At 40.8% G+C, this 60,948-nt stretch overlaps 1 protein-coding gene across 1 annotated transcript; it reads right to left on the bottom strand.

Annotated features, from left to right (window-relative positions):
* Nucleotides 1-2,301: 2,301 nt before the first annotated feature.
* LOC131237068 (protein HIGH CHLOROPHYLL FLUORESCENCE PHENOTYPE 244, chloroplastic) lies at nt 2,302-37,625 on the bottom strand. Its single transcript, XM_058234718.1, has 8 exons — nt 37,362-37,625; nt 25,145-25,380; nt 19,712-19,810; nt 4,657-4,851; nt 3,711-3,803; nt 3,504-3,599; nt 2,983-3,123; nt 2,302-2,850 (listed from the first exon to the last, which is right to left on the bottom strand). Exons 1-8 carry the CDS (start codon nt 37,528-37,530, stop codon nt 2,674-2,676), a joined length of 1,206 nt encoding a protein of 401 aa, XP_058090701.1. The 5' UTR covers nt 37,531-37,625; the 3' UTR covers nt 2,302-2,673.
* Nucleotides 37,626-60,948: the final 23,323 nt, after the last annotated feature.

Raw genomic sequence — 60,948 nt, 5'->3', positions numbered from 1 at the left:
AGCGTGCGGGTTTGTTTGGCGCATTGGTTCGTCCAATAGTCCCCTTTTTGGGGTTTAGATAGGTGGGCTTGGGGTTTGGGTAACGGGCTCTGGTTAGAGTATGGGGTATAGGCGAGGGCTGTATGTGAATTGAATGGTTTGGATTAGGGTTTTAGGTTGCAGGTTGGGGGTTTGAGCTTTGGGTTAGGGTTTAGGGTGAGGTTTAGGTTTAAGCTGCAATTAGGTTTAGGATATGATCATGCTTCCCGGATTATCTTAGCCTTCTCAAGGTGTCAACCCGGGTGGGGTGTTAACAGGAGGCAAGGATGGAGCATTAGAGATGAGGTACTTAAACGATTGCTTTTATTAGTGTTTCACCTTGAGTTTATTTTATTTGAAAATTTTTAATAAAATAAAGTAGAATATAATTGAAAAATGACAGTGGTAGTTGAGTAGGATTTGAATTCATAAATTTTATTTTAATTTTAAATTATGAATATTATTATTTAGATAATTAAATAGTTGTTTGGTTTAGGCATATGGTGAATTGAATATGAATGCGATGTATAACCTTATATTACTTAATTCATACTTTAGAACTTGAGATCAAGGTCATTGTACTCGAGTTTTAGATTTCGGAGTGTGAAACAATTGTCCTTTTTGCAATCTTCAATTGACCATTTTCACCAAAAAAAATTTAGACATCTTCATTAAACTTTTTCAATGATAGAAATCTCTTCTATAAGGTTGGTACATGTAACACACCAAAGACTATACATGTGATACCATCAAACAAAGTAATTGTGACATCTCTGATCCCCACAATTTTACACATGCTATTATCGCCCATGTAAACTTTGCTGCCATCACATGATGATGTGTAGAAATAATTCATGTGTGGATTTATATAGAACGAAGTACTTGAATCTAAAATCTATTAATGGCTTAGATTCTCTCATGAAATTAACAACAAATTTTTCATGTGTTTTTCTGTTGGATTTTTCGATAAGTGACATGGACATGGGTCCATATAAATATCTGGACCGTTGTTAAGATTCTTAATCAAACTATTCCATGAATTTAGAATTGAATAAAAAAGAAGTGTGACATTTTCTTCATTGTCAATCTTCATATTGATCGTCGCTAATCTGCTAATCAGGGTGTTAAACCCATTCATGTGTTCTTATAAAGATGAACATTTCTTCATGTTCAAATTGCACAGTTGTCATTGGAGAAAAAAACTTGTTTAACATCAATTTTCCTTCATACAAGTTTTGTAATTGTCCCACAAACATTTTGCAGTGGTTTGATTAGACACGTTGAAAAAAGAGAATCATCTAGTGCAAAAAAAACAAAACAAAAAAATTGCCATAACTAACTAATTTTTTCCCTCAAATACCTCACCTCTCATCTCTTTTTGCTTGGTAATTATGGCTAAAGTCTGAAGATTAAGTACCGAATTTGAAACAACTTGTTTGTTAACAAACATCTGAAATGTCTGAAATATGTTAATTTGACACATTTGCCCCTCTCTCCTATTTGGAAATATTTTACATTATAAAGAAATTATTTTTTATTAAATAAAAATAAAATCATTATATTTAATTCAAATAAACTAAAGTACTTAATAGAAAATTAAAATATCATTATTCATTAAAAAAAAAAAACAGAAAAAAAAAAAATCAATGATTTGCATGTATAAGTGTGGTGGCAATTTCTTATCGCATAGTTTGTTCAACAATATGCCTCTTAAACCCACATAAGCATGTTCTATAAGAATTAACTCAAAAGGTAAATTCATCATGTCAATCAAACGAGGTCTAATAACATTGGTTTCTGAGGCACAACCCCAACAAACTCGATATTTAATTATTGCAAATTGAAAATATTAGAAATGTAATAAATATAAAATAGGATAAGCATATAGAATGTAACTTAAACAAACAATAACAAAGATACCACACTAATGAAGGGTGTTTCTTCTTTTGGTTGAGGTTTGGGGTTCAAATCACAATCCCAATTTTTTTGCTTTTAATAGCTGAGGAGCCATGTGTAAACTTGAGGGGTCCATCAAGAGAGCCATGCTGTGTAAAGGCTCAACCCCAAAATCAGGCCATGCTACTTAAAATAAATGTGATATCAGTACACTGTATCACACACCATGGCTTGCCAGTTGTGTCGACTGGACTAAGTTTTTTTGCGAGAACATCTACCCTGTTGCCCACCAATGGAGAGCTTGGGTCTGGAGACGTCCACTGGTGTGTAGATAGGGTTATACACATGGGCGCTTACCAAACCTCAACCTATTGATATGTACTAAAATTCTCAGTAACTAATTTCATTAAGTATCAGCAATGTGACATCTTTCTTATGTATTGGAAATTGAGCTATATTTCAACACTGCCTGCTTCTCATCTTGCACTAATTTTCCTGTTTCATCTTGGTATGGTATTCGTACATTCCTTTGTATGCACATGTTACACTTACAAGTTCTACTCAACCGCAGCAAAAAGAGAGGTTCTCTAGGACTAGATTTCTGAGGAAAATGAACAGAACAAAGAATAGCTGAAAAAACACGATACCTCCATTGGTTTCTTCTTCACTGCAAACATCCCTTAATATGGACTTTCAGAAACTTTACATGATTCCCAACTCATTCACATCACTTCATGTACAACGAAAGGATAGGCATTTTCAGAAGTAAATGTCGGTTTGCTTTGACTGTGCTTTGATGTCTTTCAATTTCTTCAATATGTTGGTAAAGTAGTCCTGCAAATATTTCTCTAGCGTGACAATGTCTTTCTGATCAACCCCAAGAAGATTATATGTCTCCGTCATGGGGACTGAGAAAACTGTGTTACTTGAGAGCACCTGTAAACACCAACAGATAGACATAAGCAAAGTCAATTTTCTCAATCAAAAGTTGAAGAATTTTGGATCACCATCTGCATCATGTGCTAACATCTACTAATGGTAATAGGAGACCATGAAAGAAATTATTACCTCTGAAAATGCCAATCTATCAGCAACATCGTTTGTCCACTGGAAACACCTAGTTAGCTGGCGAGTGAATCTCAAGATGGAAACAGGGACCGTAGTTACATTTGCATCTTGTCCTGCAAGCCTCTCACACAAAGTAATCACCTACAACCAAGGAAAAAAAAAATGCTTTTAACAATAAAAAGAGAATCAAATGCATGCTTCAGAAGTATTCGCAAGGTAATTTCCATTTGCTCAATTATGTAATAGAAACAAAGGGCCCATGTGGACACACCCTCCAATGGGGTGTTTGAGGCCTAAACACCATTTGATCCAAATGGATGTGATGCATTTTGCGAACCCCTTTCTTGTCTACCGCTTGACAAAATAGGCGTTAAAACGCCGACTCGGCAAGTCGATTATTAAAAGCAGGCTTGAAACCCCCTTTTCTCAGAAACCCCTTTCGAGAAGTGCATCCAAAATGGTCCTAAACATGTGGCTCCAAGAGAATTTCAAATCTCACAACATAACATATCCTTCTCTACCTCTTGGGTTGTCCAAGCACGAGGTCCCGCAAATGTCAGAAGTTTCTTATCAATTTTCTCATTCCTTAGACCTATAAATGTTAATCGGGCTATATCCTGAAAAAAATAGGAAACTAGTTTAGATGCCATGTAGAAATTCAATGTTTTCAAGTCAAAATTCAAAACGACAAGCTAAATAAGGATTTAGATGAAGAATGTATTTTGGACCTGGGTGTCCATGTAAGCTATTCGAGTTGGGGCATCAGTTCCCCACACAGACTTCTCTTCAAGAATCGGTACTGCATACTGCCCAATTAGGCCCTGTCATTATTAACATTGTGCATTAATACCAAGATGACAAAACAATCCATGCTAGAATGCAACCCTAAGTGACAAGAAAGATGGCATGATGTTGTGGAACAGCTTGCGAACGACTTCATGGATGGTCAGGATCGAAAGAATCACACCAATAAGTTTGATCTGGGGTGAAAAAGGTTTAAAACTGCAGTATAGCTCTGACGGCAATAACTCTACGACCGATTATTGGATTCATGCGTGAAATATGCTGTTGGAAAGCTGTGAATAAGCCCCAAGGGATTTCTTGAAAAAAGTCCATTTTTCTCGGTCAAATCACATTTTCGTTCAAAACTTACTATTTTTAATAAGTTACATTTTTTCTATTTTTAGGGTTTTAAGAGTCTGGTTGTGGTCCAAAGTCTTTGTTTTGGTAATCTAGGAGTTGTTTATGAGTTTGGGTAGGGCTACACGTTTTTTTTACTATTTTGGGAGACTTTACAATTTTGGGAAAGTTGTCTAGTTTAAGTTGGATTAGGAGTCTAGGGCCTTTTTACTTGTATATGCACATCACTACATCAGATATGTTGTAAGCAGCACTTTTCATTCAATAACATTATGTTATTTTCCTTTTAGAGATTTGTCTCCTTGTGGATTCAAGGACTATTTTAGGGAATAAGATGGTGATCTTATTCCTTCCCTTTTCCACCATGCACCCACTGCATTACATTCCCACACATGCCATTATAATATTTAAAACAGAAAAGAATAAGTAATTTGTAGTAGTAATCTCAAACTCCAAACGGATGGTTTGTTAAACTAAAACAAGTTTGAGCAAATGCAATCATAAAGAGAGAATTTGACTTGGCAGATGGAGTACCTGCATAAAACCACATAGTCGAATAGTGATGTAGGTTAGACCTGAATCTTGAAGAAACTTCTCAGTGCAATGCTTGATATCCATCAAAGGAACTTCTGGATGCTTATCACAGTTGTGGATTGAATAGAATACATACTTCTGAATACCCATTGCCTTTGCACATTGTATGAGAGCAACTTTTCCTTCCCAATCTACCTAAATTAACAAGTCGGTAAGAAGAAGAATATGAACTTGAATGCAAATCAGTTGATCTGAACTAATGCATAACTTTATGTGAGAGATTCGAAAACAAAGTAAAGAAAGATATTATATAAATAATTAGCAATGATCATAACCAAAATTAAGTATCTTCATCAAGGTTATCTATTACCACCATTCCGTATACCAAAATAAAAATAAAAATCCATCATGTAGTGTTGAATAACAATGGGGGTCCGTTTCGTTAGGGGATCCCCCACAATCGGGATTAAGTCTAATAATCCCGACTTGGCAGGTCCAATGCCCACCACGTAAGATTTACAGCAATAAATCAATGTTTTCCTCCATATAAATGCAAACTAAGTCTCCAAAAAAAAAAAAACACTGTTAATTGTGTTTTTGCAGAGGAAAGCCTGCTTAAGTGCTGCAAATCCTATATGGAGGGCATGGGGTCTGCCAAATCAGGATTAGAGTTAAATCCCAATATGCAGGATCTCCTGCCCAAACGGACCATAAAATTTTGTCTTTTTGCTGATTTTTAATGTTATTAAAGCTAAGTAGCAATCACATTACCCCATATAACAAGAGTTGAGGATGACCATATAGGACATATAATTAATGAGACTGAGATGTTCTAAGTCAAACAATATCCTTGGACATGTTTTATCAATGAAATGAGGAATCACCCTATTAACTACTTGAATAATAGTAGATAACTAATCCAAACTACAAAATTCAGTCTCAATCTAAACTTAGTGTTCCATTGAAAATGCCCAAAGACTCTACACTGTCAACTCGACAGCTGACATCTCAAATTTTCATAGAAAGGAAGTATCAAATGGTGTAACTAAGAAAAGGTAAAAACATTAATTTTTTTTGGAAAAGGAATGATTTTATTTTTTTAAATATTACCTGAGTTAATTACATATAATGGGCATGACTCCAACGCGCACTATGAATGCTGAAGGGCAGGTGCACAGATATCTCCCACAATTTAAAACGATTGGCAACAATCTCACGAGTTCAACATGCAACTTTTCAAAAGCCTAGTTTAAATGCATGTAAAGATTCCTGCCCACAGTTATTGGATGGTGGAAGACGTGCTCCCCACCTATTGGTGCACGCTGTAAGATGCAATCTTTCCCATATTTAGATATTTCTGGACCATGGGCCTTCGCTCTCTAGACCATGGGTCGTCTCTTATTCTCTTCCTATTTCTCTTATTATTAATTTTCTTTTGTTTTTCCTCTTCCACCCTCGGTTTCAACAGTATTTTATGTAATTTAAGACACCACTTAATATAAATAAGGAGATTGGACATCCAACCCTAATTTCTCATTAACATGGTATCATAGCAAAAAAATTTGTAGGGTTTTCTTCTCATCCTCCCTTCTCGATCTCCCTTCCCTTTTCTCTCTTTTTTCTTCTTTTCTCTTCTTTTCTTTCTTCTTCTCAGATTTTCTCTCGGTGTAAGAGTCATTGCAACCTAATCAACAATTGAAAGTCATTAATGAGGACGGATCTTGCGGCAATTTCTAATTTTGTTTCAAGGGTTACTGGACATTCAATTTGATCAGGTTTTGTCATTTTTTTTTTCTAAAGGAGACGAATTTTTTTTTAGAGGTGCAAAAGACGTGCAAAACTACAAAGGAAAGCCCAAGAAGAGGCCAAAAGAAACCCTCTACATCAATGTTCAAAGAAGATAATAGCCCGCTTGACTGACTTTGACACAGACTCGCATTTATCTCTAAAGCATCAATTGTTCCTTTTGCCCTATATGGAGCAAAGACCCGCTAGTAGGAAAGTCTCCAAAAAAGCTTCCCTTATTGTGTCCACTCCCGTGCCAAGCAAGCGACAACCCTTTGATCGATGCGGGCATCAAACAGAGAGGCGACAAAACCCTCAACAAGCCCTCCAAACCGACCTCATAAGCAGACCATGAATAAATTAGTCCATATTGGTGTGTTTTTATTCTATTTTTTTCAAAAACTGGTTTGTGACAGCTAGGGTTTGCTGAATATTTTTGTTTAAGATTTTCGTCTTCTTTTTTTTCTCTTTCATCCCAATTTATAACAGTTCTTTTGTAGCCAACAATCAGATATTTGAGATTTTTTTTTTTCATTTTGAAGATTATCAAGATTCATTGATATCTAGTGAATTTAGCCGCAAGATCCCCTTGTTTTCATTGGGGGTTTGATTTGGAGCTACGAGGATCCAAGACTTTTTAAAAAATAAAAAAAAATAAAAAAAAAGGTCTTTTTTATACTATTGCAAGTTATAGTTGGTTATATCATTTTATTTTATTTTTCGTATTGATTGGTGTAAAGTCTTAATATTTAACACTTTTTTAATTGTTTGGGATTAAATAACTTCATCGTCAATATTTGAGATATAGATCCCATCACCTCCAAGATGGAGATGTTGATTGTTCATTATGAGAATCCTGGATTGCAGACTACAACTCATAAACTTAAGTCCAGCAATTGTTTTTAATGGTTAAAAGTTTTTGAGATGCTTGCTGTAGAAAAACATTAATTAGGATATATTGATGACAGTACATTGGAACCACCCATGCCTGATCCTTCTTATGGAGAGTGAAAATTGAATAATTTATTAGTTGTCCTGTCTCATGAATTATATGGAACTAGAGGTTACTAAATGACTTTTTACGTTATACTGCACGTGAGATTTGGTTGATTACTTATGAATTATATATGGATTAGACTAATATGGCCTTAATTTACAATATTTATCAAAGGATTAATCATTTGAGACAGGGGAGCGATAAATGTCTAATTATTATGCTAAGATGCATGGTTTGTGGCAAGAATTACCTTTCCTAAATGATCTTCGATTTGTTTGTTCTACGGATGCAGAGGCATATAAAAGAAGTGTTGAAAAAAATGACATTTGAATTGTTAGCAGGTCTTAATTATGAGTTTGAGCCTGTTCAAGCTCGGATTCTCCGTTCTCTTACTTTACCTTCACTTAACAGTGTATATGCTTTTCTGTTATAAGATAAGAAGTGTTGTATAATTACATAATTAACTGTGGTTGAGAAATCTGCCTTAGTGACATGATTCAAAATTTTTGATGATGTTGGTACTAGCTGACGTAGAGATACAAGAAGAGGAAGTCATGATGATGGTCGAGGTCATGATCATGGTATGAATCATCAATAATTGTGGTAGATATGGATATATTGTTGATTACTATTGGGTCCTTTATGGTCGACCTCGAGGTCGAGCCGCCAATTCTGCAGCTGCAGATGATAAGGATTGTTGAGGTGTAGAGCCAGCACTGTTAGACAGGCTGTGTTAGACAGGCTGAAACATACCTTGTATAGACCTTGTATAGCTAGCATACCTTATATAGTTGGTTTTCCATAGGTAGATGATTCTGAATTTATTTCTTTCCTTGTATAGATGCTGTAATCTCTATATATTCAACCCCTTTGGGTTGTCTCAAATACACAAAAGCTTTCAGCTCGTCTCGGTTTATATGGTATCAGAGCATCACTGATCCAAATCCGGCACCACCTGTCAGATCCGACCACCCCTGTTGCGTCGTCTAATCATCCCTCTGCTCGTCCAAGCACCATCTGCTGCTCGTCCCGCGCCCCTGTTGCAGATCCGACTATCCCCTGCTCTTCCGAACGTCCCCTGTTGCAGATCCGGCCACCTCCTGCGCGTCCGACCGTTCGTCCGACCACCCCCTGCGCGTCCGACCACCCCCTGTGCGTCCGACCGCCCCCTGCTGCGTGTCCGACCACCCCCTGTTGCGCGTCCGACCACCCCCTGCGCGTCCGACCACTCCTGTTGAAGATCCGACCACCCCTGTTGAAGATCCGACCACCCCCAGCGTCGCCCGATCTGTTGCTGTTGCTGCTGCGTCGCCGGATCTACATTTTCCAGATCCACAGGTCCTGTTGCTGTTCCTATTCTTCTTCTGCTGCAACTGTTGCTGTTCCTATTCTTCTTCTGCTGCAACTGTTGCTGTCCTGTTGCTGTTCCTATTCTTCTTCTGCTGCAACTCTTTGCGTGCTTTATATTAACTCCGATCAATGGACAAGAACTCATCACGTACAGAGGCCCCAAGGTGTAGTTTTGATGGTACCAACTATTCACTATGGGCCATCCATTTTCAGAACTTCCTGAAGGGTCGTGGTTTGTGGGGACTAATTGATGGATCTGTTACTATTCCCACTTCCACGGATGCCGATAAATTGGCTGATTGGGAAATGAATAATGGACGGATTATTACCTGGATTCTCGATTCAGTCGATCGGTCCATTGCTGTTGGCCTCACACCTCATCGCACGGCTAAGGCAATGTGGGAGCATCTTCAGACAATTTATCAACAAAGTAATGCGGCCCGGTCATATCGTCTGGAACAGGATCTCGTTAACCTTACTCAGGGTGACGACAGTATTCAATCATTTTATTCTAAAATTGTCACAATTTGGACTGAGATGGCCTTGATGGATCCAATATTTCCTAATGACTTTAGGATTTTCCAAACTATGCGCGAGAGTGCGCAAGTTCGCCAATTTCTTATGAAACTGCGTCCGGAATTCGAGCATTGTCGAGCTGCTCTCTTGAACCGTAGCCCTACTCCTTCATTGAATTCGGTTATTAATGATCTATTGGCTGAGGAACAACGACTGAAAGTTCTATCACTTCCTTCCTCGACTCCGGGATCCTCTGATATGGTGCTTGCTGTGTCCACCACTACATCAACGCGTGGCTCCTCTCTTTTAACATGTCGCGGCTGCAATAAGGTGGGTCATGTTGTTGCTCAATGCAAAGAATGGTGCGCTTATTGTCAACGAACTGGTCATGGCATTCAAGACTGCCGTACACGTGCATATGCATCTTCTTCCGTCCGTGGACGTGGTGGTCGTGGTCGTGCTCTTTCTGCTACTGCTGCCACTATTTCTTCCGAGCCGACTGTTACTGATTCTACATTTACTGTTTCTGCTGAAGGCCTTCCATCTCCGTTGACTCCTGCGATGCTCCACCAAATCGTTCAGGCCCTTTCTGCGGCCGGTATGTTAGGTATATCCCCATCTTCTACATGGTTCTTCGATTCGGGTGCTTCCAATCATATGACCGGTGCTGTATCCCATCTTCGTGACATTCGTCCCTACACCGACAATCAGGCTATTTCTACTGCGGATGGCACTAGACTACCTATTCAGTCTGTTGGATCATTGACTTTCTCTCATTCTGCTCATCGCCAGTTCACCCTTCGTGATGTGTTTCATGTCCCTAACCTCTCCTCCAATTTAATTTCAGTTGGTCAACTCACATCAAATAACTGCTTAGTCATATTCTTCCCAACTGTTGTTTTGTGCAGGATCTGGCGACGGGGAAGGTACTTGGGAGGGGTAGGTGGCATGGTCGTCTGTACATGCTGGATTTTGATCCATCTATCACTCCGGCCCGTTGTTTCTTTTCTCCTTCTTCATCAGATATTTCTTCAGCAAATAAATTGTGGAAACTATGGCACTTTCGCCTGGGTCATCCACATTCTGATCGGTTACTTCAGTTAATTTCGTCTGGCATGTTAGGGAATATTTCTCTTAATAAAAATGATTTGGATTATTCTTGTTCTTCCTGTTGTCTTTCAAAAAGTAAGTGTGTTCCATTTTCCCTAAGTACTACAAAATCATCTTCTATGTTTGAACTTGTGCATACGGATGTTTGGGGTCCTTCACCAATTATGTCTCTCTCTGGGTTACGATACTATGTAATATTCATTGATGATTTCACACGTTACACTTGGATTTACTTTCTACAATCGAAGTCACAGGTTTTTGAAAGATTCAAGTTATTTCACTCTATGGTGGAGACTCAATTTCGGGTTTCAGTTTAAACTCTCCGCTCTGACTCAGGGGGGGAATATCTCTCAACTAATTTTCGTACATTTCTTCAAGGGCATGGAATTATTCATCAAACCACCTGTTCTGATACTCCACAACAGAACGGGGTGGCTGAAAGAAAAAATCGTCATATTGTTGAAACTGCCAACACCCTGATGACAGCTATGAGTGTTCCTCGTTCTTTCTAGGTGAAAGCAATGTTATATTCAGTCTACTTGATTAACCGGATGCCAACCAACATTCTGAATAGTAAATCTTCATACTTTATTCTCAATGGCTTTCCTTCTGCATATTCCACATTTCGTGTTTTTGGTTGTATCTGTTATGTTCACCTGGCTTCACGTGAACGTAACAAACTATCTCCAAAATCAGTCAAATGTATGTACTTAGGATTTGGGGAAACTCAGAAGGGTTTTCGATGTTATGATCCGGTTTCTCGTCGTGTTCGGGTTTCACGACATGTTGTTTTTCTTGAGCACATTGCTTTTCATTCATCCCTTCTTCCTCCGCACACTCCCAACTCTCCTGGTCTAACTGCCTTTCCAGAAATTCCGTTTGCCTCAAGTACTCTCCCTCGTCCGTTGCAGGTTTACTCACGTCGACCACGTACAGATCCACCACCTATTACTCAACCCGAACCTACTGTACCCGTTGCTGATCCCGAACTTACCTCGATCCGTCGTTCCGCTCGTGAACATCGAGCGCCTGATCGGTTGATATGCTCTATGTCTGCCATGAATGCTACTTTGGATACCGTTTCTATTCCTACTTCATACTCTCAGGCAGCCACTCATGATTGTTGGAAGAAGGCTATGGCAGAAGAACTTGCAGCATTGGCAGATAATCATACGTGGGACATTGTCACTCGACCTGCTGACCAACAGCTAATTGGTAGCAAATGGATTTATTCGGTCAAACTCAAGTCTGATGGATCATTGGATCGATACAAGGCTCGACTTGTCGCTCGAGGATACAAACAAGAATACAGAATTGATTATGATGAGACTTTCGCTCCCGTGGCCAAGATGAAAACTGTTCGTACTCTTCTGGCTATATCTTCTGTTCGCTCATGGCCATTCGCTCAGATGGATGTGAAAAATGCCTTTCTTCATGGAGATCTTCAAGAAACCGTGTATTTGAAACCTCCTCTTGGCTCCTTAATCCCTGACAATAAGGTATGTCGTCTAAAGAAAGCCCTGTACAGCCTCAAACAGGCACCTCGGGCATGGTTCCAACGCTTTCACGATGTTGTTACGGGTGCTGGCTTTACTCAAAGTGGTCATGACCCATCCTTATTTTTGCGCATCACTGCTCACGGAATTGTCATTATTCTGGTCTATGTTGATGACCTCCTACTGACTGGTAGCGATACTGCTGGCATCTCGGCTTTAAAGGAAGTTCTACAATCCTTCTTCAAGATGAAAGACCTCGGCTATCTCACATACTTTCTTGGGCTTGAAATCTCACGTTCTAAACGTGGGATCCTGGTCAGCCAGCGTAAATATGCCAAGGATCTTCTCGCTTTGGCATCATTGACAGATCAGAAAACAGTTCAGACTCCCTTAGAACTTAACATTCATTATGGCTGCGACGATGGTGATCTACTTGCACAGCCCGACTTATACCGTCGTTTGGTTGGGAGTCTGGTTTACTTAACTATGACTCGCCCTAATATTGCCTATGCTGTCCAAGTCGTCAGTCAGTTTGTTTCTGCTCCTCGGACTCTTCATATGACTGCGGTGTTACGCATCATACGGTACCTACGTGGAACTCTAGATCGATCACTGTTCTTCTCCTCCACGGCGACTCTGGACCTTCATGCTTATTCGGATGCTGATTGGGCTGGTTGCGCTCTCACACGAAGATCTACCACTGGCTACTGTGTTTTTCTCGGCACTTCTCTCATCTCTTGGAAGTGTAAGAAGCAGGCCACTGTTTCCAAATCAAGCACAGAAGCCGAGTATCGAGCGATGTCTGCTGCGTGTAGTGAGCTTGTTTGGTTACGTGGACTTCTTTCCGACTTGGGCATTCCTATGCAGAATCCTACTCCACTCCATGTTGATAATCTCAGTGTCATTCAGATTGCCTCTAACCCGATTTTTCATGAACAGACGAAGCATATTGAAGTTGACTGTCACTTTATCCGTGAGAAATTTCAGTCTGGGCTCATTTCTCTACCACATGTTGCATCCCATGATCAGATTACAGACATTTACACCAAGTCCCTAACTTCTGCACGTCACTCATTTCTTGTTGGCAAACTATTACTTGTCGATGACCCGCATTAGTTTGAGGGGGGATGTTAGACAGGCTGTGTTAGACAGGCTGAAACATACCTTGTATAGACCTTGTAGAGCTAGCATACCTTATATAGTTGGTTTTCCATAGGTAGATGATTCTGAATTTATTTCTTTCCTTGTATAGATGCTGTAATCTCTATATATTCAACCCCTTTGGGTTGTCTCAAATACACAAAAGCTTTCAGCTCGTCTCGGTTTACAAGCACACCAATTGCGCCCGTTGAAAAACGGAGGCCTTTCATTGCGCTGCTCGACCGGTCAAGTAGACTACTTGACTGGTTGAGTGGGCTGCTCGACCGGTCGAGCGGTGCTCGACTCAAAGTCCAGCGAGCTAATGTTTTGGAATTCCGTAGTGCTCGACTAGTCGAGGCTACGCAGATTTTGCATGGATTTAGTGCGGATTGCGTAAATTTGAGGCGGTTTTCGCAGAGGTGTGAAAGGAAGTTGCCTAAACTATAAATAGGGGTTCCTAGGGCTGTTCTAGGGTATTCTAAGGTGTATGCTAAGGGTTTTTTATATACATCCAAAGAGAAAAGGGTTATCTCTGTGCATGGGAGCATTGAGAAGGTGAGTATATTGCTTGTAATCTCGTTTTTCTTCATAGTGGAAGTTTGCACCCATGGTTTTTTACCCTTGTTGGGGTTTTTCCATGTATATTCTGTCTTGTGGTTTCTTGGTATGATTTGATTCTATTTCTAGATTATATTTTTTCCTGTTTATTGTTTTGTGGGTAAGACCGGAGATTGGATCTCGGTTCACTAGCGTTGTTGGCGTGCTGCACAACAACTGGTATCAAAGCTATTGGTTTAGTTCAAGTGGGAGCGATGACGAAAGAAGGGAAGACTAGAATTGAGAAGTTTGATGGTTCAAACTTTGCCTTCTGGAAGATGCGGATGGAGGATTATCTGTATCAGAAGAACTTTTATATTCCTCTAGGAGGAAAAGAGAAGAAACTAGAAAAGATGACAGATAATGAATGGTCTTTATTGGATCGGAAGGCTTTAGGAACGATCCGACTCTTTTTGTCTAAGAGCGTCGCCTTCAATATATCCAAGGTGAAGGCCACAAAAGAATTAATGCAGGCTCTAGCTATGATGTATGAGAAACCCTCAGCGTCCAACAAGGTTCATCTTATGAAACGGCTATTCAACATGAAGATGTTAAATGGTGGGAGCGTGGCTGAACATCTAAACGAGTTCAATATAGTCATGAGCCAATTGGAATCCGTTGGCATCACTTTTGAGTACGAGGTCAGGGCGTTATTGATCTTGTCCAATTCGCCAGACAGTTGGGATGATTTAGTGATTGCCGTGAGCAATTCTTCAGGGCTGACAAAACTGAAATTCGATGATGTGGTCGGTCTAATTCTCAGCGAAGAATTTAGAAGAAAGACATCAGAAGTTTCAGGGGATTCGGGGAATGCTCTAAATGTTGAAGGAAGAGGAAGATCGCTGAACAAAGGAGGCAATAAACACGAACGTTCTAAGTCGAGGAAGAAGTTCAAGGGACCTAAAGACAAAGACAGGTGTTGGCATTGCGGGAAGAAGGGGCACATGAAACGTGATTGCAGGGTGCATAAGAAACAAGAAGGAAGCTCTTAAGGCGGGAAAGAATGAGTCTTGGGTCATAGACTCGGGTGCTTCGTTTCATGCCACTTCGTGTAAGGAAGTTCTGCGTGATCATATGTCAGGTGACTTCGAGAGAGTCTACCTGGGTGATGATGAGCTGTGCAGTATTGTTGAAAATGAAAAGGTTCATATAAGTCAGAAAGACAGAACGACTTTGAAATTGAAGGATGTCAGACACGTACCGAGTTTGAAACGGAACTTGGTCTCAGTAGGACAGTTGGCCGATACCGGATATGTGACGACATTCACTAGTGATTCCTGGAAGATCACAAAAGATGCCTTGGTGATATCTTGAGGTAAGAATAAAGGTACTTTGTACGTGACTTCAGGATCGTATAGTTCACTCGCAGTCGCATCAACTGGAGTGAATGGGCAGTTATGGCATCAGAGGTTGGGACATATGAGTGAAAAAGGAATGAAAGTGTTATTGTCAAAAGGGAAGCTACCAGGGCTAAAATCTATTGATTTGGAATTTTGCGAGGACTACGTGTATGGCAAGCAAAAGAGGGTGAGCTTCAAGAAAACAGGACACACTCCAAAGACGCATCTGTTGGAGCTTGTACACACTGATGTGTGGGGACCGGCACAGGTATCATCTCTTGGTGGTTCACATTATTTTGTTTCTTTTATTGATGATGCTGTAGAAAATTGTGGGTCTATTTCTTAAAGCACAAATCTGATGTACTTGATATATTTAAGAAGTGGAAAGTAATGATAGAAAACAAGACAGGTAAAACAGTAAAATATCTCAGATCAGATAATGAGGGAGAGTAATGTGATAAGAGATTTGACGAGTATTGTGCAGCAAATGGAATCAAACATTAGAAAACGATTCCAGGGACACCTCAACAGAACGGTGTGGCTGAGCGCATTAACAGGACTATCCTTGAGGGCGCCAGGAGCATGAGGTTACATGCAGGGTTGCCTAAGACGTTTTGGGCAGATGCTGTGAATACTGCCGTATATCTCATCAATAGAAGTCCCTCAGCACCATTGGATGGTGAGCTACCAGAAGAAGAGTGGACTGGGAAAGAAGCGAACCTTGCACACCTCAAAGTGTTCGGTTGCACTTCATATGTTCACATTGATGCAGAACACAGAAACAAGCTGGATGCGAAGTCCAGGAAGTGCACGTTTATAGGCTAGGGGCAGCATGATTTTGGCTACAGGTTTTGGGATACAGAGAACCGAAAAATCATCAGAAGCAAAGATGTAGTCTTCAATGAAAAAGTGATGCATAAGGACAGTGTGCAGTAAAAACAAAATAAGGCCGATGAGAAAGAATTCATAGAGTTAGAAGAGTTACCGGACACGAGTGTTACATTGCCACAGGATGAGCAAGCACAGGAGCATAATAAGGTAGAGCCGTAAACACCAGTTGTGAGGAGGTCTACTCGAGAGAGGAGACCCAAGGTCCGATACTCACCCTCCTTACATTATCTACTGCTGACAGATAATAGTGAACCAGAGTGTTTTGAAGAGGCATTATAGTTAGATACATGGGTTAAGTGGGAGTAGGCCATGGATGATGAGATGGACTCTCTTGAGTTCAATCGCACGTGGGAGCTAGTCACTTTACCTAAGGGTAAGAAAGCTCTTTATAATAAGTGGGTTTACAGACTGAAGGAGGAGCACGATGGTTCGAAGCGGTACAAGGCTAGATTAGTTGTGAAAGGGTTCCAACAAAAGGCAGGTATCGACTTCATTGAAATACTTTCACCAATGGTGAAAATGTCTACGATTCGCATAGTCTTAAGTATAGTGGCTACAAAGGACTTACATCTAGAGCAGCTATATGTTAAGACAACATTTCTTCATGGGGACCTTGTAGAAGAGATATACATGCATTAGCCGACAGGATACATGATACCAGGAAAGGAGAAGGTGTGTAGACTGAATAAGAGTCTATATGGCCTGAAGCAGGCCCCGAGGCAGTGGTACAAGAAGTTCAACAATTTCATTCGGGAAACGGTTTTAGGAGATGTCATACAGACCACTGTTGCTATTTGAAGAAGTTTGATACGTTGTACATTATCCAAGGTACTTGATCGATTCAGTATGGGAGGTGCTAAGCTGGTTAACACTCCATTAGCCAACCACTTCAAGCTTTCTAAGAAGTAAGGGGCGAAGACGCAGGAGGAACATGACTACATTGCTAAAGTCCTATACGCGTCAGCTATTGGGAGTCTCATGTATGATATGGTGAGCATGAGGCCAGATATTGCTCAAGCAGTGGGAGTTGTTAGCAGGTTCATGAACAACCCCAGGAAGGAACATTAGGAAGCTGTGAAGTGGATCCTTAGATACCTGGTAGGTATTGTGGATGTAGGACTGTGCTATGGAGGATTGGAAATTAAGCTACAAGGCTACGTAGATTCAGATTTGGCAGGAGATATCGACAGAAGAAGAAGCACTACAGGGTATGTCTTTACTCTGGGTAGTGCTGCAGTCAGTTGGGTCTCTCAGTTACAGAAGATAGTATCCATCAGTACAACGGAAGCAGAATATGTTGCAACTACAGAAGCGTGCAAAGAGATGGTGTGGATGCAAGGTTTCATGGAAGAGTTGAGAAAGAAGCAAGCAGATTGCAAGTTGTACAGTGACAGTCAGAGTGCAATACACTTAGCTAGAAATTCAGCATTTCATTCAAGGACCAAGCATATTGACATCAGATATCACTTCATACGTTCGTTACTGGAAGATGGATCGATTGCTCTAGAGAAGATCCATACAAGTGAGAATCCTGCAGATATGCTGACCAAGGCAGTCACACGGGAGAAGCTGAGGCTCTGTTTAGCTTTGATTGGTCTTCAGGCTTGAAGACGGGGAGATGGTGCACTCTGAATGTAGAAGACGAAGGTTTATGGTGATGTGTCTTCAAGCGGGAGATTGTTGAGGTATAGAGCCAGCACACCAATTGCGTTCGTTGAAAAACGGAGGCCTTTCACCGCGCTGCTCGAGCGGTCGAGCGGTGCTCGACTCAAAGTCTAGAGAGCTAATGTTTTGGAATTCCGCAGTGCTCGACCGGTCGAGTGGGCCGCTTAACCAGTCAAGGCCTTTGCTCGACTAGTCGAGGCTACGCAGATTTTGCGCGCATTTGGTGTGGACTACGAAAATTTGAGGCGGTTTTCGCAGAGGTGCGAAAGGAAGTTGCCTAAACTATAAATAGGGGTTCCTAGGGTTGTTCTAGGGTATTCTAAGGTGTATGCTAAGGGTTTTTTTATATACATCCAAAGAGAAAAGGGCTATCTCTCTGCATGGGAGCATTGAAGGTTAGTATATTGCTTGTAATCTCGTTTTTCCTCATAGTGGAAGTTTGCACCCGTCCTTTTTCCACGTATATTCTGTCTTGTGTTTTGTTGGTATGCTTTGATTATACTTCTAGATTATGTGAGAACGGAGATTGGATCTCGGTTCACTAGTGTTGTTGGCATACTGCGCAACAAAGGATTCCCAGGATATCGCTAGTAAGAATTTTCAGGATACTATTGGGGACAGTGTACCATTGGCAAATTCACATGTTGTTCCATCAACTGGTGATGTGGTTCATCTCTCGAAAAGTGAGTATAATGCCTTACCAAATGATGTTACGTAGAATAAAGACTCATCATCTATGTCTTTGGCTTAGCCTCAGGCAGGTAATACATTTAAAGCCTTTCATACTACTTCTGTGCCAAGTCATGGATCGAAGATGTGGGATATATCGGCACTACCTGCGTGTTTTGTATCGCACAAGTGGGATACAAGATATATCAGAAGATATCATCGATATTTAAAACATCGCCAGCGTTTAGTTGGTCAATTATATATTTGACTATTACTTGCTCAAATTTATCTCGAGTAGTTAGTTTAATTAGGCAGTTCATGCATGCTCCTCTATCCAATCACCTTAAGGTAGTTTGTCCCATCTTATGCTGCATTGAGCCTTCTCCAAGACGTGGCATCTTGTTTAGTTGTCACAATAATCTTGATATTGAAGGTTAGTCTTATGCAAATTGGGCAATTTCGCTAGATGATTGATGGTCTACAACAATAAATTATACTTTTTTTTATGCAATCTCATCACTTAGAAGACTAAAAAGAAGATAGATGTTGCATGATCAAGTGTTGAGACCGAATATTGTGTTGTGGCAAATACTGCATGTGAAATTTTGTGGTTAAAAAATTTTGTGGGTAAAATAGGATTTCCAACGAAGACTCACGTACCTATGTATTACGACAATCAAGTTGCAATTCATATAGCTTCTAATCATGTTTTTCACGAGCAAACAAAACACATTGAAGCTGATTGTCACTTTATTCCTGAGAAAGTTGTTTATAGCATTACTTTTACTCACTTTGTTCCCAGTACTAAACTTGTGGATATCTTCACCAAGGCTCTTACCGTTGAAGTTGGACGGTGTATTCTTGGCAAGCTAAAGATGAATGATATCTATGCCTCAACTTGAGGGCGAGTATAGATATTTCTCAAGCTTGGACCCTCTCTACACCGTGGGCCTTCGCTCTCTGGACCATGGACTGTCTCTTATTCTCCTCTTATTTCTCTTATCATGTTTCTTTCTTTTGTTTTTCTGCTTTTGCACTTGGTTCCAAGAATATTCTATATAATTTGGGAGATCACTTGATATAAATAAGAAGGGGGTTGGAGATGGAACCCTGATAGAGTTTTTTTTTTTTTTTCTCCCAAAGGCTTTTTTCTCTCTAACACCATATATAATAATAACTAATTAAATTGATGTATATTTTTTGGAATTAAAGGAAAAAACCATCAGTCATTTTTAAACTAAGCAATCTATGAATTGGAAGTCCATTCCCCGAATAAATGCACTATAAGAAATACCTCATATATACTCTAAATTACAAATAAATCCACAAATATCTGAAGAGATTGAAGTTCTTATGATATGACATCAAAGCATACACACTTACAAAACCAAGTTTAAAGGTGTATCGAATTTGAACCTAGATAGTTCCAGACCAACGAAAAGCTTCTACTAAAGAATCCATGAAAAAAAAGAAGCTTAAAACTTCAATAAAGTGAATACCGTCCGGATAGGCTCTTCCGGTCGTCCTGTGGCACAGTCAATTACGGTATGAATGCCAACAAGAGTTGCAGGGATCGTCTCCGGTTTGCTCAGGTCAGCCTGCTCAAATATAATTAGGATTTAGCATAAATCTCGACAGGAACTCCATGAAACAGAAAGACACCATTTAGAAATGTCAAAGCCAACCAAAACGGCTACTACACACACGGTCCTCTATTCCAATGTGTAAAGAGAAGTTGTATATAATTTAAGAGAGGTAATTGTGTCCTACAATATATCGCATCGAATATCCTACAAAGCAGACATACCAAAACAAATAACCAATGAGAAGGAACTCAAAAAATAAATAAATCAGGAGCAGTATTTCGAAAGTTATATCATATTATTAAAGAAATAACTCCAAAAGCATCTGGACAAATGGGGAAATCAGCTCATGCTTACAATAAATGATATACTTGAAAGCCCAAAACAGAACTACATATTTTCTTGAAAGAAACAGAATTGCAGAATAAACACTTAAAAGTGAAAGGAAGAGTAACAATAATACTAGTCTTTCAGTAGTACTATAAACCCCACAACTTATCTGATATATCTTAAATAATAAACTAATACCTGGAGATCAAGAGATCCGAGTGCAAAATTCCAAGGTTCTCAGTACAATTATCGAAACAGGCGCACATCACACCCCAAATTATCTAAGGGCATGCTTGGATACATGATTTCCAATTTTGAGTCCTTGTTGGGGTAGCAAGTGGAAACCACATATTCCTCTCACAATACTCACCTAGTTTCTTGTGCCAAGAAATCAAATTATGGAAAAGTGTAATGATTGCTCGGTAAATCCACCCTTTTCTTTGCTATCCAAACAACACAAATCATCATATAAAAGAAAACACTTTTCCTTTTCCACTATTTGGCATGGAATCCATGGTTTCCAAACATGGCGTAAAGGAAAACATCACATTTCAGTTTAAACTCAATCAACAAATGGCGATCTTCCAATAATGTTATAAAACCCACAAATTTTGGTTTGTCACTGATGCAGGACCACATGATCTACAAAGGCTCCAAGGGTGGTCCTATTGCTGGTTGACTGCATGATCAGGACCATCCAACTGTCCAGATTGGAAACCAAGCCTATAAAACAATGCCAATTGGAGATTAGATAGCTCAACTGCCCAGATCAATGGTCACATGGGGCTGTGGTTCCCACAGTTCCAATCAATGGCCTTTTGGGATTTATATGAAAACAAAGTGCAAATGGCATTTTTGGCTAACCATACAGGCCAGACATCCATGCGGTTGTATATAAGTGATCTCTAATAGTGGTTGGAGTACATTCAGAGATTGAATGTTAGTCCAAGTCTTCCTTTGTTTCCCTCAACTATTATTTTTAGGATATGCTTCAAACAAATTGGGAAAGAAAATTTGGACCAAGATGCTTTTAACTTTGGGTAGGATTTGTAAAGAAGGATACAGTTCTGAGTAGGATTTGTAAAGCAGGATACACACAAACACGAATATCCTACTTGAGGAACTATTATGCAAAAATAGACTATTTGATTGAAAGGAAGTTTCCTTTGTTTCCTGAGATGGTTTATTAAAAGAAGAAGAAAAACCTAGCAGCGAGAGTCTTCTGGAGAACTACTGGTGAGACTCCTCTAGTTAAAATCTTGTGGGAGAGTCCACAAAATGGTCTATACCATTGTTCGAAACCAGGAGCTCGGCCTAGGATCAGTCGACCAACGAGTCAAGACTTGGACGAGTCCCATAAATTTGATTAGGTCTAGCAAATATTTTAGTTCTGGCTGATGTTAGAACCAGCTCTCGTGAAGTTGTATGAGATCATTACACAGATCAGTTTAAAATTTTTTTTAAAAAAAAAAAGAAAAAAAGAAAAGAAAAAAAAGAGGCAAGGATTGGCTGGTTGGGAAAAGTAATGGACCATTGGAATAATGAAGAAACCCCAAATGTGCAGCATTAGTTGTTGAAGGGGTGAAATTTCTCTTTAGAGAGAAGGTCAATGTAATAAAATGCTCAATGCAGTATATTTCTCTTTGAGTATCCATGATCCAAATAGGACATATGGCATATATGCATTAGATTAGAACTATCCATCAAGTGGGCCCTACTATGTACTGGCATTACTCAAAAGTCTTACAAAGTGTGAAACGGTCTTCGTTTTAAGGAAGGAAAACTTACTCATTTACATGAAGTTTTTGTCTTGGTATTAGCAATTTCTCAAACAGACTTGGGCCAAGTTTTTGTAACTTCGTGGATTGTCTGAGTCAAAGCGAAACTTGGCTGAATAGACAAAAACTCAGACGAGTTTTGTATAGGACTAATCCATAGTGTGAATCAGCCAGGTTTTTAGCCTATCCCTGTCAACTCGGCGAGTTCCTAGTTAGACTCACATAGTTTCCAAACAATGGTATGTCCCTTCTCCTTTCCCTTGTTTTGTTTATTATTCCTATTTCCTAGACCATAATGTACCGTATGTATGGATTTATTGGGAATACTGAAGCGATTCAAATGCTCATACAACATAAGGCTATCACTGGAAGCTTAACCCAGTGTAAAAATGTACATCTTTGAACTGTTTCATAATTGAGACAGACCCAGATTGCAAATTTCAGATTTGTATCCATCAGTCATGCACCAGTTCTGTGACATCTATTAAGATATGATTCTATTATCTTAGTTTTTTAATATATTACATTTCCATGTTTGTGATGTCAGACAGGCTCACATACCTTGTATAGCTAGTATACCTTGTATAGTTCGTTTCCATAGGTAGAAGATTCTAATTTTATTGTTTTCCTTGTATAGATGACTGTAATCTCTATATATTCAACCCTTTTGGGTTGTCTAAAATACAGAAAAGCTTTCAGCTCATCTCGGTTTTCATCGTATTAGAGCTTCACTGATCCAAAACCGGCACCACCTGTCAGATCCGACCGCCTCTGCTCGTCCGACCCCTCTGCCCCTCTACGCCCCTGCGTCTTCTAGCTCCTGCTCGTCCAGATCCAGCGCTCCTGACCCTCTGCTCATCCAGATCCAGCGCACTTGAGCTCGTCCAGCCCCTCTGCTCGTCCGATCCAGCGCACCACCTCTTTGCTCGTCCGATCCGGCGCACCTGAGCTTGTTCGGCCCCTCTGCTCGTCCGATCCAGTGCTCCTACCCTTTTGCTCTTCTGCTCGTCCAGATCCAGATCTAGATCCAGCGCCCCTCTGTTCCAGATCCAATGCCCCTTTGTTTCGATCCTGAACCTGCCTCGATACGACGTTCCCATCCTGAACCTACCTCGATAGCTCCACCACCTATTACTCAACCCGAACCTACTGTACCTATTGCTGATCCTAAACCTACCTCGATACAACGTTCCGATCGTGTACATCAAGCGCCTGATCGCTTGATCTGCTCTATGTTTGCCATGAATGCTACTCTGGATACTGTTTCTATTCCTACTTCATACTCTCAGGCAGCCACTCATGATTGTTGGAAGAAGGCTATGGCAGAAGAACTTGCGGCATTGGATGATAATCATACGTGGGACATTGTCACTCAACTAGCTGACCAACAGCTAATTGGTAGCAAATGGATTTATTCTGTTAAACTTAAGTCTGATGAATCATTGGATCGATACAAGGCTCGACTTGTCGCTCAAGGATACAAAGAGGAATACGGAATTGATTATGATGAGACATTCGCTCCCGGGGCCAAGATGAAACTATTCGTATTCTTCTAGCAATATCTTCCGTTCGCTCTTGGCCACTTGCTCAGATGGATGTGAAAAATGCTTTTCTTCATGGAGAACTCCAAGAAACAGTATATTTGAAACGTTCTCCTGAGTCTTTAATCCCTGACAATAAGGTGTGTCGCCTAAAGAAAGCCCTGTATGGCCTCAAACAGGCACCTCGGGCATAGTTCCAACCCTTTCATGATGTTGTTACCGGTGTTGGCTTTACTCAAAGTAGTCATGACCCATCATTATTTTTGCGCACCACTGCTCGCGGAATTATCATTGTTCTCGTCTATATTGATGACCTACTTCTGACTGGTAGCGATGCTATTAGCATCTCGGCTTTAAAGGAAGTTCTACAATCTTCCATCAAGATGAAAGACCTCGGCCATCTCACATACGTTCTTGGACTTGAAATTTCACATTCTAAACGTGGGATCCTGGTTAGCCAGCGTAAATATACCAAGGATCTTCTCGCCTTGGCATCATTGACGGATCAGAAGACAGTGCAGACTCCCTTAGAACTTAACGTTCAATATGGCCGTGACGATGGTAATCTACTTGCATAGCCTAACTTATACCGCCGTTTGGTTGGGAGTCTGGTTTACTTAACTATGACTCGTCCTGATATTGCCTACGCTGTCCAAGTCGTCAGTCAATTTGTTTCTGCTCCTCGAACTCTTCATATGACTGCGGTGTTGTGCATTCTTCGGTACCTATGTGGCACTCTAGATCGATCACTGTTCTTCTCCTCCACGGCGACTCTGGACCTTCTTGCTTATTCGAATGCTAATTGGGCCGATCGCGCTCTCACACGAAGATCTACCACTGGCTACTGTGTTTTTCTCGGCACTTCTCTCATCTCTTGGAAGTTTAAGAAGCAGGCCATTGTTTCCAAATCAAGCACAGAAGCCGAGTATCGAGCGATGTCCGCTGCGTGTAGTGAGCTTGTCTGGTTACGTGGACTTCTTTCCGACTTGGGCGTTCCTTTGCAGAATCCTACTCCACTCCATGTTGATAATCTAAGCGTCATTCAGATTGCCTCTAACCCGGTTTTTCATGAACGGACGAAGCATATTAAAGTTGATTGTCACTTTATCTGTGAGAAATTTCAGTCTGGGCTCATTTCTCTTCCACACGTTGCATCCCATGATCAGATTGCCGACATTCTCACCAAGTCCCTCACTTCTGCACGTCACTCATTTCTAGTTGGCAAACTATTACTTGTCAATGACCAGCATTAGTTTGAGAGGGGAATGTTAGACAGGCTCACATACCTTGTATAGCTAGTATACCTTGTATAGTTCGTTTCCATAGGTAGAAGATTCTGATTTTATTGTTTTCTTTGTATAGATGACTATAATCTCTATATATTCAACCCCTTTGGGTTGTCTCAAATACAAAAAAGCTTCCAGCTCATCTCGGTTTTCATGTGGGAGAGCTTAACTTCCTATCACCTATGAGAAGTTGTCCTTCAGATGAGGTTACTGTTATGATAACCCTCCATGAATGTAACCTTCAACATATATCTGAACAGGCTGTACCACAGCGCTGAGGTATGTCACGATTCTGATATGCAATAATCTTGCCAGGGAAAAATATTGGCAATACTCAACAAGGAAAAATAAATAACTTGCTGTTTGGAATTTCAAATTAAGTTAAAGCAAATATATTGGAATGTTGAAACCTACATTGACAACGGTGGCACCCCAATCACGAAGGAAGTCAGCAGGGGCAGGGCGAGGCCTTACAAGGCATCTAACATCATAGCCTTCATCTAAAGCACGCCTGACAATCTGCCGGCCCAAAGTTCCAGTAGCCCCAACAACCAGTATGCTTGTAGGCCTTACAGGAGTCCCTGGAGCCAAATTGGTTGCTACTACTGTCTGAGCTCTGCATGTTATGGCTGATGGTGTAGAATATCTGCCTGAGAAGCAATGAAAAAGAAAAAAGGTGAGATTATTCATGATGATGGATACAGTCTTAGAAATCCAGGGAAACATTGCATACAACAGAATGGTGCATAACCCAAATAGTCATAAAGAATTGCTTAGACTGATCATGGCCTAGTTGTCAGTCTCATAACTCTCATTAGCAATCTAATTCATACACTGAAAGAAATAAGAAGAGAAGCACCCCTTGATAGAAACAAAGCAACTTTCAGATTGCATATATGTACAACTCACAAGTCTCCATGGAAAAAATGCAGGGAACTCCATTACATATGAACCTACATACGAAGCCATGACAACAGCGAAATGAAGAGTCTCTGCTGTGCATCTTCAATTCATTCGCTCATCTGCCTTTTTCTACATTTTAATCTCATATGATAGAGGTGTTCAGACCATCTGTCATAGAAGCAGGTGAATATTTGAGGTATGTAATGGCACTAGCCCAAACCAAGACATTTCTCACAACACCTTCATCATTCTCAGCATTGCACAAGAGACAAATTCATCGATGACTAAGCTACACTATCGCTCTGTACCCATGGGATAAGGGGCAGAAACAATTAAAAGCTCGATAGAATTAAGCAGGCAATGAAAAAAAATTCTTGAGGTAATTTAACCACAGTATAAAGAACATGCCATTCCAAATCACTTTAGAGCTTTAAACGATAAGCAGGAACCTACAGAACAATTGACGATCTTTTACCATTCCATTAACAGCAGGTCTCCAGCCAAGCTAGAAACTGTTGCCCCGCCTCGTCAGCATCTTTGTTGATGTTATAGATGATTTCCATCCATTAAAATGCTAAATCAAAAGGCTGACCCTGTTCCAAAGGTCAAAGGTTAGGATGGAGATTGGCCAGGCTGGCCCTTCTAGGCCCAGCTCACCAACAGCTCGGATTCAGTTTAATTTTTAGGCTGGAAACCTAGTCTTGGGCCCATTTTCACACCCAACAGGTAAATAGGCCAGGCCTTGAAGATTGAACAACATTTTAGGTGCGGCTTTTTTCCAAACACGATCACTTTTTTGGCAGACATGGGACAGGCTTGGGCTTAACATTCAGGCCTGCAGTTTGGGCCATGGACTGAATTTCAGGTCAAAATAATCATAACAATAAACAAGGTGGGCTCAGGCTGAATTTGGCCCCTACTTGCATCATCTTATAAGCAAAGCCAAATGAACCCTGCTCAGACTTCTGATCTCCACTATTCATCCCACACTACCTACCAACTTCTAATGCGCTAATCATTTTATAATACCCAAAAACACACCATTGGTCACTACAATTTTTGGATTTCAAGCCATTAATCAAGATTCAAAACAATGTAATCTTGCGAAATGTGTATAAATGGCCATCATAGACCTTGCTTGAAAAGACCTCTGAAATGAGCTATGGATCAAATATAAAAGATATCTTCAGCCGATCTTTCAGAAATATTCGGTGAATTAGAGGATATTCTGGTTATGCCTTTTGAGGATGAGGTTATTTTGACCTTTTATCCTAAAGGTCATCTTTCTCTGACCACTGCTGTGGAACCTGTTAGGGTGAGATTCCCTCCTGTGCCTTCGGCTCACTTTATTTGGTTCAAAGGAAACATCAACATCCCAAAGCAATCTTTCATGGCTTGGATGGTTTTTCTCGGCAGATTAGAGACTAAGGACACGATGCTCAATTTTGGAATTATCAAGGATGCTGCTTCTTCATTTTGCCTTTGCACTATCGAGATCATAGATCTTTTTCTGTTTCTTTTTTGATTGCCCTTTCACCTACTGGGTTCGGGAGCAAGTTCACTTAAAAATGAACTGCCCTCTCAGCCTGGGTCTTTCCTTAACAAAACAAGTTCTCTTATTCTTTCACTGTCTCCTCCACTTCTGAATCTTACTTCTGTTAAAAGTAATGAGAGCAGTATTGTTGCATTTCAGGGAAGTCTTGCACCTGAATGGATGAACCACAAAATTCAGTAGGTGTGAGGAAGTTCTCACTCTTTGATTCAACTCAAATCTCTTTGGGCAGTATTTTCACAACTCCAGCAGTTGCATGACATATTCTGTCCTTGGATGACACTGGGGTTTGAATATGTTGGCTTGTAACAAATGCCCTTAAAATGGTGCATGAAAGATGATCATGGTCTCCCTAATTAGGATTCACTTTGAATAGCTTTTATCTCCCTATTTCTACTTTGCATCTTCATCATAGATGGGGTGCCCAGTTATGTCACCAAATGCCACCTCATGCTTATCATCGTAGTCACTTTAGGTTGGATTTCCTTCAATTCATTCAATTGTCAACCTGTCCTCTAATCTCAGGTTCAACAAAAACAGTTTCCAATGTCCAGAAAATGTTCTGCTACTCTATTTTCTTCTCCATGATTTTGTCAGGACTCGTCAAAACTACCAAACCACTTCCCACTTTTTAGTGCATATCCTCCACTAGGCTACAACCATGAACACCTTGTACTCCCCTTATGCAGTCTTGTTAATCACTGCCCATGATCTGAAATAGAATGGTCGAAATAGAATATTTGAGATTGATTATCACAAGGGAAAATTTCAAGTGCAAATTCTTGGCTATATGGGATCGACAGCGCCTACCAACCGATGCAGGAAAATTCTTGGCTATATGGGATTCATGCAAAAATAATAAAGAATGAAAGTTCAAATAACTGAAATTTTGAATGATATAATTCCCGAACCACTCACACATGCAGAGGCTCATAGAAACCAAGTTGAATCTGTTAGACAGGCCACATGCCTTGTATAGCTACTTTCCATAGATAGATGATGTATAGCTAATTTCCATAGATAAATGATTCTGTTTTTATCATTTACCTTGTATAGATGACTATAGATCTCTATATATCAACCCTTTAGGGTTGTCTCTAATACAAGAAACCAAAGGAGGATTGTCTTCTCTTTGTTTACATATTGTCTTCTCTTTGTTTTCATGGTATCAGAGCCATACCGATCTCCAGCAATCCAACCCTGCTCCACCATCTTCAGCTGCACATCTTAATCTGGCACCTCCTTCGTCACCGGCACCACCTCCTAACAGATTCGGCCTTTCCTGCGTCAGCAAACCCCTGCGGCACCACCTCCTGACAGATCCGGCCCCTGCCGCGTCACCCAGCCCCGTCCGACCACCCCCAGCCCTTCCGGCCACTCCTGCGACCACCCCCAGCCCATCCAACCACTCCTGCAACCACCCCCAGCCACACTCGTCCGACCACCCCCAGCCCATCCGACCAACCCTCGGACCACCCCTGCTGCCTCCGACCACCCCAGCTCCGTCAACACACCCGTCCGCACGCCCGTCTGACCACCGCGCTCGGTCCGCACACCCCAACCCCAAGTCCCAACCCCTTTCCCCCTTGCTGTTGCTGTTCTATTGTTGTTCTGTTGTTGTTGTTATTACTATTGTTGTTCTATTGCTGTTGCTGCGACCAGATCTTCTCCCAGCCCTTGTCGCTGCAACCAGCTCTTCTGCTGCAAGGTACCTCCTTCCTTTGCGTGGTTTACATCACTTCAGGTCTATGGACAAAGACTCCCATATAGAGGCCCCACGATGCGGTTTCAATGGTACCAACTACAATCTATGGGCCATCTACTTTCAGAGTTTCCTCAAGGGTCGTGGTTTGTGGGGACTAATTGATGGATCTATTACTGTCCCCACTTCCACAGATGCCGACAAAATGGCTGAGTGAGAAATAAAAAATGGACGGATTATTACCTGGATTCTTGATTCGGTCGATCGGTCAATTGTAGTTGACCTCATGCCACATCGCACTGCTAAGGCAATGTGAGAACATCTCCAGACAATTTATCAACAAAGTAATGCGGCTCGGTTATACCGCCTGAAACAAGATCTGGTTCACCTTACTCAGGGTAATAAAAGCATTCAAACATTCTACTCTACAATTGTTACAATTTGGACAGAGATGGCTATGATGGATCCAGAATTTCCTCATAACTTTAAGATATTCCAAACAATGCGCGCTAATGCGCATGTTCAATAGTTTCTTATGAAGCTGCGTCCGGAATTTGAGCATTGTAGGGCTGCTCTCCTGAACCGTAGCCCAACTCCTTCATTGAATTCGATTATTAATGATTTATTAACTGAGGAACAACGACTGAAAGTTCTCTCTCCCACATCCCCAACTTAGGGACCATCTAATCTGATAATCGCTATATCCATCTTTGCACCAAACCGTGGTTCCACTCCTTTAACTTGTCGTGGCTGCAACAAAGTGGGACATGTCGTCGCTCAGTGCAAAGATTGGTACGCTTATTATCGACGAACTGGTCATGGTATTCAGGACTGCTGTTCACGTGCCTATGCATCCTCTTTCGGCCGTGGACGTGGTGGTCGAAGTTGTGGCCGTGGTCGTGCTCTTTTTGCTACTTCTGCAACTATTTCTTCTGAGCCTTCTGCTAGTGATACTGCATCTATTGTTTTTGTTGAAGGACTTTCCTCACATTTGACTCATTCGATGCTCCAGCAGATCGTGCAGGCCCTTTCTGCGGCCAGTATATCAAGTATATCCTCATCTTCTACATGGTTCTTCGATTCGAGTGCTTCCAATCATATGACTAGTGACATATCACATCTTCACGACATTCGTCCCTGCACTAGAAATCAGGTTATTTCTACTGCGGATGGCACTAGACTACCCATTCAGTCCGTTGGTTCATTCACTTTCTCCTTCTGTCCATCGCTAGTTCACCCTTCGTGATATGTTTCATGTCCCTAACCTCTCCTCAAATTTAATTTCTGTTGGTCAACTTACATCCAATAACTGCTTCATCATATTTCTTCCAAACTATTGTTTTGTGCAGGATCTGGCAACGGAGAAGGTACTTGGGAAGGGTAGGCGGCATGGTCATCTGTATGTACTAGACTTTGACCCATCTGTCACTCCGACTCGTTGTTTCTTTTTTCCATTTTCATCAGATATTTGTTCGGCAAATAAAATGTGAAAATCTGGCACTTTTGCCTGGGTCATTCACATTCAGATCGGTTAATTCAATTATTTTCTTCTGGCATGTTAGGAAATATTTCTCTTAATAAAAGTAATTTGGATTATTCTTGTTCTTCCTGTTGTCTTTCAAAAAGTAAGTGTATTCCCTTTCCTCTAATTACTACAAAATCATCATCTATGTTTGAACTAGTGTACGGATGTCTGGGGTCTTTCACCAATTATGTTTCTCTTTGGATTACGATACTATGTTATATTCATTGATGATTTCACATGTTACACCTGGATTTACTTTTTGGACTCTAAGTCATAGGTTTTTTAAAAATTCAAGATATTTCACTCTATGGTGGACACTCAATTTCGGGTAAAAATTCAAACTCTCTGCTCTGACTTAGGGGGAGAATATCTCTCAACAAATTTTTGTACATATCTTCAGGGTCATGGGATTATTCATCAGATCACTTGTTCTAATACTCCATAACAAAGTGAGGTGGCTGAACGAAAAAAATCGCCAAATTGTTGAAACTGCCAACACCCTGTTGACAGCTATGAGTGCTCCTCGTTCTTTCTAGGCAGAAGCTATGTTGCATTCAGTCTACTTGATTAACCGGATGCTAACCAAAGTTCTGAACAGTAAATCTCCCTACTTTGTTCTCACCGACTTACTTCCTACATATTCCACATTTCGTGTTTTTGGTTGTGTATGTTATGTTCACCTAGCATCACGTGAACGTAACAAACTCTCCCCAAAATCAGTCAAATGTATGTACCTAGGATTTGGAGAAACTCAGAAGGGTTTTCGATGTTATGATCCGGTCTTTCGTCGTGTTCGGATATCACGACATGTTGTTTTTCTTGAGCATATTGCCTTTCATTCATCTGTTCCTCCTCCGTACGCACCAAACTCTTCTGGTCTTACCGTTTTTCTTGACATTCCTTTTGCCTCGAGTACTCTCCCTCGTCTATTGCAGATCCACCTGTTACTCTCCCTACTGTACCTATTGCCGATCCAGAACCCACCTTGATATGTCGTTCCGCTCGTGTACATCGACAACCTAATTGCTTGATATACTCTATGTCTGCCATGAATGCTACTCTAGATACTGTATCTATTCCTACTTCATACCCTCAGGCAGCCACTCATGATTGTTGGAAGAAGATTATGACAAAAGAACTTGAAGCATTGGATGATAATCATACGTGGGACATTATCACTCGATCCACTGATCAACAATTAATTGGTAGGAATTGATTATGATGAGACATTCGCTCCTGTGGCAAAGATGAAAACTGTTCATACTCTTCTGGCAATATCATCCGTTTGTTCTTGACCACACGCTCAGATGGATGTGAAAAATGCTTTTCTTCATGGAGACCTCCAAGAAACAGTATATTTAAAACCTCATCCTAGCTCTTTAATCCCTGCTAATAAGGTATGTCGCCTAAAGAAAGCTCTGTACGGCCTCAAACAGGCACCTCGGGCATGGTTCCAACGGTTTCACGATGTTGTTACGGGTGCTAGCTTTACTTAGATTGGTCATGGCCCATCCTTATTTTTGCACACCACTGATCACGGAATTGTCATTGTTCTCGTATATGTTGACGACCTACTCTTGACTGGTAGCGATGCTATTGGCATCTCAGCATTAAAGGAAGTTCTGAAATCATCCTTCAAGATGAAGGACCTCGGTCATCTAACATATTTTCTTGGGCTTGAATTTTCACGTTCTAAACGTGGGATCCTGGTCAGTCAGCGTAAATATACCAAGGATCTTCTCGCCTTGGCCTCATTGATGGATTAGAAAATAATTCAGACTCCCTTAGAACTTAACGTTCAATATGGCCGTGACGATGGTGATCTCCTTGCGCAGCCCACATTATACCGCCATTTGGTTAGGAGTCTGGTTTACTTAACAATGACTCGCACTGATATTGCCTACGCTGTTCAAGTAGTCAGCCAGTTTGTTTCTGCTCCTCGGACTCTTCATATGACTGCGTTGTTGCGCATCCTTCGGTACCCACGTAGAACTCTAGATCAATCACTGTTCTTCTCCTCCACGGTAATTTTGGACTTTCGTGCTTATTCGGATGTTGACTGGGCCGGTTGCGCTCTCACACGGAGATCTACCACTGGCTACTGCGTTTTTCTCGGCACTTCTCTCATCTCTTGGAAATGTAAGAAGCAGGCCACTGTTTCCAAATCAAGCACGAAAGCCGAGTATCGAGCGATGTCAGTTGCTTGTAGTAAGCTTGTCTGGTTACGTGAACTTCTTTCTGACTTGGGCATTCATCTATCGAATTCTACTCCACTCCATGTAGATAATCTAAGTGCCATTCAGATTGCCTCTAACCCTGTTTTCCATGAATGGACAAAGCATATTGAAGTTAACTGTCACTTCATCCGAGAAAAGTTTCAGTCTGGGCTCATTTCTCTTCCACATGTCACATCCCATGATCAGATTGCAAACATTCTCACGAAGTTCCTCACTTTTGCACGTCACTCATTTCTAGTTGGCAAACTATTACTTGTCGATGACCAGCATTAGTTTGAGGGGGGGTGTTAGACAGGCCACATGCCTTATATAGCTACTTTTCATAGATAGATGATGTATAGCTAATTTCCATACATAGATGATTCTGTTTTTATCATTTACCTTATATAGATGACTGTAGATCTCTACATATTTGTCTCTAATACAAGAAACCAAAGGAGGATTGTCTTCTCTTTGTTTACATATTGTCTTCTCTTTGTTTTCAGAATCTGCCGAAGCCAGTACCATTTCCCAATACAAATGATTTCAATCCTGGGGAATCCGGTTCACCAGATGGGGGACTAGCCCTGTATCACGCCTATATTGACCAACTCATTCAAGTCAGACAATGTGAACCAAGTTGCCCCTAATACAACTTGCCTACATGATGGTTGTGTGGGGCAACTGACTAGGATTTGTGTCTGAAATCCATCCTATCCATCAAATGCACCTTAAGCCTAATAATTCGGTCGAACCAGAACTCATGAAGGCCACAATGCAAAGGGAAGACACCCACCATAGAAAAATATCACATCGAGTGTGGGGTCCATCATGGGTACATGCCATCTAACCATTTATAAGGTTCACCCCACCAGGATGAAGGGATGCCTAAAAATCAAGCTAATTCAAAACACAAGTGGGCCATACCACTTGAAGGTTCTCAGCACGTTTTTACAATTTTTCCTAGGTGTGGCCTACTTGAGTTTTGGATTAGCCTGATTTTTGTGTGTGTTACCTTCATGGTGGGACCCACTTCATGCTGGGCCTACAAACAACTTGATTGTATGGTATGGTAAATTGCCATGATGTCATTGACAGTATTGAATCATTTGATGAAACTTGAAATTTTAGACCCTATCTTTTATCAAATGGTACAACTCATGGAAGGGGATAGATAGAGTAATCCGGACCGATGTTCTAATCTGTACACCATAGGTGGGCCATTCCAAAAATAATTTCAGATAGGGATTCCCAGTTCAGTTGAATATTGACAATTGTTGTATTTCTCTTTTAACTGTCCATCTGCTGGCCACAAGTCAAGAGGTTAAGATTGTCCTATGGATGAGTTTCTTCAGGAAAGGTCATTCCATAGTGGAACACAACATAAAAATGTTTTGGATCACCCAACCACCGGCCCCACTTGTTGGAATTGAAAACACTTTGCAATTTGCATATCAGTGTATATCGATTGGCACGGCCGATATGTGGACCAAGATGGTGCACCAAAATTGATTTTAATTCTTGACAGTATTCCTAACCCAACTTTTTTATTTTTTTACACCCACGGCCCCCCCCCCCCCCCCCCCACAGGGATTTCACCACCTATAGATACTCGAACCCTTGACTGGGTGTTAAAACTCCTGAGAGTCTACCACCCGAGCAAGAGTAAGGATCCATTCCTAACCCAACTTGAAACTAAACCATAATAAGAAATATTTTTTAAACATACTAACTCCAAAATCTCTGAACAAAAGTAATTTACCTCAACAACCCATAAAAATAACAAATAAAAAATCATCATCGTCATCTTAGCCTTATCCCAATTAATTGGGGTCGGCCACATGAATCATGTTCCCCCATTCCACTCTATAAGGACCATATGTCATCAAGTCTTTTCATACTACCTCCGCACATGTCCTTTCAGGCCTTCCCCTTGCCCTTTTATGATGTTCACCTTGTACCAACTCACTCCTAATTGGTGCAGTTCTTCATCTCCATTGCACATGACCAAACCACCAAAGTCGTACTTTCCCTTGTCTTATTACCTATTTGTGCTACTCGTAATTTCCCTCAAATGCATTCATTTCTAATTCTATCCTTCTTCGTCTCGCCACTCATCCATCTCAACATCCTCATTTCAGCTACACTATCCCAAATGATAAATGATAATCGAAGATACAATCTAACCCAAATTACCTCACTAAAATTAAACCCTGAAAACAAGACTAAAAATGGTCAAAATTGATGATCAAGATAACCAAAACATCGCTCAGCTGGAGCATAGTTCAAAAACTCAAAACTCTAATCGACTCAAAGGTCCACCGAGTAGAGTTGATTCGGATACCTGACCGAGTCTTTAATTGTCTTGAATCGATACTTAAGAATTAAATCAAATATATTTATAATAATGAATATTCAGATTTTTTAAGTATCAAGCAATAAAATTATCTAAGACTTGATAGCTCATAGTTATATGGTTCAAATCTCCCTCTGCACTCTTTTTTACTAAAGAATTCAGCATGAGTGTGCAAATGACTTGGCATGAGTCACGAGTCTTGTACAATCTGAGTTTACACGACGACTCGGCCAGAGATTAGCCGAGTCAGTTGATTCGGTCGAGTTCCGAGTTGAGGCACTGAGTTTTTGAACTATGGACTGGAGAAGGTATACAAGGATGACTGCTGCATGAAAGTCAAACAACCTTGGGAAGTTCTAACCGTCCAAATGGATCATGTCCTCCAATGAGGAGTGTAAAAAAAATGCTTTACAACCTAGTAAATGGAGCTTAGAAACTTTAGTTTGATGAACCTGATGAGGATAACTACTCCGAATCCACGGAGCTTCTCTGGACTCCTCACAGAGACTTCTCGAATCCACGAGGAAAAGAAAGCAGAAAATAGAAATAAATTCTAATAAATTCGAAATTGATTAATTCCTCCTTAAAAACGAGTTTACAACCCTTTAAATAGGGCTACCAAGCAATAGGAAAGAAATTAGAATCAAACTACAACTCAAACTCTTAGAATCCGCGACTTACTATAAATAGTAAACTTACTATTTATAGACGGTCGTGATGTCTACTAGTGCGCAAGGTTTTCGGCCAAAAATAGTAAGTGTCCTATTTGGCTTCACCAAACCGTTCTCCTAATTATTCTAAGCTCTTTTCACGTTGGGCGCAACTCCTAAAGCCCGACGGATGAAGAGTTATAATCAAACTAAAACTTACTATTTATAGTAAAAACGAAATTAAAACAGGGAAACGACCGTCAATCCAGGGGTTTTTCGCAATTCCGGGCTGCGCAACCCAGCATAGCTGGGTTGGTTGGCTTCAGTAGCTCGTTCTACCCCAAAATCATATATTTTACGTCAGATAACTCATTTCGGATTGCAAGATACGCCCAATTTAAGGTTCAATGGTCTGGATCACTTCTGTCGTCGACCAGGCCTTTTCTGATCCATCTTGGCCATGTAATTGTCCGCGACCCGCTCTACATCATTTTCTCTGACTGCATATATTTTCCATGTCATCCAATGGTTAAAATTGTCCGACCGGCCTGATTTTTTTAACAGGTCACACAGTGAGGCCCATCTAACGAGCTGTCCAGATCTTGTCCTCCTGCCAGGCATCTAAGATTAGCCTAGTGACAAAAACTACAGATGTTTTCCCAACTAAAAATTGTGACGAGCATCAAAATGGAGATCATAATTCAGTGGAGAAAACTTTGATACTCTGGCAGAGTGTGATGGATGATATACAGACACTTGAAATTACTTTGAAATTGCATACGAGGCATACATGTAATTGAAATTACCCATCAGGGTTTACGTATACAAGTTTAGATGTAAAATAAATTAATAACTTCTACTAATTTAACATCTTACTATGAGATTCATGGACATTATTTATTGGACGATTAAAAATGAAAATATCCAATGGTCTTATTTAAACAAACACGTGTGTCACCTGACGACAGTGAGTTCCACAATTTATCTGGATTGCCTGCGACAGGAAGCTAGGTGGGGCCCACCGTGATGTTTGTGAGAAATCCACCTCGTCCATCCGTTTTTCCCGATCATGTTAGGCCACGACTCAAAAATGAGGCAGATCCAAAACTCAAGTGGGCAGCCCAACAGGAAAAAGTGAGGATTGAACGTCCACCGTTGAAACATTCGTGGGGACACCGAAGTTTTGTATGAGGCTAATGTTTTTGGGTTTTCAGTTCATCCCAGTAGGAATGACCTTATGAACGGTATGGATGGCATATAAACATCACGGTGGACCCCAGTGAAGTTTCAACGGTAGGAATTTCCTTACCCACTTTTTTCCTGTCGTGCGACCCACTTGAGGATCTGCCTCATTGTTGGACCAATGGCCTAAAATGATCTAGCAAAACGGACGGACGGGGTGGATTTTTCACAAAGCATCACGGTGGGGCACACCAAGTTTCCTCTCGCGGTGTCGCAGGCAATTGCGTCCCAATTTATACGGTTTAGTTTAAATTAATGTATGCCACGTGCGCCACTTATAAGTGCCTGCGCATCAAGTTCCCGCGCAGCCGGAGTATAAATAATAATAATAATAATAATAATAACTCCTCAATTCAGTGACGGAAATCGATTTTCACCTGAATTAGGAACCAAAATAAAAATATATAGAATTCCAAACTCAATTTCCATTCAAATGCATTTTACTTCAATTGAGAGAGAGAGAGAGAGATTGTGTGTGTGCTTGCCTTGGGAGGTGAGTCGGGAGAGGGTAGCGGAGGAGAGGAGATCGTCCTGGGCTGTAGCTAACGTGCGCCCCCACGACAGGGAAGAAAGGCGGAGGGAGGATTTCGAGAGATGGCGAGGGGAAGTAGCGAGCTGAGGAGGGAGAGTTGTGGTGGAGCACCTTAACGCCATTGCCTCTGATTCCTCGCTCTTGCGGGTGTTTTGAATTTCTGTACTCCTCCCTCTTCCTCTTTTTTCTCTCTCTTTGACGAGAGAGAGAGAGAGAGAGAGAGAGAGAGAGGGTGAGGAGCATTCGATCCCAGTGCCGCCACGTCGATGTTTGTCCACCTCAGCATTTCGCGGGTAATTTGACATTGCTAAGCGTACAGACTCCCACCAGATGAACAGGGGCTTCGCTACACACGTGCCAATATGGCTTGTCTGTGTGAAATCCTGAACATTAATCAGAAAGGGCGTACTTTGAAAATCTCCTGGCTCAAAAGTCAGATTGATCCGCTCCTCAGGCCAACCGTACTTGTATGGGAAAACGAACGGTTGATATTAACTTAAAATTGACTCATATTGAGATTACAAATTTTGGCCGGCCTACCCAATAAATAGATCATCCAGAACTATAGACGTAATTACTGTGGCCCTACCTGATTGATGGAAAGGATTTTTTCACGTGTGCACGCTGGCTCGCGTGTAACAAAGCCATTCCTGTATAGCTTAGACTAACGGTACGTACACCTAGAATTTGGTATGGACTCGAGCCTCTGGCGGCCTAAACTGGACGCGAGTTGCGTGCAACCCCTGTTACACACAGCCCGTGTAACCCAGAGCTTTGTGGGGTCCACTAAGATGTATATATGAAATCCACTCCTTCCATCAGTGTTACCAGATATTGTTCACCACCCAAGTATAGGGTTGCGATGTAGTAATAATCTCGTAAGACCGAAGTCGAATCCACAAGAACTGAACCTTGTACGTAATCTGAAAGTAACTCGAATTAGAAATAGAAGAAGATGTAATCTAAATTAGAGAAATTTAAGAGAATAATAGTAAAATATTAAACTAAAACTTGTAGAATTCATAGGTGAGAAACTAAGGTGCCAAGGATCCACTAGATATCAGGGAGATCTATGCTTGATTCAAAAAGGCAACTTGGATTAGAGTTTAAAAGATATACCATTAAAATCAAATCTGAACTTCTTTTGATCTAGTTTTGAAGAGATATAATGTATGAGAATTAGAATTGATTCCATGACAAAGCCATGCCCATGAGACAAAGTAAACAACAAAATTTAACCAATCCACATCCAATCTAAGAGAGGGGCTTTCCATCTTCACAATCTCACTAACGCAAAGAACACACCCAAAGCTTTCGCAGATCCATTGTAATTTAAGTCACGACAAACTATTAAAAACTAAAGGCATTCCTTATAATCAAACTAGAAAAAAATCAGTTCAGTTTAAACATGAATAAAAAGACAGAAAGAAAAATCTCCCATCACACTACAAGCTTCACCTCTTACCCCTAACTAAGAAGTTTAGCTAGACATGATCAAGCTAAACTTGAAGGAAAGCATAAAAAGAGAAGAAAAACCGAAAGAAGGAAGAAGGAGAAGATTGATGAAGGTCGGCCCACGTCTCTCTCTCTCTCTCCTTTGCTCCCATGTCCAAGGAATGATTATTGTCCACGTCCTCCCTATCCATTCATAAAGCAGTAGAGAGTCGGTGAAGAGCTGAGAAGATCAGTGGACTTTCGCAGGCGTAGCAGCAGAAAATGCACTCAACTTGCATTTGAATCGATTTTTTGGCCGAAAGACGTCCAAGAAACACCTGTTGTCTCCATGGTGGGGGTAAAAACCCTCCTTTAAATATTCTGGACGGTTTGGATCAACCATCCAACCACAAATGGTGGCCCACAACACCCCGCAACGTCCGGGAAAATCAGACGTGCGTACGGTGCAAAAATTCCTGCACTGTGATACTCAGTGGGCCTCACAGTGATGTTTTCGGCGAAATCCACCTCATTCATTGGATTCCCAGCGAAATTTCAGTTAGAAATGAGTGGTTTTGGTTGAGTTTTGGTGCGGTCCACTGTATCAAATCACCTCGCCGTTTATTCTGCGTTTTCCAGTGATCCACATGTGGATGTATGCGTGGAGCCAAAAGGCCACCATGGCCAACCGCCGGAGCCAATTAATGATCCAGATCGACCGTTGGGACGATGGGTGGGGCCCACTAAAACCAACCGGCGAAGGCAGCGTCCCTCGCTGGATGCTTGCGTGAAAGGTGACGGGTCAGCCCGGCTTTGACCAGGCTGACTGTTTGGTGCACGTCCCGTGCACCTACGTAGTGTGCATGCAACTGTGCATGTGGGGTCCACTGTGATGTATGTGCAAAATCTTCTCCGTCCATCAGTTTTGCCACTTCATTTAAGGGGTTAAGACCAAAATTGAAACATATCCAGACATCAGGTGAGCCTTAAATCAGTGAATTGTAGGCTGATCTATCCGTTGGGCCACTTTCACAAAGATCCAAGGGCTGAACTTCGATGTGTACGGTTAATTTAGGGTCCTCAGGCCAGATATAAAGTTTCGAGCCAAACGGATAGTGAGAACCCTGTGATCTTGTATTCAAGACGACTTTTAGGCCTCTTTATCATCAATTACTTGATTTTCTTGGATCTTTGGCATGTAAATTCTTCGAACTCGGTCTCCTAGGATCCGTCACTTACCTTGGTAATTTGTGAGTATCAAACTCATGTCTTAAGTACCCTTTTTCAATCCAAGCTCCTAAATCCTCCTTGCAACACAAGCATGATTAAAATAAAGCGTTAAACATTATCATGTTCGTAAAATTAGGTAATAACTGGGGTCTAATATGTAATATTTGACCCTTAACACAATCCGCAACTAGCATTTTGCTAGTCCCGAGCAAAGTATGCGAAAAACGAGTTGAGAACCGCAGGATAATTTCTATAAACTCACGTGGTGTTTGAGGAGCAATCTAGATAATAGAATTCTAAGATACATCAATGTTGAGTATTACTTTCTCTTAAACTCCAGCACTTGGTAATTTTCATAATCAAGTTCAAGGTATTAATCCCCAATTAGAACAATTCTAAACATCGAGTTCCATGGGTGCATAGTGAAACCTAAACTTACCACAATCAAAGGTTCAATTCTCTATTTCATGATAACATCGATAATTAAAAGAGCATTCAGGATAAACATAACCAAAACCAAAACTTTCCTTACAATTCATCTTTTCATTCTTCCAGCTTTTGATTTTTCCATCGATGGCTTTCACGTTATGTTTAATCTTTTCAATGATCTTTAATAGGTAGCCCTTTTCGATGACAACTGTTTTTTAGCTGGGTATTCTTTTATTTATTATTATTTTTTTAATTCTTCTTATTGAACATGATGGACAAATTTTCTAGGTTGGCTCCTTCCATGCTTAGTGATTACCAGGTTAATAATTCAATATCGAACTGAAGCTTTAATGTGTAAGATAGGTGTGAAATGTGACATCATGACTTAATCAATGTTTAAAACTTCTAATCATGGATTAATAACTCAAACTTAACTGTGAAATCTAATAGACAACTGAATCCAAGAGTCATAAATCACCAACATTATGTATCTTATACTTCTAAATCAAAGATGGCCGTCAAAATCACTTCGAATTCATAAGAATTTCCAGAAAAATTTTAAAAAAAATTCACAATTTTTGCTCAAGACTAAGAAAACACTAATTAGATAACCTAATCTCTCATCTCCAACCTAAAATCTACATTATCCTCAATGTAAAAGATATAAGCATGCAATGCACATGAGGCAACGAAATTGAAGGAGAAGTGATGGAAGGATAGTACCTGATGAATGAGTTAAGAGGCTTTTTCGAAAGAGATATCAACATGAAAGTGGGTCAGCACAAGAGTGAAACCAACAAAAAGCAAACTATCCTAAACCAACTAGAAAACAAACTATCATAACGGCATAAAGCCACTATCCTAGAACGACAAAAAACAAAATATCTTAGTCCTATGAAAGCAAGGGAAAAGCTAATCAGTCATGTCGCAAGGTTCCTTCTCCTGCTAATATCTTGATAAATTTTTCAGTACGTTTCTCAACAAGATCATCCAAAAACCCTTTTTGCAATAGGCTTGGATGCCCAGGAGCATGAAATTCCAGAGAAATCTATAGACCTCATCAAAAGATTGTTGTTGCATCGCCTGAGGTATCCAAAGTATATTTAATTCACCTGTGATAGAAAAAGTTGCAATGTTAGTATTCCATGATGAATCAGAGATTACAGATAGATATAATTCAGAAAAATTCTTAACAAATGATGTAGTCTCAACACATTCTGAAGTTTCAGACTTTGGTTCCATTTTCAGCTCCTTCTCCTTTAATGGTAAGCATTCAAGATCTATGGAGGGAAGAATTTCAGAGTAAGAGTTCTCTCGGTCTGTGACAACCATCGAGGTATTATCTTGCAAGGCATCCACTATTTCTTTTATCATAGGATCGTTTGAATCTGCAAAGTGTGCCAAGCAACCATCCAAAGAGTTGAAAAATTCCACATTGAAATCTGTAATGAGATGCTCAAGGATTCCATCGTCTTTAAAAGTAGATAGAGGTATGCTCTCTTACTCCAGCCTTGCATAGACAGATTAAGGGTCAGTAGACGAAGTATTGATGTGAGGACTCTGTTCATTGATACTATTCAGAAGAGGCATTGAATCGTCAAAATTTGACAGTTCAAATGGTGATCTCAACTAGGTGGTTTCAAATTCCAGAATCTTATCGGGCAATTCGTCCATCTCCCTAACTATCTTATAAGTCAATTCAGGAGAGTAGCCTAAACATGCATCTTAAAGGTTAGAAGGTTTAGGTGAAAGTGGTTCATCCTCCATATTTAAATTATCCATGTCAAATAGGTGGAGTAGATCACTATGGTCGACAACTTCCTGAACCTCTTGATCATTGATATGTGTCAAACTTGAGATTGAATCCCAATACGCATCATCTTCCAATTCAGTGCAGTACACACTTGGAATGGGATCGCTTTCCTCATATTTTGTTCCTAGATTGGGTTGAGGTTCAAATAAATTAACCTCTTCTTCATCATTAAAATCAGGTGTGTCATGTGAGTGAAGTGTGTCAATATCATTATATTTGAAAACCAACAATGTCTCTTAATTATTCCTTTAGACCATCATCAAGATCGACTAATCGGAAAATTGAGCCATATGCTTATTAATGGATTCCAACTCCTTATTCCAAATTCCAGAGTTCTCCATAAGCAAGTTAGGATCACTCTCCTCGTATTGTGTTTCTAGATGGAGTTATGGCTGGGACGAACTAGCCTCCACTATCTCATCATAAATGGGGAATCCAAAGGAGTAATCAACAAAATCAATTAGCGGTTCATCTCTCCAATGTGTCGAGTTGAAATCACTTTCCTTGCACTGTATTTGTAATTTAAGTTGTGGTCGGGATGAATTAGTCTTCATTAGCCTATCGAGCCATGATTCAAGTGCTTCTAATAATTTCCACATGTCAGTAACATAGTTTGTGTAACTCTGAGGTGACTCCTCTTGGATAATTTCTGATAGATATTAAAAAGTAGTTGATCCAAGGGGGTTTTCACCATAATGTTTTACTGACTTAACTTCGAAATATTTCTGTTTCCACTGATCATAATCATACGAGTCATAGGTTGGCAGTTGATATGCGTCATCATTCCAATAATCACATACTATTTTCTTAACTCATGGAGTGCAATTATTCTCCTGCAGATAATCACCGAAGGACTTCTTAATCGGTGGAGCATCATATTTCGATTGGTTGAAGAAATTTTCAGAAAATATTTGAGGCATAGACTGTTTCCCATCATAATCATCATGCATTCTTTCTCAAGATTTCTTAGCTATCTCACACACATTCCCACTCCTGCATAGTGAAGCCTTAACTCTAAATCTAATCCTAAAAGAAAATAAAAGAAAAATTTATAACAATAAGCGATCTAGATAGAGGATAAGTTAGAAAGAAGTTACTAGATTAGATGGGATCTATGTTAGAATCCTATAGAACAAAACAAAACAAGTTAGTTTCTAAAACAGAAATTCTAAAATTAAAAAGTTTCTAAAAATAAAAATAGAAAAGATGGGTTAGTTTCTAAAACTAGAAAAAGGAAAGTTTCTAAACCTAAAAATAGAAAACTAAGATTCTGAAGATAAAAGGAATCTTAGAATTAAAAAGTTTCTAAAAATATAAACCAAATCCCAATCTAAAAATAGAAAGGAAGAAAAATTGGGAAGAGATTACTAGGATCCTACAAAACAGGAAAGTTAGGTTAGTTTTTAAAATAGAAAAAAATCCTAATCCTAAAAAAAAAAATGGACAATAAAAACTCTAGTCTTAAACTAATTCCAAAACTAGTTACTCAGAAAAACGCAACCATTAGTGTCACGCCCCAAACCCAGAAATCGGATTCGCAGGAATCCCGATTACTGAATCCGGTGCCGACAGCCTCCATAGTACCCCATTCTCGAGTCCTAGCGTCCATATGCCAGATTCCGATCCTGGGATCCTACAAGGAGGATTTTTTTTTTTTGTATATACATTTAACTCGTAATAAGCATAACCACAAGATTACCCAATTGACAAAGGCAACATCATCATCATCACATATCCACTAATATAATCATTTGAGTACAATGCTGAAAGGGAAAATACATATATCGAAATCAAAGCTCCAGAATACAACTGCACGCTCCAAGCTCAACGCTGCTGCAACCTAATAACACCTGCACGCATCTATCGTGCATAAGCTTATAGAAAGCTTAGGAGGTGGTGTAAGTGTGTGCACAAGGTAAGTGCCAAGTATTCAATACAATGTCATTATCATAAAAACTGGAAGTACTGGTAATCCATAAATCGTACAATATCGGAATAAGCAAAGATACTAGCAAGATCATGAATTATCTGAGTAAGCAGAAATACTGACAAGAGCAGGAATTATCAGAGTAAACAGAAATACTCACAAGATCATAGATCATACGATAACAGAGTAAGCGGAAATACGAGCAAGTCCATGAGCCAATCAATATCAGAATACGCAATATATAACAGCTACGCAAAACGAGGAGTCATAAAGAGCCAAATATCAAATGCCGAGAATGCAATGGGGTATATAATTCCTTATTTGTTCACAAATACGTCATCCATATCTAGACCATATAAATGCAGAAGCACAGTAACCCAAGATGTCGTATGTCGCGGATGTAATGCAATATGCGGTGCGAATGGAATGACCATGCTGCTGGAGTGTGAAGTCGGGATGGTAGTGCGTAGTATCACAGGCTATGGGGTCTATCACAAGGGACTTCTATCCAAACCAGTCCCATACCTAAATTTGGATAGTCAGATTCAATGTGGTAAACTCCTGATCTCAGGTTAGTCGCGCCCCAACCGAAATCCTGGCCATTGCGAAGGCACACGTAACAACTAGTTGCATACCACCAACCCGAGTAGATAGTGAATGAATGAATGCATGAATGAGTATGCAACTCCTGCTCACTAAATCCACATATCAAGATGCGGTTCATCTCTGGGATCATCACGGGTTTAGTACACTCCAAATGGCACCGCCGCTCTCCCACCCGCAGACCAAGTGAGCATAAGAAACCTCACTATCCGCCTTGCCAAAACAGCCAATACCTACCCGAGACGTCGATAGCGGACCCATTCACGAGCTGGTCAAACTCAGCCTAGTATTGCCCCCTACCCTCGGGCGAGTAAGGCCACACCCCTCCCAACCGACCACGACACGGTGGGAGACGCGGCCTCCCGGTATTTGGCACTCGGGCGCTCATGTATCCACTCGGTCCTCGACGTTGGGGCGTCTCCGGCCACGGAGGTTTAGGGATTTTCACCCGGGGACATCTATGGCGCCCGTATGCTAGAACCAAACATTTCCTGTCCTATTTAGCCATCCACGATATGCTGTGGAGGCTACGACCCGATGTCGCTAGGGCGTATAGTAATCATAATGCGAGATGCATGAGTCATACAATCCAGTCATGCATCAATCCTGCACATACCGTGTGCTCATGTGAGATAACCTCCACCTACCAAGGAGTCTCATAACAACATGCTCAATGACATATGCAATGATCAACCACCTCTCATAACAAACATGCAGATGATGCGTATGGGCATGTATCATGATGTTTATGCTGTCACATACTCATAATTGGTATCCATAACCAGCATCGATAATCAACCTCGACCATGTGGACACTTAACCAACATTGCCCCCAAGGAATGACCTACATAGAGTCAAACATATAATGGGCCCACGGCCTCACACAAGGGCCTAATATACAACACAATGAGTCTTACTCAAAGGCCACATATACACAACAGGTGGACCCTGCTCATGGGTCTAATACATATCACAATGGGCCTTGCCCATGGGCCATGAATACATCACAATGGGCCTTGCCCATAGGCCTCAAACACAGGACATGTGGGCCCTACACATGGGTCTTGAATTCATTAAATGGACCATGCATCATAGGCTTAATACATATCACAATGGCCCTCAACTACGGGTCACATATACATCATGCAGGTCTCGACAATCGGCCATGGCAATCGAATTCGATACTCAGAATCGGCCTCGACAATCGGAACCGGCCAATACAATCGACCTCGACAAATCAACACCGATAATCTACATCGATAATTAACACCAACAATCAGCTTCGATAATCAACACCGACGACCGGTCACATAGACAAGACTGGGTCCATAGATGAACATCTAATCAATCATAATATAAAGATCAGCCCTCGACCATGGTTATATCAAATCTAGTAGCATGGAGCCATCCGTCCATGGTAAATGGGGCCCACTTATTTGGGTTAACCCACTAAGAGAATGATGAGAAAGGGCCCGATAAGGCCTAAAGAAGGGTCACAATGTGGACATCCAACCATCACTGCCTAGCAATGTGGACATTTAACCAACATTGCTCCCAAGGAGTGGTCCACATAGAGTCAAACATAAGATGGGCCCAAATATCCAACAAGTGGGCCTCAAATAGTCATCACAGTGGGCCTTACACATACAACACGTGGACCTACACATCTCGGTGTGTCGATACATTGGGCCGCACGCCACACCAATGGGCCTCAATTCAACAAGTGGTCCGCATCAATGAGCCTTTAATACATCTCACTGGGCCTCATCACAAGAGTAGGAATATTTCACAATGGCCTCACTAAATGGGTCGGAAACACATCTCAATGGGCCACGACGTATGGGCCGAGTATATATCACAATGGGCCACGGCCCATGGGCCGCAACCCGTGGGCCTCAAATACAAGTGGGCCACATTAATGGGGCCCATATATAAACCTCAGGTGGGCCCTGCTCATGGGCTTCAAATACATAAAATGTGGGCCCTACCCATGGGTCTTATACGCTTCAAATGGGTCACGCGTCATGGGCCCAATACATGTCACAATAAGCCTTGCATCAATGGGCCGCACTAATGGGCCTCGTACACATCAAGTGGGTTGTATCAAATAGGCAGCACTAATGGGCCTCGACCCTTGAGCCCTGATATATATCATAATGGGGTGCCTACCCTGGATGGCGTGGATAAAAATACATCAAAGTGGGCCTGACAAATGGGCCACAACATACATCAAAGTAGGCCTCATAACATGGTCATACATACATCAAATGGGCCACACCAATGGGCCCCATATATATCAAATGGGCCACACTCAAATATAAGTGGTGATAATGATTTTCACTACTAAAATTTTCAAGGCCCGCCATAACATTTATTTCCCATCTAATCTAATCATAAGGTCTCAAGATTTCAAAGATAGCCGTTCAATCCTCACCGTGCACTATGGTCCACTTGATAAATAAATCTGTATTATTTTCATCCTAAACCTTAAAATCATTTTTTCAAAAATGGTTGGACGGTTGGATGAAACACATGCATCGTGGTGCGTCCCATTGGGATGGAAGGCATAGATAAGTCACATATCCCGCTATGGAGGTCCACAATTGTGGACACAACACATGCATAAATGGGTCTTAAGTAAGACCCACCAAAATGTTTATTTTCCACCCATCCTAGGGCCCAACATACTGTCCATCCAAACTGGGGCCAACATGATGTTTATTTTCCATCCAAACTAATCTGGAGATAGGGTCACATGGGCCTAGGGCCCGCTATAATATTTATTTGCATCCAACCTACGCCACTGTAATATTTATTTGCATTCAACCTGGGCCACTGTAATATTTATTTGCATCCAACCTGTTAATAAGGTCATATAGACCTGGGGCCCACTACAATATTTATTTATTTATTTATTATTATTATTATTATTATTATTTTAACCTGTTGATAGGGTCACATGACATTGGACCCACTACAACATTTACTTGCATCCAATCTGTTGATAAAGTCACGTGGGCCAAGGGCCCACCGCAATGTTTACTTGCCATACAACCTCTTTATAAAGTCACGTGGACTAAGCCACTGTAATATTTATTTGTCCACCAAACTTTTGGTACGATTATGTGATCTTGGGGTCCACCATGATGTAGTTCACAAATCCAACCCATTCATTGTGTGTGTCCCACCAATTTAAGGGTCCAAACAGAGTTTCAGGTGGATCCAAGCTGCATGTGGACCCCAACAGTTGATTCCATGTGGCTTGACATACCACCGCATGAAAGATAATAGTGTGGGCCATACGAGAACGTTTTATAACTGATTTTTAGAACCAACGTATCAAATAAAGGGACCTATCAAATGAATGGCGTGGATGTAGAACATACATCATGGTAGGGTCCACCATTGGGGCCAATGGGATCCTCCCTACTTAACGTTGGACGTCCAGAGAGTCTGGACGTCAATGTACATGCATGCATATATATTTATATATTTTTTTTAATCCTAGGTGGGACCCACATTAACCAGATCTACTCCGTCCATTATATCTGTCCCATAAAGTTAGGGGTCCAAACCAAGTTTCAATCACATCCAAAACTCAAGGAGGCCCCACCAGATGATTTTATATTTTTAGGCATGTCATCACATGATTTTAGATGGTATGGCCCACCTGAGTTCCGTATACAGCTAATTTTTGGGATGGACGGCTGGTCCATGGGGACCCATCAAATGCACGGTTTCGATGTTCAAAATGCATCACGTGGGGCCCACGGCTGGAGCCGTGAGGTCCAGCCAGGCCGTCCGCCCGCCCATGCAATCTTCTGACAGCAGCAGCATTGCTGCCTTATGATTCTGTGTTTTTTTTTTTTTCTAAATCCAATTTTTCTAGGGAATTTCTTAGGTGGGGCCCTCATCAGGAAAATCTATCCTGACCATTGCATCTCACGGCTCAATATTGACCAAACAAGACCAATATTGAGTATTTTTCAGCATGTAGAATCGTTGGGTGAGTTTTCAACGGTAAAAATTACCATTTCCTACAGTATGGCCTGCTTGATTGTCAGATTAGCCTCATCTTTTGGCTCAACGCCTAAAATGAGATGAGAAGTGAAATGGGCGGCGTGGATTTTATACATACATCAAGGTGGGGCCTGCATGAGCAGCCCACCTCCAAATACTATTCTTCTTCCTCTCCTTTGCTTATTAGTACACCACCATTTCAGTGCACGCACACCACTTTAGCCACTCTCTGTCCAGCGTCCCTTGGACGTTGGACAGCATAGGTATAACACAATCATCATAGTGGGTCCTACGTGTAGGTGGTCCACGTGTCACCAAGGTGGGTCCCACATGAACGTGGCCCACCATATTTAAATCAACTTGATATTTGTGTGTTTCCATCACTATAAAGTAGGGTCCACATGACTTGTACGGTTGGGATAAAACATACCTCAAGATGGGATTCATCCAAGTGGGCCACACATCACAAAAAAATGAGAGGAAAAGAAAGGAGCACCCACCTCGAGATCTCTTCTTCCTTCTTCCGCCAATGCATGATAGAGCCCCAAAGAAACAATTTCAATGGCGGAGATGATCATTGGATGGTGGAGATGGGAGATAGGGAGGTGGGCCACACTAGCTCTCTCATGGGAGCCATGGACGTGGGTTGCTCCATGGAGGGATTGCTTGGAATGGAGAGAAGTGAAAGAGAGAAATGATGTAAGGGAGTGATGGGAGAGAGGGATGGTGAGGTAATGGGAATTAATGAGTTGACTTATGGGGAAAAGGGAAGGTAAGGTGGTATGGTAGGGTGATGTCACCCCTAGGGTGACATCATAGTAATTAATGTTTTTAGGGAAGTACAACAATAGGGATAGGTGGGTCCCACAATCAAGCGATCAATGGCCTAGATAATGCACGGGCCGGATCTTATAATCTGAGCATCGTATTGACGCACAAGACGCATCGTCGGAACCGCGGCGACGGCACGGTCAAAATGACATAGGTCTCATTTTGAGTCGGCTCGGGTTTACAGGATGTGACTCAAGAGCATGCGCCAATGCTATCTACTCGTCCCGGGTCGCCGAAACTCGACTAGAGGGAACCGTAGAAGTTTATGGAATGGTACAGGCTAGGTTACGGGTCTTACAGTTAGTCCCTGGCAACGGCGCAAAAAACTTATTTACCACCACAAGTATAGGGTTGCGATGTAGTAATAATCTTGGTAAGACTGAGGTTGAATCCACAAGGACTGAACCTTGCACGTAATCTGAAAGTAACTCGAACTAAAACTAGAAGAAGATGTATCTAAACCAGAGAAATTTAAGAGAATAATGGTGAAATATTAAACTAAAATTTGTAGAATTCAAAGGTGGGAAACTAGGGTGCCAAGGATCCACTTATAGAGATCAGGGAGATCTATACTTGATTCAAGAACGCAACTGGGATCAGAATCCTATCTTCATCCAAATGGAAGATATATCATTAAAATCAAATCAGAACTTCCTTTAATCTAGTTTTCAAGAGATAAGAGGTATGAGAATTAGAATTGATTCCATCACAAAACCATGCCTATGAGACAAAGTAAACAACAGAATTTAACCAATCCACATCCAATCTAAGAGAGTTATAAATGTTAGGAAGGATTCCATCATTCAACCATGCCTATGGGACGATGGTGAACAATAAGGCTTCCCATCTTCACAATCTCACTAACGCAAAGAACATACTTAAAGCTATCATAGATCCATTGTAATTTAAGTCACGACAAACTATTAAAAACTAAAGGCATTCCTTATAATCAAACTAGAATCAAAATCAGTTCAGTTTAAACATGAATCAAAAGGCATAAAGAAAAATCTCTCATCACACTACAAGCTTCACCTCTTAGCCCTACCTAAGAGGTTTAGCCAGACATGATCAAGCTAAACTTGAAGGAAAGCATAAAAAGAGAAGAAAAACCGGAAGAAGGAAGAAGGAGAAGATTGATGAAGGCCGACCCACGTCTCTCTCTCTCTCTCTCTCTCTCTCTCTCTCTCTCTCTCCTTTGCTCCCACGTCCAAGGAATGATTGTTCTCCACGTCCTCCCTCTCCTTTTATAAAGCAGTAGAGAGTCGGTGAAGAGCTGAGAAGGTCGGTGGACTTTCACGTGCGCAGCAGCAGAAAATGCACTCAACTTGCGTTTGAATCGATTTTCGGTCGAAAGACGTCCAAGAAACACTTTTTGTCTTCATGGCTAGGGTAAACACCCCCCTCTGAAAGTTCTGGACGATTTGGATCAACCATCCGACCATGAATGGTGGCCCACAACACCCCGCAACATTCGAGAAAATCGGACGTGTGTACGGAGAGAAAATTCCTGCGCATGCTCGGTGGGCCCCACAATGATGTTTTCGGGAAAATCCACCCCGTTAATTATATTTCTGACGAAATTTCATTGGAAAGGAGTGGTTTTGATTGAGTTTTGGTGCGGTCCACTGTATCAAATCAACTCACCATTTATCCTGCATTTTCTGGCGATCCACGTGTGTACGTATGCATGGGGCCAAAAGGCCACCATGGCCAGGGTCGTGGCCACCCTCTGGAGCCGATAGATGGTCCAGATCGACCGTTGGGATGATGGGTGGGGCCCACTGAAACCAGCCGGTGAAGGTAGCGTCCCTCGCTGGACGCTTGCGTGAAAGGAGACGGGTAAGCCCGGCTTTGACCGGGCTGACCGTCCGGTGCACGTCCCGTACACCTGCGTAGTGTGCACGCAACTGTGCATGTGGGGTCCACTGTGATGTATATGTGAAATCTTCTCCATCCATCCATTTTGCCACCTTATTTAAGGGGTTGAGACCAAACTTGAAAAATATCCAGACATCAAGTGGGCCCCAGATCAGTGAATTATATTTTGATCTGTCCGTTGGGCCACTTCCAAAAAGATCCAAGGGTTGAATTTAGACGTGTACGGTTAATTTAGGGTCCTCAAGCCAGATATAAATTATTGAGCTAAACAGATGGTGAGAACCCTGTGATCTTGCATTCAGGACGACTTTCAGGCCTCTTTATCATCAATCACTTAATTGTCTTGGATCTTTGGCGTGTAAATTCTTCAATCTCAGTCTCCTAGGATCCGTCCCTTACCTTGGTAATTTGTGATCATCAAACTCAAGCCTTTAGTACTCTTTTTCAGTCCAAGCTCCTAAATCCACCTTGCAACACAAACATGATTAAAATAAAGCGTTAAACATTATCTTGTTCGTAAAATCAGGTAATAACTGGGGCCTAATATGCAATATTTGACACTCAACATAGCCCCCGACAATGGCGTCAAAAACTTGTTCATTATTAGTATTGGCTACGATGGTGATTCCAGCCTTCTTAGGAACCACGTGAGTTGGACTCACCCACTGACTATTGCATATAGGGTATATGATACCCACATCCAATAGTTTAAGAACCTTGGCCTTAACCACTTCTTTCATATTTGGATTTAGTCTACATTATGATTGCCGAGAGGTCTTCACATTATCCTCGAGATAAATGTGGTGAGTACAAATCAAAGGGTCAATTCCCTTGAGGTCCACAATCATCCATCTAAGGGCTCTCTTATGCTCAATGAGAGTGAATATGAGCATACTCTCCTGTTCTTTCTCTAGGTGGGCAGAAATTACCATCGGGTATGTCTCATCTTGACCTAAGTATTATTATTACTTAGAAATCACCACTGCATTACACACTTCTTTTATGATGGTCTGACATCTTTCATGTGCCAATTGGTCGAGACAATGTGCAATGGGGAATTCATGAATAAGAATGTTGATGATGTGTGAGACTACTTAGATAGACCTGCTGAAAACGCACAATCATGGGACACATCCCCAAAACCAAGCACCATGTCTAGGCTGACTCAATCTAAGGAGAGGGGCGGAATGTATCTCCTGAAAGAGGACGATGATATCAATTCTAAAGTGACTAATCTCATAAGGAAATTCGAGGCCATAGAATTAAAGAAGGATAAGGTTAAGGAAACTGTTTGCGGTATTTGTGGTTGCAACGTTCACACAACTGAAAATTGTCTAACAATACCTCACTCGAAAGAGTAATCCAATGCCGTGAATAATTACCAAAGACCTTTCAATGGACCTACATCCAATACATACAATCCTAGTTGGAGAAATCATCCAAACTTCAGTTGGAGAAATGAACAAACGGCTACTCCTTAAGGTTACTTTAATTAAATTCCAAATCAAGTGAAACCTTAAGAGGATCCGATTCTAAAACATATTTAAAACCAAGAGCTTATCACTCAGGGAATATTGCAAACCCTTCAAGACATTTCAAAGGCCATACAAGGGCGTGAGAAAAAAATTCAATTGGGAAAAAAGGATTCTTCCAGCCCAACCTTTCCCAATCCTAAACCGCAATATGAGATAAGTGATCCAAGCTCTTCAAATCAGATGGAGCAAGCTAAGTCTATCACCACTCTTAGGAGTGGGAAGATAATTGACAAATCTATTCCGGTAAGGGCTGAAAAGCCTAAGGACCCAGAAGAGGACAATGAAGATAGACCTAGTACTGCTTCATAAGAATTGGAACTGGAACTTCAAGGCAAGCCAGTTGCTCCATTTCTCCAACGGTTGGTTGCACCAAAACCTCTCTCTAACTCTCAGGACATTCTCGAGGTGTTGAAACAAGTAAAGGTCAATATTCCTCTACTTGATGCTGTAAAATAAATACTTTCATATGCTAAATTCCTGAAAGACTTGTGTACGACCAAAAGACGACAAAATATTCAAAAGAAAATCTTCTTAACTGAGAAAGTGAGTGTCATCCTAAAGGAAGATGTGCTACAGAAATTCAAAGATCTCGGTAGCCCAACCATCGCTTCTGTAATTGGGAATTACCAAATTGAGAATGCACTTCTTGACTTAGGGGCAAGCGTAAATCTGATTCCCTACTCAGTATACAAATAGTTAGGTTTGGGTGAATTAAAACCCACCTTAACCACATTACAACTTCCTGATCGCTTTGTTCGTGTACCAAGAGGGATAATTGAGGATGTGTTGGTCCAGGTTGACAGATTCTACTACCCTGTAGATTTTATCGTCCTGGATACTGAACCCATCAGTAACATGAGCGCTCAGATTCCTGTCATTCTTTGTCACCCATTCCTTGCCACTTCAAACGCAAGTATGAATTGCAGGATGGTGTCATGTGTATGTCTTTCGGTAATATGACTTGGAGTTGAATATCTTTTTCAACACGGGCAAATGGTTAGAGGATGATGACGATTTCCACAACATTAACATGATTGACTCTTTCGTAGAAGATAGAGTGTCTCTGACCAGAAGTGCCTCTGCCGTCTAACCTCAAGGCATCGAAGCTTGACCTAAAACATTTACCTTCTGATTTGAATATGTTTATTTAGGTCAAGATGAAACATACCCGGTGGTGATTTCATCCCACCTTGAGCCAGAACAGGAGCGTATGCTCATATCTACTCTCATTGAGCATAAGGGAGCCCTTGGATGAATGATTACGGACCTCAAGGGAATTGACCCTTCGATTTGTACTCACCACATTTATCTCGAGGATAATGCGAAGCCCTCTCGGCAATCACAATGTAGACTAAATCCAAACATGAAAGAAGTGGTTAAAGTCGAGGTTCTTAAACTATTGGCTATCATATATCCTATATCTGATAGTCAATGGGTGAGTCCAACTCAGGAGGTTCCTAAGAAGTCCGGAATCGCCATCGTAGCCAATGCTAATAATGAACTCATGCCAACTAGAGTTACTACTGGTTGGAGAATGTACATTGACTACAGGAAGTTGAATACTGTCATAAAGAAGGACCACTTTCCTTTGTCCTTCATTGATCAGATCTTGTAAAGGCTAGCTGGTCATTTCTATTACCGTTTCCTTGACGGGTATTCGGGCTACAACCAAATAGAGATAGCCCCTGAAGATCAGAAAAAGACCACATTTACATGTCCTTACAATACCTTTACTTTCTGAAGGATGCCATTCGGACTATGTAATGCCCCGCCACTTTTCAGCGATGCATGATGAGTATTTTTTTTGATATGGTGGGGCAATATCTAGAGGTCTTCATGGACGATTTCTATGTCTTCGGTCCATCTTTCAGCGAGTGCTTAGAGAGTCTTAAATGTGTGTTGAAAAGATGTGAAGAAAAGAATTTGGTATTCAATTGGGAGAAGTGTCATTTCATGGTTCGTAAGGGAATTGTCCTTGGACATATCATCTCATTCAAAGGAATCGAGGTAGATAAGAAAAAAATTGATCTTATTTCTAACCTACCTCCACCTAAGAACATACGAGACGTGTGATCCTTTTTAGGACATGCCAGGTTTTATAGAAGATTCATAAAGGACTTTAGTCTTCTCTCTCGTTCTTTATGTAATCTACTTCAAAAGGATGCACCATACGAGTGAACAGAGCAATGCCAGGAAGCTTTCATGAAGCTTAAGGGCATATTGACCACTGCACCTATCATGCGGCCAACTGATTGGAGTCTTCCTTTTGAACTTATGTGCGACGCGTCAGATTATGCTCTTGGGGCGACTTTAGGCTAGAGAAAAGAAAAGAAGTCTTACGTTATTCATTACACAAGTAGAACTCTAAATCCTGCCCAAATGAACTACTCGACTACGGAAAAAGAACTCTTGGCCGTAATGTTCACTTTGGACAAATTTATGTCCACTTGATCGGATCCAAGATCATCATTTACACAGATCATACAGCACTCAAGTATCTTCTTTCTAAGAACGATGCTAAGCCTTGCCTGATAAGATGGATCCTCCTACTCCAAGAAATTTATTTAGAAATAAAAGGGCTGAACTGTAAGGCAAGTTTCGGTTTGGGTTGGGTTATCCAGGAATGCTCTATTTGATTATCAATATTATCATGAAAATTGACGATTGGACTCTTAATGATGATAAGCCGAGGTTACACTATACACCCATGAAACTCAATGTATAGAATTGTTCTAATTGATGGATTAATACTTTGAACTTGACCATGAAGTTTAACATGCCCTTGAGTTTAGGAAAAGTAATTCCCAACATTTATGAACCTTAGAATTCTATTGAATAGATTGCTTTTCAAAAATCACTTAGGTTTATAGAAATTGTCCCGTAATTGTTAAAATATTTTTTCGCATACTTTGCTTGGAACTAGTAAAATGTTGGTTGGGGATTGTGTTGAGGGTCAAATATTGCATATTAGACCCCAGTTATTACCTGATTTTACATGCAGGAGAATGTTTAACGTTTTATTTTAATCATGTTTATGTTGCAAGGTGAATTTAGGAGCCTAGACTAAAAAAAGATAATAAAAGCATGGATTTAATGCTCAGAAATCACCAAGGCAATGGACGGACCCCAGGGGACCTAGATCAAAGAATTTACATGCCAAATATCCAAAAAAATCAAGTAACTCATGCCAACGAGGCCTGAAAATTGTCCTGAATGAAAGATTACAGGGTTCTCACCATCCGTTTGGAACGAAACTTTATATCTGGCCTGAGGACCCCAAATTAATCATTCACGTCAAAATTCAGCTATTGGATCTTTGTGGAGATGACCCAATGGACAAATCAGCCACTAAATCACAGATCTGGGGCCCACCTGATCTCTAGATATGCTTCAAATTTGGTATCAACACTTACATTGGATGAGAGGGAGGATGACTAGAGTAGATTTCTCACGAACATCATGATGGACCCCACCTGGGGACGTGCATGTGCACAGTTCGCGTTCACGTGTGTTGCACCGGATCCAAAAATCCGGTCAAGGGTCATTGACCAGACATGGATTATTTTTTTTGCAACAGCAAAGGGACCAGTAATGGGCCACAACCGTGGACCATCTCAATGATCCAGACTGTCTATTCGACTCAGGGGGTCTTTACCCCAGCTATAGAGACAAAAAGTATTTGTTGGATGTCTTTTGACCGAAAAATCGATTCAAACGCAAGTTGAGTGCATTTTCTGCTATTGCGCACATGAAAGTCCATCGACCTTCTCATCTCTTCACTGACTCTCTGCTACTCTATAAAAGAAGAGGGAGGACGTGGAGAACATTCATTCCTTGGACATGGGAGCAAAGGGGGGAGAGAGAGAGAGAGAGAGAGAGAGAGAGAGAGAGACATGGGCCGACCTTCATCAATCTTCTCCTTCTTCCTTCTTTCGGTTTTTCTTCTCTTTTTATGCTTTCCTTCAAGTTTAGCTTTATCATGTCTGGCTAAACCTCTTAGCAGGGCTAAAAAGTGAAGCTTGTAGTATGACGGGAGATTTTTCTTTATGCCTTTTTATTCATGTTTAAACTGAACTGATTTTGATTCTAGTTTTATTATAAGGAATGCCTTTAGTTTTTAATGGTTTGTCGTGACTTAAATTATAATGGATCTGCGATAGCTTTAGGTATGTTCTTTGAGTTAGTGAGATTGTGAAGATAGGAAGCCCTGTTGTTCACCATCGTCTCACGGGTATGGTTGGATGATGGAATCCTTCCTGTAACTTCTTGAAAATCGGGGGTCAAGCAAAGCTCTACTCCCGAGTTCTAACACATCACTTATGCAACGTGAATAATGATGTTTAGATGTCGTCCATTAGCAATGTAGTAAACATGAGTGGAATTATACTAAAACAACATATCGTACTCCAGAGTTAACGTAATTTTACAAGCGGAAGACTGAAATATATGCATTTAATTATGAAAACGTTTCACAAATTTCAGAGTATGAGTATGAAACCGGGCTAAATATATACATGTGTTGTTTCTAACCATATAAATGCGGGAAGAAAATGTGTTCAACTAAACAAGTATCCCAGTAGTCTCTGTGCATCGGTATGAGATCTACATAGATCCGCCCGATAGCTGAACGTAGGAGAACTCTTCCTCCTCGCCTACGAAGTCCAACTTTACTATATAGACCTCGCCATTACCTGCATCTAAACCAGAGTCTGGGTGGTGTTTAAAACACCGTCCCAGGTGGGAATGAGTAGCTAATTCAGTAGAACTATAAAGTAAAAGTTAACATGTTATCAATTCAGTCAAGTAGTAATGATAAAGCAGTACAACAATCATATCCTAAGTACTCTTGTTAATGCAAGGATGATATGCTATAATGATGCATACCCTCGCCTACACTCCCTCAGCGACATCATCTCACGGTCGCGCATGCAATACTCCCGCTATGCTCAACTCCATCGCCAAAGGCACATGCAATGCGGTGCACGTGCGTGTTGGCTAAGTTCTTAATTAAACATATTCATACAGCAGGTTTGGGAAGCTAAGGTACCTCCCTTTATATCATTTATCCAAACAATGATCCATCTAGGGTCATCAATCCTAGTTAATCACATACAATAGGCAAGTTCGAGAGTTTACACTCTAGGTCGCTATGAGAAGCTCGTCACCGTCAGTGTAGGCTTATTTTGTACTCGAGGTCACACCACCAACGCCCTACCAACTAGCAGTCTATTTTTGAAAGCTCGTCACTAACCTAACTGGAGACCACAGTCAGGCTGCGCTGGGGTACACCGACAGCTCAGCTCACGAGTTTTGGGTTGCTTACTGGTCACTACGGGGAGGCTCATCACTCCAGCATAAGTCGATAGCTCGACTACGGTATCCCATACCACCATGCCCAACTCATGAGTCTTAATGAATCGTGGTACCATGGTTGAAACGGGCTTTTACATTGGTAAGTGGTACCTAAGATTCAAGAAGTAGCATTCATATATGTTAAACACATAATAGGCCTATCAGTTTATTAGACAAGTTCGACTGGTATGAGCGTACGCTGAATTAATCGACATGGTACTACTGTCGACAATCATCATACGACTCGAATTCATCAAACGCATCAAATGTGGCGAGACTAATTCGGCCACTCAAACAGAAATTGTTACCAATTGCCTGGATTATGTAGTAGTCCTAATCATACTCAAATGTAGCATGTGGAGACATGTGATAATCATATAGGCATTTAACAAACAATCCAAGTACAACACTAATTTGAGTATTTTATCAACATATTAAACATGCTACCGAACATTTCAATTCATCCATAAATTGCATAGTTGAATTAAGATTACATGAAGGAAATTATACATATAGATAAGGTAATTCAGAATTCTATCTCAACACCCTTATTAAATATAATTCACAAACAATATCTCATTCAGTCATTTTATCAAATACTTAGCCTATACATTACCAAATACATAGACTAGATTAGTTATGACATGAACTATAGCAATTTCTTATACAACATAGGCTATAACACATATAACAAACATGGATCTTAGATTAGAAATCAGAACAAACACAATTCACCATTTCATGTTTAGTCAAACATTTCAACAAACACATGGAATGCATTTTGTATTATACATAGACTAAACTAGTTACGGCATACATTATGGCAAGTCCTGTCACAAGGGGATTGTCATACATACAACAAACATGAATCCTAGGTTAATAGTCATGGCAAGCTCAAATCGTGATTTCATATTCATTCAAACATTTCAACAAACACATGGAATGTATTTTATATACAACCTAGTTTATATATATAATATATTGAAAACGTCGTAACTAAGATCATATGGCAGCAATCAAGTCAGACATAAATCATTAACTGACATTAAAGGCCTTAAAAACCATAACCTAAACATTTATAGTTTGCACCTTTCGTTGGATTCCTCGTTTCGAATTCCGTTCGAATCCTACACACTCAAATACAGAACAACGGTACCTAAACATCAAAATCGGTTAGCTATTTTGCTGATTCTTCTATTTGGATCCCCATAACAAGATTAGGGTTAGGATTTCTTACCCAAATCGTATTTAGAATCATCAGTGTAGCGATGGTGGGGAGGTGATTCAGCACGTGGAGTCGTGGGAGTGAATCCCAACAACGATCTCCTTCTCTCTCTCTCTTCTCCTCACTCTTTCCTCCTCTTTTCTCTCTTCTCCCTCATAGGGTTAGAGAATTCGTATGAGAGAGAGAGAGGTGGGTTTAAGGGCTATATATAGGCCCAGAACTGATGTCAATGGCCCTAGGGCCATGGTATACTTAGGTTACAGTCAAAAGACATCTGTTTCGGGCCAACGGGACTCATCTGAAAGTCCATTACTTGTCTATGTCACGGAGTAAGTTTCCTGACAATGGATCTAGGACAAGATACGATTTTGGTCTGATCGGATTAGCAAATCGACTGTGGAGGACCCGTTTCAGTTCAACGGTCATCGGCATTTGATTAGGGCCATAAGTATATCGGCATTTATAGGGATTTTTTTCTGATCCAAGGGTATAGTTGAGTCAGAATCTGACGGTATGAAACCTTAAATTTGGCCTGCAAGCGAACGACCCAATTTACTTAAGTTTGAGTTCATTTTCTAAAGATATTCGCGTTTCTCACACACTCCGCTCAAGGCTCAAGTTGTGCGTTTCTGGATACTATTTGGATTTGATTCCTGCGATGCTTGTCAACCCCAGTATGGTGGTCATAACCTTATAGTTTTACGGTAATCGGACTTTTGACACGCGGTTCAGGCCCAATACGGAGTTTCAATGTGCTCCCAAGAGCAACTGGGTTTTGAGGTTGCTCCTAAGTTTTTAAGTAATATTTAATTAATGATTTTAATTATTTTAGGTCTTGTATTTTGTATAGAAAGTGGTTCAAGCCAAATCCGTCGATTGTTTAGTTTAGTACTTAACTAAATTCCACCGTAATTACGACCGAATAAGGTCCTAAGGTAGTTCTATGCCCCTTTTTAGCACTTTTATTTATTATATTATTTTAATTATTTTTTTATATTTCATCATCAAGTTTACTTCATCTCTACCAAATTTCATTAGATTTCGTGTTGTAGAAAAATTCTAAAAATTCTAGAAGTAGTAGCTATTTGAATTAATAATTTTTCGATAGTTGCCACATTACGTAGATTTAACTATATTAAAATTTTTATTTTATTTTTTACTTATTTTTATATAAAAATAGACTTATCAAGCTTCAATCTAGCTTTTGAATCACCTAAATCGGATTTATAATGAGGGAGATATGACTTTTTGAAGTCTGGCAAA

The sequence above is a fragment of the Magnolia sinica genome, chromosome 2 (assembly GCF_029962835.1).
Source record: "Magnolia sinica isolate HGM2019 chromosome 2, MsV1, whole genome shotgun sequence".
Classification (NCBI taxonomy): domain Eukaryota; kingdom Viridiplantae; phylum Streptophyta; class Magnoliopsida; order Magnoliales; family Magnoliaceae; genus Magnolia; species Magnolia sinica.
This window is presented reverse-complemented; position numbering and strand designations above follow the sequence as displayed.

What these genes read in the sequence shown, in the direction of transcription:
- LOC131237068 (XM_058234718.1), bottom strand. Translation starts at nt 37,530, where the DNA reads ATGGCGTTAAGGTGCTCCACCACAACTCTCCCTCCTCAGCTCGCTACT. An exon ending in CTCCCGACTCACCTCCCAAG is followed by an intron (nt 25,381 to 37,361) that starts GCAAGCACACAC and finishes ATTGCTTCTCAG; the next exon opens with GCAGATATTCTACACCATCA. An exon ending in CGGAAGAGCCTATCCGGACG is followed by an intron (nt 4,852 to 19,711) that starts GTATTCACTTTA and finishes TTGTTAATTTAG; the next exon opens with GTAGATTGGGAAGGAAAAGT.